This window comes from Callospermophilus lateralis, unplaced genomic scaffold (assembly GCF_048772815.1).
Source record: "Callospermophilus lateralis isolate mCalLat2 unplaced genomic scaffold, mCalLat2.hap1 Scaffold_413, whole genome shotgun sequence".
NCBI lineage: Eukaryota > Metazoa > Chordata > Mammalia > Rodentia > Sciuridae > Callospermophilus > Callospermophilus lateralis.
In genome coordinates this window covers 1,172,555-1,244,643 of record NW_027514365.1, presented here as the reverse complement: position 1 = coordinate 1,244,643, position 72,089 = coordinate 1,172,555, and the positions used below count along the sequence as shown (strand labels likewise).

The window sequence follows — 72,089 nt, the reverse complement described above, 5'->3', positions numbered from 1 at the left end:
AACTCCAGCCTTGAAATGTCTTCACCTGCATTCTTGAAAGATATTTTTGTTGGAGATGGAGTTCAATATTGTCAGGATTTTTTTTTCAGCCCTAAAGATTTTTCTCTGTTATTACACAGAATTTTTCAGGTTGCCAGGCGAAGCTCCACAGAAATTTATCTTCTCATAGTTTTGGAGACAACAAGTTCCAGATCAAGGTGTTACTAGAGTGAGTTTCTTCTGAGATCTCTCCTTGGCTTGTGAAACGCCATCGTCTCTCTGTCTCCACGTGGTCTTCCCTCTGTGTTGCTGGGTTCTATCCTCTTCCTATGAGGAGACAAGTCAAATGGAGTAGGACCCAACCTAATGGCTTAATTTTAACTAAATTACCCCTTAGGTCTCTACGCTTTCTAAATTACTTGTGTTTAGAACTTTAACACACAAATTTGGGAGGTATATATTCAGACATGAGAATCGTTTTGCAACAAGAAATGTACTATGCTTAGCTTGGAGCCTATGTATGTAATGTTTTGTTTGTTTGCTTGTTTTGTTTTGTTTTCCTGTACTGGGAATTGAACCCAGGGCTTTGTGCATGCTGGGCAGGTAATCTACCACCAAGCTACACCACCATAGTTTCTTTGAATATTTTGTTTGCCACTGTTTTTCAAGAATTTGCCCAAGATGTTTCTTCCAGAATTATTTTTCTGTATTTTTTCTTCTTAGAACTTGTTGAAATTTTAAATCTGATACTTTTGTACTCTAGGAAATTATAAATATAAAAGCCCTTACTTCTTCAAATATTTTTCTGTCTCCTTCCATTTTCCTTTCCTCTACTTTCTTCAACACAGGATGCGTGTTTCTGGTAACTAGTTTACTGTGTGTCTGCCAATTCCATTGGTTGTTTCTATGTTTGCTTCCATGGATATTATATCCTAATAAGTACATGTAATTCTATCCTGTCTCTTTGTAAATTTGATAGATTTTTATTGGATGTCAGATATTTTGAATTTCACATTGGGGCCTGGGTTTTGTTATTTTGTTTTGACTTGTTTTGTTTTGTGCTGGTGAGGAGCAGGTTGTGCCCCACCCTGAGAGATTCCACGATACATAAAACAGTAGTTTTCAGCCTGTGTCTAACCCTGAGTTACTCCATGTTAGAAGCACTTTGCTATAAGTTACTCTATTTTGAGTACAGGTGCCAAGATAGAAGGAATCCACATCTTGTTTATATAAGTAAACCACTGTTGTGGAGTAGGTCACTCAGAAAACATGAAGTCTCCGTTTTGTCCAAATTGAAGAGTCTTTATCCTGACCAGCTGGGACTGCTCCCCACAGGACCAAGTTGTCTCTGTGGGAAACAGCCTGGAGCCTCAGTGTTTTAGGGTATTCAAAGGCAAAATCTGCAAAAACCACATCCAGGTTGAGGAAGCTATAAGTACAAAACCTGAATTGAGACATTAGCAAAACAATGAAACGTCCTTAATAATATTTTCGTTCACATTCAGTTTTCTCATGGGATTTTCCATGAACATGATCAAAAGAGAAATGGATCAAAGTGACCCTAGCCAAATACAAGTTAAAGAATGGATACTAACATTTAATCAATTATTCCCCAATAAGGTATATTTCCGAAGAAAAATGGAGACTAAAGAGAACAGGTGAGATAAAAAGATAAGACCAGGCACTCACATCACACGAATATATATCATGTATATGACATATATATGAAGTGTTTAAGATATTAAAAATTAAGATTGGGGTAATCCAAGATGGCGGGCCAGAGGGAGGCAGCATTCTGTGTCACTCTGTGACCTGGGACTCAAGTAGTGAGAATACTGCTTTCTGCAAGCAATATCCCTATTCCCTGCACAGGAATCATGGCCACCCTGCCCATGCAGTGCTCCAGGCCTCAGCGTTTCTGAGTAGGTCTCCCAATTACTTGCTCATGCAGGACTAATGGGTGCCTGAGTGGGACCATTGGCATCAGCACCTGCCAGAACTTTCGGCCACCCACCCAAGCACAAATCCCAAATTCAGCTCCCATGCAGGACACCTGGCTGCTACCCATATGCAGGAACTCTGGCCTCCACTCCCATGTGGACCCCCATCTACCAACGTGGAGCTCCCCTGTCACCTCCATCTTGGGACTCTACAGCAGCAAAAATAGTCCCCTATGTGCAGTAGCCTGCCTGTATCTGGGAATTTCACCCATTCTCTGAAGACAGCTGACAGCCACACGCTGGTATCTCTGCCCTCAGGATGGTGGAGCTAGTCTCTGAACTCATCGTTCAATGCCATTGCCTGGCTCTCTCCACCCAACTGACACCCCATCACTGAAAGCAATTGCCTCCATCTTGGGTCACCTTCATCACCACCTTTATTGGGGGCAACTCCCACATTGGAACTCAGGCTGGTCAGATAGCAGTTACTAACTCCCGCCTCTCCCCAGCAGTCTCTAACCTGGCACAGTGACTGCCCAACACAAAAAAGCTCTTAGCATGGCAGGTACACAGCACACAAGAGCCCCAGAGACAAAGGACTCCTATTAGAAAGCAGTAAGGGAGATGGTGAGTGTGATACATTTTACAGGCTAACACAGAGACCAGAAACTAGAAGGTCTTCAGGTGAGATAAAGAGATAAGCCCAGGCATTCACAGCACAAGAGCAGGCCCAAAATGAGATCCTTGAGGTGCAATCTCCCTTTGGGGACTGAGAGGTCCCATACCCCACTTCCAGGTACTCTCTACCCTGTACCAATCCTTCCTGCCTTGTTACATTTGCCATTCTGAGGGAAGAGATACCAGCAAAAAACAAGTGACCCCACCCATTGGATGAGAAGGGAAGCAGGAAAGATACTGATCTCCAACGAAAACAATCCTTGTTTCTTCCTTCAAGATTTTTTTAAAATCAAGAATCAATAAGTGGGATGGATTCAAACTAAAGAGCTTCTTTTCAGCAAATGAAACAATCTGTGAGCTGAATAGAGAGCCTACAGAATGGGAGAAAATTTTTACCACTTGCACATCAAATAGAGCACTAGTCTCTAGGGTATATAAAGAACTCAAAAAGCTAAATTCCCCCCCCCAAAAAAAGCCCCATCAATAAATGGGCCAAGGAATTGAACAGACATCTCTCAGAAGGAGACATACAATCAATCAACAAATATATGAAAAAATGCTCATCATCTCTAGCAATCAGAGAAATGTAAATCAAAACTACTCAAGATTTCATCTCACTCCTGTTAGAATGGCAGTTATTATGAAGATAAACAACAGTAAGAGTTGGTGAGGATGTGGAAAAAAAGGCACACTCATACATTGCTAGTGGGATTGCAAATTGGTGCAGCCAATATGGAAACAGTATGGAGATGCCTTGGAAAACTGGTAATGGAGCCCATTTGACCCAGCTATCCCACTCCTTGGTTTATACCCAGAGGACTTAAAAACAGCATACTACAGGGACACAGCCACATTAATCATTATTAATGATTATAGCAGCACAATTCACAATAGCTAAACTGTGGAACCAACCTAGATGCCTATCAGTAGATAAATGGATTAAGAAAATGTGGATATACACACAATGGAATATTACTCAGCATTAAAAGAGAATAACATCATGACATTTGCAGGTAAATGGATGGAGTTGGAGAATGTAATGCTGAGCGAAGTTAGCCAATTCCCCCCATAAAATTAAAAAAAAAATGCTGAATGTTTTCTCTGATATAATGGGGCTGATTCATGGTGAGTTTGGGAGGGAAGCATAGGAGGATTAGAGGAAGTCTAGATAGGCAAAGATGTGGTAGGGAAAGAGAGGGGGCATGGGGGTAAAAAAGATGGTGGAATGTTATTGTCAGAGAGAACATTCAGGTTTTGGGAGATTGGCTTACTTCACTTAGCATGATATTCTCTAACTCCACACAGACCAGGAGAGCTGGGACCCCATGGCAAACCAGTGGCCAGGGGCCTGGTTCTGTCCTGAGCACTGCTACCTAAGGTCTGAGGGCTGATAGGACCTAAGGTCCATAGCCACATTAAGGCCCCAGGCTTCTCAATTAGGGCCCTGTGGATATGTGATGTCTGACACCAGCCACAGCAATAGCAGCTGCCTTGGTTTCTGCCTCTACCACCAGCCTCCTCTGAGGATTAGCTCTTGCACCCATTGTCCTTACTGGTGACAGACAGTGGTGCATTTTACCCACTGCCCACCCAGGCCCCTCCTCGTCCTGGTACTCACTGATCACATGGCCTGTGGACCCTGACTGTTCCTACCCTGTTCTCTTCTTTCTGTCTAGTCAGCACTGTCTTTCGCTGGCTTTGACCTTTCCTCCTACACTGTCTCCCACACCAGCCTAAACAGAAAAGACAATCCCAGGACATCCAAACCCGCCATCTCCTACAACCAGGCCAACCCCACCCCTTCCTCTCAACAGGAAATAGGAGGTGACCTGTCCCCCACACCCAGCAGGAGAACCTGGACCTCCAGTGTCTGAGAACCATCTCTGACACTGGCCCTAAGCAGCACAGCCACCACAGCCCAGGCAGGAAGCCCTCTTCCCACCTCCAGACTCTCAGAGCATCTCCTCCTTCCCTAGGAGACCCCTCAACCACCCCGTGTCCCCTCTTCCCTTCTGGTTTGTTCCCGAGGGTGGACTCTCTGCCTGGTTCCCCTTGGTGTTGTTTGTTCAAGAAATGAACAAAGGTGAAACTAAGAGGGAATGCTCTAGAGAGGGCCTTATTCAGAGCCCAGCTGCCATCTAGTGCCCCAGGCTGGACCCCTGCAGCTTGGACCCTGGCACTCTGGGTAGGAGCATGTGCACGGGAAGGAGAGTTTCATGAAATGGGGGCTGGGGACTGCACCCCCATACACAGGAGGGAGCCTCTACTCCTTTCTTCCCCAACTGAGTCCTCACTGACCTTCATATTTGTAAGATGACTTATTCAGAAGGTCAGCCAGGAAGCAGGACCAGAACATGGACACCAGTGGGAGCTCCTTCATCTTCTCCTTGTAGGCTGCGTAAACATCAGGCAGGTGAAGTTGGGGACCCTGGCTGGCCTCAGAGACCCACATCCACATGAGTTGGCCTGGAGTTTTCAGCTCCAGAGATGTACCCAAGTCACCTGCACCCATGCCTCCCACGTCTGGAGCCACCTCCTTAGGATTCTGGTGAGTGATTCAGCCCCTCATCTGTCCCCTTCCAGACCACCCAGTGGTCCCATCTGTCCTCCAGTATTTCTCCCCTCCTAGCACCAAATGCCAGGCACCCTCAAGTATAGACTCCAAGCACCACCACCAGCCCCCAGCTTGACTCCAGGACCCAGCTTTCTGTCTCCTCATGCCCACCCTGGATGGGCCACTTCTTTGGCATTGGGATGTAGGAAATCCATGCTCCATTCTACCAGAAGCACTGGGTGGTGCCACACAAAGGGTGGAGAAGAAGACAGGACAGGGAGTCTTCACTGTCCCTCTGCTCCACACCTTTGCTGGGTGCTAAGTGGGGCTGCTCTTCCTGACCTTCCCCAGCACAGTGGCCAAAGCCAACATGACTGGTGTCCATGAGGCAGGAGTGTATCTCCACCACCAACAACTCCCTCTGTGTTTGGAAGTCACAGTTCAGAGCCACCCAGGCCATAGTGGTGTCCCCTGTCCATCCCTCCCCACTTCCCTGAAGCTAGTGGACATGCTTTTGTGTCCAGCATTCTCAGGCCTTCTCAGCAGCAATCTGCCCAGCACAGAGCCAAGTGCTCTTCCCTCATTTTCTTTCACAACTGAAAACATAAGTGACTGCAGAAATACCACATGGACATTTAAAAAACTTTAAAAGAAAAAATACACTGATGAGCAAAAGAAAGAAGAACTTCAGTTATAATCCCATCCACCACCCGGGGACTGAGATGGTCAGGAGCCACCATAGTGGGACAAAGGCTGGGATGAGAATAAAAGCCCTTCCTTCTCATGGGAGGCATCTCCATGCTCTACCCCTGTGCTCTCTTTCCAGGCCTGTGGTTAGACCTGGTAAAAGCACAGAGGCAGAATGTTTGCACAAGAAGAAATTGTTACTGGGTGGAGAAGGGGTAGCCAAAAAACTCATTGCACTTATTTTTATTCACTTTCAAAATCATTACTTTAAGGCCAGGTGTACTGGTGCATGTTCAGTAATCCCAGCGACTTCAGAAGCTAAGGCCAGAAAATCACAAGTTCAAGGCCACCCTTGGCAAATTTGTGAGACCTTGCCTCAAAATAGAATATTAAAAAGGGGCTGGATATGTAGCAGTGACACAGCAACCTGGGTTCAATCTTCAATACTACACACAAAAAAAAAAAAATTTAAAAATTTAAAAATCACTAATTTGGGATATTGCACAGCTGGGCAATACATTATTAGTATCTCACTAGTGTGGTTGTGGGTTATCTGACAGCCGAGTTTAGATGATGATGTTGGCCTGCATTACTTTTCAGAAACTTGAAGGCCTGTTTTCATATTATGTGTGTCTCCTTTTCTGCTTAACTTTGGGGTCAGGTTCTACTTGGCCTTGCAAGTAGATATGTCTCTGTGCATCCATAAATCATTATGTGCAGAGAAATAGCCCATGCTTCCATGCCATGTGGAGACCTACCTGCGAGGGTCATGTTTGCTGGGATCTGGTGGCTGATCTGACTGAAAGTCACAGAAGGCATCTCTCACCAGCTCAGGACATGGTCAAACTCTGAAACAAAAAAAAATAGTTTACCACTGATAGATTATCAGCCTAAGGAGGGTCTCAATACAACTGCAGAGGAACATTGGGGTACTGCACTTGCTCTCACCTGTAGGCCCTCTTTTCACCAGCTCTCACTACCCCAAATACCCACCCCCTTCCACTTAACTGGGTCAAGTTCAGGCACTAATGCCAATGTTGCTGTTGGCTTCCTTATCTCGAGGCTTGAGTGCGAACTTGAGTTTCCCAAACCCCTATGAACAAAGGGTGTTCCTCTGTCTCTCTGGGCAGCTCAGTGGCCTTCCCAAGGCAAGGATGCTGGTGAGAGGCCAGTCTCCAGTAGGAATTGCCTAGAGGTATTTTAAAAATAACCACCCCTCTGAACTTCTGTCTCCACACCCCTCCTGTCTCCAGCCAGCTCTGACACGGGGTGAGAGAGAGTTGGACAGAGATGTTAAAACCTTTTCAAGATGGCCTCTCTCTTGCCCGCCCTCCAAGAACCACTGGCCCAGCCCCTCCCTGACCCCACTAAAAACAACCCTGGACCACGAAAAAAGAAGAATCAAGGACCAATGTCATCACACTTGGTTGATTCAGAGACACAAATAGACACGTCGGGGCTTTGTGGGAGCCAGAGATGGACTCCCTACTCAGCATGAAGTCAGGGGAGCCAGGGAGGGACCCCAGTCAGAGCATAAAGGACAGGTCAGAATCTGGTGAAGAGGTCATTCTGCCAGGGAACTGCTCAGGCCAGGGTCAGGGTGAAAAAGCTCAGTGTCCTTCAGGGCTCCCTTGAGCTGGTTGGTGCTGGGGTAGAGGTAAGAAGGAGGCAGGACAGGAAAGGAGGTAGGAGGAGCAGCAAAGGCACTGCCTGGAGCTCACTGAAGACAGGAACGGCTGGCTCTGGAGGGTGCTTGTCACCCAGGCCACTCCATCTTTGACCACTGGTCACTCAGCCAGTGGAAGGTGGCACGAGCCAGCAGGCTGCCTGCTCACATCCTCACGTGGCTAAGTGACACTGAAGCCAAACTGGAGCTCCTTTCCTCCAAGAGCCAAGGTGCCTTCCCACTAGGAGCCAGGGTCTGAGCTTGTGTCAGTAGTGGGGCCAGCTCTGGGGTAAGAGCTAGACCAGTGCAGAGTGATTGCAGATGTCAACCCTTGGCTAGTCATGTCACATGTTCGAACCTTGCTTTTCTGACCTTAATTCTGCATAGAGATGTACCAATTAGATGAGAAAAGCCTCCGCCATGCACCAGCACAAAGAATGTGTTATGAATGACAGGGTCCTTCCCTCTGTGTCAGGGTGGTCTGCCCCTCAGCCCTGCAAGGACTGATGTCTCCATTCGCAGGTGAGGAGAATGAGGCTTAGAGGGTCTATGTGACTAGAGAGTGCACAGACTTGACCTAGATCTAGCTGCCCACGTAGTCTCGGTCTCATTTCTCCTCATTGTGCTAGGTCCAGAGGCCCCTGCCAGGCCTTTCCTGAGATACACAATGGACCTTCTTTCTCTGGTATCAGGCTGGTCCTGATGGTGCCAGGGGGACCCGAGCGGGGAGGCAGGCCTAGTGCCTGGATGTGAAGTCCCTGGTCATGAGTCTGCAGCCTGCACAATCTGCTCAGGACCGGGCTATCTGAAGGCGACAGGCTGAGTGAGGAAGCTCTTGCCAGGAGAGGCAGCGGCCTCGGAACTTAACCTGGGTGATGGATCAGAAATGGAAGAGGAGGAAGAGAAGCCCACCTGAAAAAAGAAGTGGATCTGAGCAGGGGTAAGCACTTGGAGTCAAAGGATGTAGCCCTTGGCCCGAGCCAGAATGAGGATGAGGCTGTGCTCAGGGAGCACTTTACTCCCACAGCATCCCAGCTGAGCTTTTCTGAGCCAAAGCTAGGCCCACAAGAGAGACATCATCAGCTTCACTTTCAGATAAGGGACCTGGGGCTCAAAGAAGTTAAGATGCTAGACTAAGGTCACACAGCTCTGAGGTGGCAGAGCCAAGTCGAGCATCCCCATCTTGTGAATTTTAAGTTCCTCCCTAGTGGCCAGGGGAGGAACTAGATTCTCACTACTGCTTCCTCCGTGGTCCTGAGAACTCAAGCCAATCTGGCCTAGGGCTATGGATTAAGTTTAAAATGTGCTATGCATTTAATCACATTCTACAAGGAAGCTACTGTGCTAGGAGTTTGGGGAACATAGAGAATGTCAGGAGCCAGAGGAGGAAGACCAAGGAGGGAACAGGAGATGTCACAGAGGTGAGCAGCAGTGGGCATGGTCAAGGAATTGGTGATGACCATGGGATTAGAATCTGCATGATAAAAATGGTACTCATAGAATATTTGCTACGTACACACTCTTTTACTTTAGTTTTCATAACTGTGTGAAGTAGCAATACTATCTGCATTTTATGAATGAAGAAACTGAGGGTCACAGAGGCCAAGTGACATTTCCATTCAGTAGAGTGAGTTGAGTAAGATTCATCCACATCTTAATCCTAATGACTGTGAATATGGTCTTATTAGGAAAAAAAAAGATTTCCTCGGATGTCATTGAAGATCCCAAAATGAGATCATCTCTGATTACCCAAGTGGGCCTTAAGTTCAATGGCAAGTCCCTATGAGTGACAGGCCTGGAGCTGGCAAGGGCTTCATGCAGGGGTCCCAGGAGAGCACAATATCCCCCTGGCAACCCTCAGGAGGTGTCAGCCACATCTGTGTTGTGGCATTTGCTCAGGACCAGTGAGTCCTCACGGCCCACATGACCAGCCTGGGTCTACCAGGGGGAGCCACAGGTAGGAACCCAGACTAATTTTTACCCTGGAGGTTCCTAAATGTGGTGGGATCCTGGGGGGAGGGTTGGGTCATCTATAGTGCCTTCCATGCCCTTGGGGAACCCAGGGAGCCCCTGATGCAGGAGGCTCAGCTGCTCACTGTCAGACTGTGGACAGAAAAGGGCAGGTGCAGCAAGAGGATTGAGGTGCCCTGCAGAGCAGGACTCCTCCTGGGGGCACCTCCATGTGACCATCCTTGCTTTCCACTACCCAACCTTCCTCACTCAGTTTTCTTGGGAAGGACTCACTTTTAATGGTGGCAAAACATTCAAAATGTAAGTTTTGCCCTTTTTCCAGTGGGGGGATTCAAACCCAGGGCCTTGCACATGCTAGGTGAGCCCTGTATACCACTGAGCCACATCCAAGCCTACTGACATTGTTAAGTATCCCATTCAGTGGCACTCTATACAATCAATGATGTGTGACTGTCACCAACCATCTCCTGAAGTTTTTCATCTCCCTAACATTCATCTGTAACCATTAAAACCATCCTTTTCTCCCTAACCTCTAATCTACTTTCCAACTCTATTAATTTGCCTGATTCTAAGTATATCATATAAGTGACATCATGTAGTGTTTGTTCTTTTGTTTCGGGATTCTTGCACATGACTTGATGACTTTGATGATCATCCTTGTGCAGTGTGTTTCAGAATGACATCACCTCACCTCAGTATGACATCACCTCCCATCAATGTCATCATCCTCACCCTCAACCACCACACCTCTGGTCACTGAGACTGCACATAATGATTAAAGGTACCTTGAACTCAGCTCATGCTTTGAAATCCTTTTTCTAACTACAACATCATTGTCAAGGATATGAAGGTGGCCTGCTGAATGTAGAGGATGTGTGGAATGTTTGCTCTGCAGAGATCCTGGCCTGCTTCCCACAGCTGCGGCCCAGGCCCTGCGGGCTTCTGCAGGGGGGCCCACATGGACATATGTCTCCCGAGACGACTCCTCATCAGGACTCAAGGACACTTGTCAGGGGACCTGGGAGTGTCAGAATGACCAACAGCCCTGCCTGACTTTGGGGTTTGCAGATTATGCAGCTGTCCTCTCCTGAACTCCCCCCACAGGGTTGCAGGGACAGCAAGAGAGACATCATTCTGCTCCACATTCAGTGAGTGCCTTTGAACAACACACTCTCCGTGAGTGTCACAGGCCACCACCCAGGAGCCTCAGGCCAAGCTGGCCCATGTCAGAGGGAACTGAAGCGCCTGAGGATAGCAGAAGCATTTCCTTCAGTGCGTGGAGCCAATAGAGGTCGCACTGCATGCCAAGTCAGGATCTGGAATCCAAACAAACCTCAAATGTATGGCTTCCCTGGCTGTCAGGAGCCCTCCCTCCTTCCCCACCTGCTTTCCCTCTCAGCCCTGAGAAGCTGATCTCCACAAATCTGCTGGCTCTGAAAAGTGAGGGAGGGGGAGTGGAGACAGGGAGTTGCCATGGTGATGGCAGCCAATAAGAGATCCTCTGCTGCCAGGGGAAGAAAGGCCAGGTGGAGCCCCCCCCCATGTTGACTGGGAAGGAGGGTAGGGTGGGGACAGTGGGGGTGAGGGGGAACAGGACATCATTACCTGAGAGCAGAGACCAAGGGGGGAAGAGAAGAAGTGGGGAGGGCTGCTCCATTTCTATCTAGCTGCTGTTTGAGTGCTAGGTTGTGGTGGGCAACACACACACACACACACACACACACACACACACACAATCTGTACAGGGAGCATCTACTCCATTTATAACAAATAGACACCCGTTCAGTGGTGAGGCCTCAATTTGAATGTTGGGGCAGAGAAGGGAAAATAATATTGGAAAGGGAGGGAGTGAGGGGTAGGCCGAGCTACTGCCTGGACATCTTCCCAGTGGGAGAGTCCTGGGGCTTCCTGGGCTGAGGCAAAGCCACCTGCAGCAGTGATGAATAGAAAAGCACACAGTTAGTAGGAAAGAGGACAGGCATCGAGTCCAAAGGAGAAGGGGTGAGGAGAGACCAAAGGAATCAGCGAGGTCAAAGTAGGAATGTTGGAAGGGTGGCACTGAGACCAGGGGGAAGACAGAGGAGAGGTTGGGCAGGAGCTGAGCTCGTCACATCTTGGTGCTCAAAGTTCCCAGGAGCCTTGCTGAAGAAGACGAGACCAGAGACTGTCCCTGCACCTGCCGAGTCAGTGTTGGGTGGGGCGGGTAGGTGTTTAATGGTCAGTGTTGGGTGGGGTGGGTGGGTGGTGTTTGGTTCCCTAGGTAATGCCTCTGGACCTCATTCAAGGTGCGTGGCCCCCCACAACATGCATCCACACCCCTGCCTCTGTGCAGACTCTCACAGCTCCTCACACCTCAGGCTGCACTGTGACAACAACATTCAGACCCTGACTCTCCATATACTGCCAGGCTGCACAGTAGGGACCCAATTCATTTATCTCTAGCCAAAAATCCAAGGGCAGCCACTGCCCAATGACCTGATCACCCTGTAATCACACACTTGCAGCCACTGGGGCACAAGGAGCACCTCCGTCCCCAAAGGGACCCCTGCCTTTGACCCAGGTAGTTCTACTGAAGACCAATTGGATAGTCTCCCTGGGGAAATTCATTGAGCCTCTGACCTCTTTCTAAACCTCATAAAATGGGGTGTTTGCCTCACTTCAGAAGACCTGATCAACACACGTGTGTCCGTATTACTTGCACCAATGCGATTTGTAAAAACATATAACATAAATGGGTGTTTATTTTCTGCCTTTATTTTACAAGGAGACAAAGGTTTGGGAGATTTATGTAGAATTAGTTGAACTGACAATTGTCAGGAATTTACTTAACACTAATGAAAAACATGTATGCATGGCATCACTTTTTAAAATGTGAATGCTTATTTCACTGACTTAGAAGCCCCTGTGACGCCAGTGGCTTGCGTTTCTCTCAGTAAACTGAGACACAAATAAATGCAGTCAATTAGAATTTAAGCAACATGTATTGTCCATGCTGTTTGTTTATGCCAACAATTAGATTTATAAACTAAATTGTATTGGCAGTTAATGTTTATAACAAAATATACTCTGCTTAGAAAAACAAAACACTTATCAAGTAAGCTAAGACCTGGATGTCCCTAGAGAACAGTGCCTGGCACAACTACAGGCTTAATAAATGTCAGCCATTACTGTGATTGTCATTAACTACAACACAGACAACCCATAAGTCTCAGTTGTGCAGAAGCCCATTTCAAACTTGTTTTTTTAAGAAAAGTTTATATTAAAATTTAACAGTAAAACATTTAAAAATACACAATCCTATTAGAAAATGGACCCTGGATATGAAGAGATGTTTTATCAATGAGAATATACAGATAGCATATACACACATGAGAAGTTATTCAACAATACTAGCCATAAGGGAAATACAAGTGTATCTGTGAGCAGTCACGACACACTTGTTAAAAGAGTAAAATAAAAGTAGTTGCAACACCAAATGCTAGTGCGCGTGCAGAGAAACTAGATCAGTGAGACATTGCTGGAAGGAATGGAAAATGATACTCCAGAAAACAGTTTGGCAGTTTCTTAAAAGATTTAACACACACTTACCAGATGTGTTTGTCAGCTTTTCATTGCAGTGAAAAAATAACTGAGATAACTTAAAAGAATGAAAGGTTTACTTTGGCTCATGGTTTCAAAAGGTTCCATCCATGGTTGGCTGGCCTCATTGTCTCTGGGCATGTGGTGAAATGGATCATCATGGTGCAGGGCCAGGGTGGAGCAGAGCTGCTTACCTCCCCACAGAAGCTGGGAAGCAGACAGAGTGGGGGTGAGCGGTAAGGTCCAGGGACAAAATACACACTTCAAGAGCAGCCCCCGGTGACTTGCCTCTTCCAGTTAGGCCCTACCTCCCAACATTTCCACTACCTTCCAATAATGCCACCAGGTGGGACCAAGCCTTCCACACAGGAAGCTTTAGAGGACATCCCAGATCCAAACTACAACACCAGGGGCCAGGCAATTGCTCTCCTCAGCATTGTTCCTGGGGAAATGAAAACTCATATTCACACAAAAATCTGTGTACAAATGTTAGAGCAGTTTTATTCATAATAGTCCCAAACAGGAATTAATCAAGAAGGCCCTCAAGAGGTGAACACCTACACAAACTGGTATATCCACACCACAGATACTTACTGTTGGGTGTCAAAAAGGAAGAGACTCCTGATGCAGTGACTTGAATGATCTCTAGGAAATTACGCTGGGGGTGGGGGAAGGATGGCCAGTCTCAAAGGGTTACAACTATATGATTTCATGGATGGAACAGTCACAAAAAGACCAGATGACAGAGTTGAGAAACAGATTGGTAATTATCGGGGCTTAGGAATGGGGGTGGAGGGTGACTAAAGAGGTATCAGAGAAAGGAATCCTCCTGGGATGGAGCAGTTTTGCATCTTGAGGGTGGCAGTGTCTACACAAATCTATGAGGGGCGTGAAATGGCCCAAGATGCACTTCACCACTGAGGGCTCCTGGTCCTGACATGGTACTATACTTACCTAAATTGCAACCCTGGGGGAAACTGAGAGTAGGGACCATGGGGCCTCTCTATACTATCTTTGCAAGTCCTTCTGAATCTATGATTATTTAAATATAGACAGTAACCAAAAAAGTAAAAAAATGAGTCATGACTATTTCATGGAACTCAAAGATGGTTCCATCCCAGAAATGAGTCAGGCAAGCAATCACAAAGCAGCTCTGCATCTCTCTCACCCCCCAGCGCACCCCGGCCTGCTTTGCAGAGACACCTGCTTCTTCTCTGCAGACCACATTTCTACTGTTTGTGCCCATGGCTGCCACTGCTAAGTAGAGGCACTGGCATCTTTGTAATCAGGCCACACAGAGAAATCCATTTGCTGTCTCCTGTATCCGATTCAAAATTCCCAGAAAAATAAAATCTTCCAGCCCTGTGTGGGCCAGGTTTCCATACCAAGGTCCACGGCAGAGGGAGCCCATGTGCATTTCTACCTGCAGACACCTGCTCCTCCTCAGCTCCTGTTGCACACAGAGGTGAGGCTCGGGTCCCAGGCAAGGCCTCTTTCTCCTCCAGGAGAAACTCATCCAGCCTGTAGAGGAAATGAGAACCATCCATCCTTGAGTCCAACCTGATGGGAACCCTGGGAGGAAGACTGGACACAGCCATATCGCTTTCCCACTTAAAAACAAAAGAGGCAACTCCAGGCCCACAGCCACACACTGGTCACCAGCTTGAGGTGCAAATTAGCTCCGGCAAGACACCTGACAAAGCTCATGGCCATCTGCATGTTGGCCCCTGCTGACACCTGGAGCTGGTCCCTTGGCTAGCCAGTGGTGCCAGTCCATCTTCTGTCCATAAAGATATTGCCCTTCTCCAGGGTCCTTCACAGCCACCCTGGGACAACTTTGGAGGCAGAATTAACTGGCTGTGGTTTCCTGAAGCCTTCTGCGGGGAGCTGGCAGCCTCCAGGATTGGGCCTGTGCTCTCCTGAAGACCCGAGATGCCTGGCAGTGCAGTTGTGTCCAGCTAAAGACCCTGTTGTCCAGGCTACAGTTTTCTTGGCAACAAAAAAACCTGTAAAATCTTAACTGGCAGCCTGTTGATTTAATTTAGGGAGTCTGCGTTTACTCAAAGCCATCTCCAGACAGCTTGCTAAGCAGGACAGCCAGAGCCGGGCTGTGCCTGTGGGCTTCAGTTCTTAGAAGGAAGCTGGAGAGCTGTGCCCGAGTTCTCTGCCTAATGAGTTATGCCTTTGGGTGTGCAGGACACCAGCAAAGAAATTCTGCCTCTGCCTGGTTGGCTCTGTGAGCTTCCCAATTGCCAGAACCTCCCTGTTTCATAATTGACATGCCAAATTTAGTTCTGGATGTAGGTTGCGGCAGAGTGTAACAGTTGCAGCTCAGTTGGTCCTGTGATTACCTTCTAGGATTGACTCTCTGTGGTCTCCGATCCTATATCATGAGCAGAGAGGCCTTCAGGAGCAGGGTTGCATAACTGACCTGATTGTTGCTATACACTTGTAGCAACATTCTCAGATTTGACACTTCCCCTGGCACCTTGCTGAAGCGCCAGGGCGTTTGCAGCACAACCTAACATCCTTCAACCTGACCTTCTGAGCCCCTAATGCCTCAGTCTCATCAGAAAAATTCTCCAAGTTCCAAAACCCACCCAACAGTCATTTCACTAGTGGTTTCAGTCTGCAGGTCACTGATGGCCAGCTTTCTGTTCCAGCATCATGGAATCCAAGTGTCCCCACCCCTGAAATGTGTCAGCTATGTGATCATGTGCAGCTTCATTTCCTGGTTGCACCTTATTCCAAGTTCATTTGGCTATAAATGAACAGGAAACTACTCCAAATTACCATGAGAAAAATCAGAAAATTTATTCAAGTTTAAAGGAATATCACATAGAAACCAACACACAAAGGACAGCTGGGTCGGAGCCAGGAATTGAAAGCTAACAGAACCTGGAAGTCTCGGGCTCTGTCTCCCGTACTTGTGCTCCCCGCACCCTTTCTTTCTGTATCTAAAAATGGGAGTTCATAACCCACTTGAATCAAATGTATGAAATAGATATGTCAAGAGCTTTGTAATGTTTTGAACAACCAATAAAAATAAATAAATAAAAAATAAATAAAAGGCTATTTTTCTTCCTACCTCATGACAGACTGACTCCCCAGCCCTGATTATTCTGTGTTTCCTAGCTTGGAAAGACAGATCAGTTTCTCTTTATCTGAGCTCCAGAATCTCTCTGGTTCAGCTCAGGACAGATGTATGTGTGTGGCGCCTGGGATTTGGGCCAGTGGGTTGGTATCCTAGTGCAAATCTGCATGGAATGGGAGTCCTGCTCTGGGTGAGGCCAAGTGGGTAGTGGAGGGCCAGTAGGTGCGCTGCCTCAGGATTAGCAACCACCAATGAGATAGGAATGTTGTGTATATCATCTAAAGGTCTTTGAACACAAGGTCACTGCAGAACACTTGAATTAGTTTGGACTGAGAAAACTGGGATGGGAAGAATGTTTGCAGTACCTGTGCCCTCATCTGTAGTTCTAGAGTTGCCTCTGTCCCCACACAAAAATTCCAAGGGATGAACAGTCTAAGGATGCAGAGCAGACAGCCCACAAGTGACTCTTCAGCAGAGGGTCAGGCTGTGGGACATGAGGTGGCCACCTCCCCAGCCAGCAAGTTCTGCCTGTTTACACGTTTCTCTATGCACAGGGTGCTAAAATCAGGGTGCTGGAATCAGCACTAGTGTCATCCTGACTCATTCCCTTCCTACCCTACTCAAAAGCACACAGAAAACATGGGCAAAGGGCCGACTTGGAATCCTCCCTTATAAAAGGTAAGGACTTCAGAGAATTGGAAGATCATGAAAGCAGGTTTCAAAAAGGGAAGGATAGAAACACACAAACACACACACACAAAGTTAACAAAAAGCCACTGTGACTTTCACTCATCTTCTGGTGTAGTTTAGGATCTGACCCTTTCTGTTCAATGGATCCAAAATCAGTTTAGGTCAATGATAGGTGAATTTAAGCACAGTAATCTTGAAAATATATTTGCCCATGAAAAATCAGTTCATAACCAAAAATCCAAGAAAATTAGAAATGATCATAAGCAGAACACAAGTGGCATTCTTGTACTCCAGCCAAATAAGTAGGGAATTAGAGGAAAAATAAAAACAGGTAAATTAAAGGAAGTGTGATGAGGGAGGAGGCTGGTAGATTTGGAGGTCACTGGAATATGGTCAAAAAGTCTGTTTCATATTGTGCTTTCCAGAGAGAATGGTTATCAGTTTTCTTATTAGGAGGAAAAAATCTCACGTTTTCAGCTGATTTTCTAGAAAAATATCAGCGTTTTATTATCTGGACAGATTGTTCTTGATTAACGTGGAATTTGCACATATGATCCACTTCTGTGAGGTTCTTCTGAAAGTGATCAATCCCATCAGAAGGGATGGAAAAGCCATCAGGGGCTGCTTGGGACTAGGTCAGGGTTGGGCTTTGGTGAGGGTGAAACAGGAAGGAATTTGGGGGAAATGGAAATATGCCACATCTTGACTGTGGTAGTGACTAAATGGGTTTCTGTATTTGTCAAAACTCTCCAATTTAAAATGAATATTTTTGTTGTTGGTGGTGGTGGAATATATCTCAATAAAACTAATATGAAAACAAGAAAACACTGTGCAGTAATGCAATGTCTGTGTCTATATCTAGACCAAGATCTATGAAAAGGAATGCTGCCCCAGGAGCACTGCGGGCACCATCATCCTGAAACAGAAGAGCTGTGCCTTTCCTCTATCCATTGAGGACAGCAGCAGGGCCAGGGCACAAGACTCTACATGGTGGCCTGGGGCTGCAGGTGGGGATGGGAGGTTTGGTCAGTTATAAGATGCATGAGCTCTGAGGGTCTGTGATACAGCACAGTCATTATAGTTAATATTTAAAACACTTAGCATGAGAAAGTAGATGTTAAGTGTTGGGGGGTGGGGGTACACACATCAGGTGATGGACATGATAATTAACTTGATTTTGGAACTCATTGGACAATGGACATGTATAGCAATTCACATCTTATGCTTTAATTATATATGATTTTATTTGCCAATAATATCTCAATAAAGAAAAAAAATGAAAGACTCTCCAAAGCAGACGATGTGGAAAAGGCTTGCAGGTAGAATAAGGGGCAGGGTCTTTCCTCAGTGGCGGGGAAAGAAGGCGATTCAAGCCCCGAGACCAGCCTGGGCCTGGCCTGGAGGTCGACAGGGCAGACTGTAATGGGGGCTCACCTTTGTGCCTGGGGGTTGTGCTCAAATAATAGGGCACCAAACAACTGGGGCTCAACAACCCACACATCCCACCAGGTTTGCAGCTTTGAAGTTACCGGTCCCACCCACCCTGACCCAGGAGCATTTGGGGTTGGGGGCACTTCCCTCTCTGCCCTCTGCCTTGGCGTCTGCTGCTCCTACCCTCTGTACCAGGATGGGTGCAGTGTAGGGGGTGAGGGGGAAAGTATTGGTCATCTAAGGATTCATTCGTGGGAATGAATTTGTCACTCTTTGTCACCCTCTGGGCCTTGTAGGTGTCTAAAGGTACTATTTTTCTTGGAGCAAAGAGTCCTCCCCCATGTCCTGACCTTTCTTCCCTTGCAGGTCACTTGCCAGGTGGAGGGGGGTGTTACGGTTTAGATGTGTTGTGTCCCCCCAAAGCTCCTGTGTGAGACAACACTAGAAAATTCAGAAGTGAAACGATGGGGTCCTAAGGAGTTGACCTAAACAGTGCATGAATCCCCTGACAGGGATGAACGGGTGGTTACTGTAGGCAGGTGGGGCGGGGCGGAGGAAGCAGGCCAATGAGGATGTGCCTTTTGGGTTTACAGTTTATCCCTGGAGAGCAGATCTCCACACTCCCACCTCTTTCTCTCTTCCCTCTGAGGTGCTTCCCTCCACAGCACCCTTTTGCCATGATGTTCTGCCCCACTTGGTTCCAGAGCAATGGAGTCAGCAACCATGGAAGGAACTTCTGAAACCTTGCGCCCAAGTAAACTTTTCCTCCTCCTCTATGTTGTTCTTGCCAAGTCATCTGGTCAGAGCGACCAAAAAAAAAAAAAAACCTAAATCAGAGGGGTGAGTACATCTCTTTTAGCTAATCGCCAGGTTCTCTAGCAGTCCCTGTGAGTTGGGGTGGGGGTACACCTCAGCTTCTTTATATGAGGTTCCTCTCCTCTTGGGGCAGCCCCCTGGGGCAGAATCTAAGTATCATGACTCACAGGCCACTTCTGATTCCCGTGGGGATCCTAGCATCCATGTTGCTCTAACAGAGCTTACAGGTGCAACCCATTTGGGGCAGCCTTCCTATACTCTGACATGGGCACTGCCAGTCAAACACCAGCCCTCCGGTGTGATTCCTCAATCCTTGGTCACACCAGTCCACTGTAACCTCCCAGCTCCTGAAGTCGCACAGCAGGTGTTCCACGTAGTTCATTAGTCATGGAGCTGGAGAGAAACATGTCCTTCATTCTCCAAGGCTGTTCATGCTCAGGGTGGGAAGAAGTTGGGGTTGGTGGCTTGGAAGGAACATGGATCCACAGCACACCAACAAGGCTCCCTCTGACCTCGGCTCTCCCCTTTGGTTTTTCCACTTGTTATGGGTTGAAGGAGAGAGGTCATCCACACCCCTTCCACACTATCCTTCAGCGTCCTGCTCCTTTCTTTAAAATAGGAAAGTGGTTGGTCTTATTTTCTTAGAATCTCAGCCTGAAATGACACCACTAAGAGCTCAGACATACTGACTCCTACACAAATCAGGTCCTCTGCTAAGTTCTTGACATAGATCGCCAAATTTAATTTTAATGACAAGCCAACCTGGCGGGAATAACTATCACCATCCTAAAGATGAGGACACTGAGTCTCAGGAACATTAACCAACTTGGCCAAGGTCATACTGCTATGTGGCAGAAGTGGTCAGTATACCCAGGAGTGTTATTCTACATAGGTGGATGCTGTGAAAGGAAACTGGGTTGTGCACCAGCCTTCAAGGAGTGTGCAACTCAGAGAGGACATATGTTATCGCCTCCTCCTTCTCTTTTACATTTCTGTGCCTCCTCCTTATAGCACCCCACCCCAACCCACTCCTCCTCTCAGGGCTTAAACACAATGTTGACACTGCACTTTCACCGTGTATTTTATTTATTTGTCTCTCTCATTTGAGTATGAGGTCTTTAAGAGTAAGGACTGTGGCTTTGTAACCCAACATCCTCTCTGCATGAATCTCAGTGTCTGGTAGGGGCTCAAAAACTGGAATTAAGGACAGAATGAAAAAAAAGGGAGTAAACTGGCCATTGATACTTTGACCTGGTCTCAATATGGTTATAGTAGAAGACACAAAGACAAACCTACATAAATACAGTTATCTCATACTAGACAAAGGCACCATAGACATATACTGGATAAAAGATTGCCTCTTCACAAATGGTGCTAGGAAAACTGGAAATACATATGTAGCAAAATGAAATTAAACCCCTACCTCTCAACCTGCACAAAACTCAACTCAAAGTGGATCAAGGACCTAGGCATTAGACTAGAGACCCTGCACCTACTAGAAGAAAATGTAGGCCCCACTCTCCATCATATTGGCTTAGGAACTCAATTCCTCAACAAGATTCCTAAAGCACAAGAAGTAGAATAAAAAATCAATAAATGGGATGGTATCAAACTAAAAAGCTTATTCACAGCAAAGGAAACAATCAAGAATGTGAAGAGAGAACCTAGAGAATGGGAGAAAGCTTTGCCACCTTCAACTCAGAGCATTAATCTCCAGGATATATAAAGAATTTCAAATAACTTCACACATACACAAAAAACATAACCCAATCAACAAATGGGCAAAGGAACTGAAGGGATTATACCTCCCAGGATGCAAGATGTGATTGTTGGTTCTCTCTCCTCTGACCACCGTTTTTTGGGGCTTGCAGTAACTGAATGGCTACAGCAAGACAAACAGAAGGAAACAGTATCCCTGACCACTTAAAAAAGCAGTTTAGACAAAAAGTTGATCTCATACAAGTGGAGAGTATAAAGGTGGTTACTGGAGGCTGTGGAGAGTGGGGGCAGGGGATGGGGAGAGGTTGGCCAAGGGGGACTAAGTCACAGTTAGATAGGAGCAAGAAGCTCTGCTGTGCCATGCATATTAGGGTGACCATAGATAACAATGATGTATAATGTCCATTTCAAAAAGCTAGAAGAAAGGAGTTTGAATGTTTTCCCCACAAAGAAATGTAAATGTATGAAGAGACAGAGATTCTTATCTTGATTTGAAATAATACAATGTATGCATCTATTGAACATCACCTGGCACCCCAGAAATAGGTACAACTTTTGTGTATCAGATAAAGTGAAAAAAATGATTTTAAAAAAGATAGCATGGGATCAGTAGAGTTAGGACACGTACAAAACTCCCCCAATTAAAATGATGCTGTGATCCTAACCTCAACCACCAGGAGGTTACTTTCTAGTGAGGCGAATGGCCGGCTTCCACAACCTAAATTTTTGTTTCCCAAATTCACTTTCAACCTGAGGGGTTGCTTCATTTGTTTACACTCAACAGACATTAATCTCAGCAAGTTTCTCTGTCACCTAGTGTCGATGTCCTTTCCTGTTCATTCCCACTGCTGAGACCAGGCCCTCTGAGAGCCATAGGGAAGACTCCAAGGACTAACCTATAGATTCAATTCTGCAGCACAAAAACCACCACCTTGCTGGAACCCCAAAATCCAATGTCAGAACCTCAGTAGCACCCGCTCCTCAGGATGCAGAAGTGAGCATGGGTCTGTTTCCAGGTGGGCACTAAAACTCCATCTCCCATGGCTTTACAGTTAGGGGATTCCTCCCAATTTCTGCCAATATGTTGGACATCTGACACTTTTGTGTGGGACAAGTGTTTTCATCTGTCTTCATTGGAATTGGGAGCAGCTGCACCAGGGCCGCCCACCACACACACCACCATACAGTGGAGTCAGTGAAGTATCTCCCAGCTCTGTCTCATGTGGCTCTCCAGCAGCTCACTCCCTTCTACCTTCAACATAGTTTTTGTCATTACTGTCATTTTGTTTTCCTTGTCACATCACTTTCTTTGGGTTCCAGTTCTGCCTTCAATTTATTTCTCTAACCAAACCCTTGGCATACTTCTTAAAGGGTCATTGCTCCCCAGATTTTTGTCCATCTCATTATTTAACTTCCCATGTGAGAGCCCAGACTCCTGTGACCTCAACAAGACCACGTACAAATGGCTTCTGACCCCGTTCCCTCACATCCAGACCATGAGTTACAGTGCTCTTCTCCAGGCTTCCACCAAAAAGTTCCACAAGCACAAAACAAACTTACCTGCTTTCCTCTAGTCCCTACCTCAGTAGCCACCACCAGTCACTCAAGCCAGAAGCCTGGCAGCCACCAGACTCCCAACTTTCATCACCTACAGCACTCTGTCCATGACACAGGCTGGCAATCCCACCCTCCTTCAGTATTTCTAGCATCTCTCCTCTTTATCCCACACTCCCTACCTAGGGTCAGACCTTCAAACTGAATTGTCGCAGTTAGATCACATTTACTGGTGTAAAGCCTAGAAGGTGCTCTGGGATCTGGGGATATTAACTCTGGGAGATGTATTTAAGGTTTGGCTTCATGAGAGATCACTCATGGGGCTTTGATAAGCTTCCTGCACCTGTCTCACATGGTGGTTGGCTGGAAGCAAGGATTAAAATAAACATACTTGGAATGCCTTCTGAGTAAAATGGAGGTCAGCACAGCAGGTGGTCATGGAAGAGCAGCCTTTGCCAGTAGTGGAGTTCAGGGGAGGAAGCAGAAGAGCCCTGGATTGGTTGAGCCCAGTGTGTGCCATGCCCTGTGGGGGGTGCTGTTCACATGCCTCCCTCCTTCCTCAGGCTCCATGCTGCTGCTGTTCAGGGAGCAGGGAGGGACAGACTCCCTTCCCTAGAAGAGGGCTGAATGGAGCCTGGCTACCCTGGCCCTCTAATTCATTTCCACGTGCCTCTGTGTTCCTCCCTGGTCTACAGTGTTTCCAGACTGTTCTCTGCACTACATTATGCAAATCCCAGCCAGCCAGTATTCATAGAAACCAAATCTCCTATCTTCCCCAGCCTGCTCCCTGGCAAAGGAAACCCACCAGAGCAACAACCACAAACAAGGACAAACACCCCAGAGCAGGAAGGCTACCCTTGCCATCAGACTCAGTCCTTACTGACCTGTCTTCCCAACTCTGGTTACTGTTGGAAGGAGCAGGTGGGACAGGCCAGGGCACAAAGTTCTGTTCTTTCTTAAAACATGAAGGGAGAGATCAATAAGCTCAGCTTCTCCCATCACTAACGATTGTCTTGTCCAATCCAAATCACTATCATTAAGATTACCTTCTCTGGGCATGAGTCAGTATTTGACATCCTCTTTAATCTCATGCATACAGCTACATGAACCATTTTGGAAGTTGACAACACAGTTTCATTGTGTATGATATGATGACTAATAAAGATCTATTCCTCTCTAGAATTTTCTGCTATGCCTAAAACATTATGACTCTTTTTCTCCAGGCTGAAAACATGAGGCAAAGCCTCTGGTACCACAACCAGATTTTTGAATACTGGTAGGCAGCTGTCTTTTCTTCTGTGGGCCACACAGATCTTGCCAATGACATGGGTTGACCTGGGGAAAACCATGCAAGTGTCCAAGTTGCCCTGTTTACAGAAGTTCGATGCTCTACCAAAGCTTCACAGCTATGTAAGGAGCAGGGTCAGGAGTAATGATAGAGAACTTGGCTATTAATGTTTGCCCAACTTCCAGAGTTTTACACACTTGCTCCCTTAAAGTCTATAACCACCTTAAGAGACAGGAACTATTAGGTCTTTTCCACATGATGACAGCAAGAGGTAGAGGGGTTGTCTCTCCCCAGCGTCACAATGGTGGTCAGTTTAAACTCTGGGCATCCAATCCCATATCCAGCCTCTTAACCAATGGACACCTTTGGGAGGATAGAGATTTAAAAAAATCTATGTTGAAGTATTAGGTTTAAGGTTTCCATTTAGCTTTTTTCCTCTTGGTTTTAAACACCAATTATAATGCAATATTTAAACTAAAACCTAAAGTAAAATCCACCAATTGAACTGAGTGCATGAAAACATCCCAGACAAACCTCCCCCTTGAGAAGGGAAAACTATTTTAATAACATGCTTGGAGTTTTCTCCTCATGGCTGGGTTGCTTACAGATACAGTATGGGACAATCTGCATTTTAATTATAATGTGCTGGGCAGGGAGGGACAGAATACTCTTATAGGCTATGTGCCATACACAAAATCTCTCTGTAAAGAGAAAAAACACTGATAGGAGGGACTGCCTACTAGGAGAGCTGAATGTGCAGAGGTGTGAGATTGTTCTAGTACATTTTGTACCTTTGGGTTTACTGCCATGTACACAGATTATCAAACATACACAAGCACACATGTACGTGAGCAAGCACCACGCACACACACACACACACACAAATTAAAGGCAAATTACTGCTTGACTTTTTTTGTAAGAGCATTCCAACTCTGAATGTTTAACTCTGAAACCTATTTTTCTTGGTTACTACAACCACTTTTCCATGTTATTGAAACTTTTTCACAAATGTTAAGTTGTATAGACATACTCTTGTCAAAAATCTAAAGGAAAGTAAGCGTTCCCAACATAACTGCCACATCTCAGCTTCTCACTTTTCTTTGGGATTCATCGTGACTGTGAATCAGAATTTCAACATGCAGAACATCCCATTTGCTGAAGAATTAGCCAACAGCAATAAGCCTATACTAGGTTTAGGGTAGAATACTCGGCATTTTTCCAAAGTCTGCCTCACTGGATCCCTGAGAAGCCTGAGGCAGGTACTATCACCCTCTTTCTACTTGCAACAGATGTCCAAAAGCCTCAGATAGCTTCTCCATCACAGGGTTGGAATCTGGGTCCAGGATCCTGACCCTTGTGCCTTACCAAATGCTACTGGTAGTTTTGTGAAGTAGTTGAGGACAGCTTGCCTGATCTGCAGGTCATACCTCCAAAAGGTTGCATGTTGATTAGTGACAGAGATATGTTTTGTGACATGCACTCTTCAGCAAATTCGTCACTGTGAACACTGAGTCTGCTTACCAAACCTCGACGGCATAGCCTACTGCACATCTGGGCTGTGTGGTACTGCCCCCTGCTCCAAGGCTGCAAAACTGTGTGCACGCTACTGCAGTGGCACTGTCGGCCACCGTGACACAGTATATATATCTAAACACAGAGACGGCATAGAAAGATGCTAATCAGAATTTTTCATCCCCATTATTATCTTACCCCTACTTTGTATTTATGATTTGTCATTGACATGATGCATCCACACAAGAACCGCCCACTGTGGCCGAGGACATCCCTGGACCTAGGACAGCAAATGTGAGAATGATGTGGTCCCTGCACTCAAGCAGAGAAGACAGGCAGGTGCCTTCCAGCAGGAGGGGGAACATGCAATAACAGCCCCAGGAATCCTGAGCAGGATCTACAACAAAGGAGGCAAAGCAGGCAGAAGCCTACTGGGCAGAGTTCTGTTAATATCTCTCTAAGGTGTTGGGAACACTCCTGCCCAGCACCATCACTAACCACGGGGCTCACCAGACTGCCATTTTGATAGTTAACCAATAATAATCTCATTCTGCCAAAACTTCACCCTTCAGAAGCAAGAAGAAAAGAAGAAAATGACTATTACACACTGAGTTATGACCAAGTGATCACTGGTGCCAACGTGCAAGTTCAAGGAGCCAGGGGGGACTCTCCTGATATTTGCCTTGGCACTCAGAAGTCTGCTCCCCAGGCTCCCATCTAAAGGGCACACAGTTAGGGGTTAGGGAAGATCTGCAGATGAGGACATAAGCCCAGGCAGATAAGGAGTGTGCACACAGGTGGTGCACCAAATATAACCAGAACAGTCCGAGTAACCAACAGCAGGTCACACAGTTAACACAGGTGATACAAATGGCCCTGTGAGTACCAGGCAGTGTGTGTAACAGCCAGGTGTGCCTGGAGCAATGTGAGATGGAGCCAGGACACCAAGTAGAACAGAGTCCAGCCACAGTGAGCTCTGAAAGCTGCATTGCAGAAATGCACATGAGCAGGTCAGGAGTAGGGGCCACTCTGGGTGGCCACTGGAGACCAAAGATGGATTCAAAAGGAGAATAAGACAGGCAGTGTACAGTGGGCTGCTGCCTCCAGGGTGGATGCTGGAATGGGGAGAAAGAGGCACAGGTGGGAGAATATTCAAGGAAGACCCTTGGAGAGGGGCTTGCTGCCAACAAGATAGCCACCTTACTCTGAGCATATCCAGAACCGAGGCCAGATGGTCTTAAGGGCAGTGTCAAAAGGAGGATTCCTAAGATCTTTAAGCAACCAAAAAAAAAAAAAAAAACACACAGACTAGACATTATCCAAATTAAAAAACTGGGGGTTTCAAAGGATGTCACCAAGAAAGTGAATGGACACACCTAGAATGAAGAGGAAAGTTTATAAGTTCTATATCTGACAAAGGGACTAGTCTCTAGAATACATAGAGAACCCTTAAACTTAACAATAAAGACAACCCAGCTAAAATGGGGAAAGACTCAAGACAGTTCCCCCAAACAGATATATAAATGGCCAATAAGCACATGAACAAGCTACTCGGTATCAGCATCAAGGAAATGCACATGAAAGCCAAAGCCATACCACTTTACCATCACAGAAGGGCTAAGTCAGAACACAGATCACAGTGCTGACAAGGGTGCTGTGTACCCGGAATCCGCACACACTGCTAATGGGAGTCAAAGGGGGTACGGCTGCATCGAAAAGCAGCTTGGTGGTTCCTCAAAAGATTAAGAAGAGTCACCATAAGACACAGCATGTCAATGCCTGGGTGGACCCAAAGAGAAAGACAGACAGGTCCACACAAAAATCTGTACACAGATGTTCCCAGCAGCACTACTCAAAACCAACAAAACGTGGAAACAGGCCAAATACCCATCAACTGGCAAACAATAAAACACAGTACATCATTTCATAAACGGAATATTACAATAAGAATACACACTACAACACGGAAAAACTCTGGCTTACAAGAACACCAAAAGAAATAATGTCAAAAGAAAAAGCACATCATTTTTATTTCTTTGAAAAGGAGGCCTAGGCTATCCAAATTATCCTATATCTTAAAACAAACAAACAAAAAACTCGTAACAGCTTGGGTGAAAATAGTTTAAAACATTTATTCTAACCAACAAGTCAAGCTGATCATACAGAATCTGTACTTGACAGGTTAAACCCCAGCAGAGCACACACAATCACAACTGCTTGGTTCCTAAAGTGCCTAGAGCTTTTTTTGTGTGTGTGGGGGGGGGGGGGGGAGGCTGAGAATCTGACACATGTGAGCTCATTTGCAAACTGCCAAGCTGGTCCCAGTGGCATGTCACACTTTGTCCCTCCCCACTAGTTACATAACCAATGTGCACAACACACTTATAACCAGGACTCCTAATTAATGTTTAGAACATCAGCTATTATAAAGTGGGGAATCCAGGCTGGAACGTGCCCCAAACTATAACACGGTACCCACGGGACAGTATCTCCTTTCATGTTGCCAGTTCCCAGGACACACACAGTGAGCTGGAAATTAGAAAGCATTTGCAGGCATGAAGAAGGAAAGGTGGAGGTTTACAGTAGAGAGGAGAAATAGGATGGAACCCAACAGGGAGCAAGCCGGCTGAGGTCAGTGACACGCGGCAGTGAGGACAAGGGACACTGCCTTCCTTCCCACTGCACAGCACCTGTCTTCCGAACGGCCTCCCTCGGATCACACCCTTCCTTTCTTCCTAACTGGAGGGAGCACCTCTTCCCTTCCCTTCTCATAATTTCACCAGAGGAACTCACCCCACAGAATTATAGAAGGACATGGTCTTCTAGTCCCACTGTCTATTGTACAGATGAGAAAGGTGAGTCCCAGCGAGGGAACAGGTGCACAGCATGATTTTAAGTTTGTTAAGTGTTCTGGAGCTCTTGGTTCAGGAGATTAGCTCTTGATGTACAACCAGATAAACTGGAGTTGATGGATACGGATGGGCAGCTTTGCCTCCTACCTTACAGGACCCCCAGGAAGATCCGTGCAAGTTTTAAACTAGTAACATAAAGCAGTAGCTACGCTGAGCCCTGCACTAACTGTTTGCTTCTTTGCTGAATTCCTGATGTTCTGGCACTGGAGTGACCGCAGCTCTTAAGCTAGCCAATCCCTAGACAGCCAATAGACCTGAAGGCTGCCTGTCTCATGAGTCCAGCCAACCTAGACCATGGAATCACACCAATTCCTGTAGCAGGCTCTCTGCCAAGTCAACATCTCCTGTCCTAATCATCCTAAGGCAAGTGCAAGAAACGAGGAGCAGTCCTCACACACCAGAACCCACTGCAACTACTCAAGACTGGCGAGCGTTCACCTGGTCTATGCTGCCCCACCCATTCCTTCCCAGGAAAACCACAACAAAGGCTTTGCCAGCACCTTCCCCTCTTTCCCCTTTGTATCTTGACTGACCCTAGTGCTTTCCTGTGTGGCTCCATGTGGCATGGCTGGGAAATGAGTGACAGACTCTTTCCAACAGTAGTCATCTCCTGATTAATTGGTTTAACCATACCTGGAAAATAATAAAACCTACATTTTAAAACAGGCCTGTTCTAGAAGTAAACATTTTCTCCAGAAATTCTCAAATGAGGACTTAAAAATTCACACTCTGGGTAGAGCCTGGACCCAGTGAGATACTTCCTGGATGGCTTTTAACTGAACAGAGAAGGAACCAAAAATAAAGAAGAGGCATAGGGCCTAGAGTCACAGAAAAAGGCAAGACAGAATGGCAGAGAATGCTGGCACCTCACAAGGTAGTGGGCAGAGGTGCCAAGGTCGGGGATGGGCTTCAGGAAGAGGTAGGAATAAAGCAGGCCCACGGCACAGCATCCAGCAGGCCTGGGCCAGTTCAGACGTCCAGCTCTTCCTTTATAGTGATGCACAAGGGGCAGATGCTCAAGGGCTCAGGAGGCCTATCACCCCACACACCCCCAAGGTAAAAGTAGGGCCGCACCTCCCAGAAGCGTGCATGGAAGGTGTATAGGTGGCAGTTATGTTCAGCATCATAGAAGGACAGCTCACCCTCTTCGCACTCCAGCTCCACACGTAGGCAGCACGGGATGGTCAGGATCAGGGGTGAGGTGGCCGGGTCCAGGTCACACAGTGTTCCAACTCCACACCCTGCGTGTGGCACACGTACCAGAAGCCAAAGCGTGTGTCATGGTGGCAGCTGTGTGAGTGGTCTTCTGCACCTGTATCTGGCCTCAACCGCACCACACCCACCTGCCAGCTCTGTAGGTCACCCAGGGCCACCTCCCAAGCATGGGAGCCTTGAGAGAAGGTGCAGGATCCCAGCAGGAAGGGTTCTGAGGAGAAGTGCTCTGGTTTTCCACCTGCAGGCGGTAGCCATGGTTGGTGACGCTGGTGAGGTCATCAGACACTGAGATACAGCCTGCTGCAGTGTTGGGATCGAAGCTGAAGGGCACTGGGGGCAGAAGGGGGACAGTCAGCAAATCTGATACTCTCCCACCTGCCACACCAGGTGGTGTCCCCAGGGCCCCAAAATGACCACCTCAGTTCTAGTTGCCCTGGGTTGATGGAAATCATGGGTTCAAATGTAATGGCCAAAATGTATGTGAAAATCCTAGGCCCCACCCAGTGGCCCAGAATGTGCCTTTATTTGGAAATGGGCATTACTATAAATACAGTTATAGTAATAAATACTTAAGTGTATTTATTACTATAAATACAGTTAAGACGAAGTCAGACTGGAGCAGGGTGGAACTTTAACCCACTTTGACTGTGCCCTTATAAAAAGGGGAATGGAGACAACACATGAGGGAAAAAGCCATGTTGTAGAGGGCAGAGGGTGAGGTGCTGCAGCTGCAGGCCAAGGGCAGCCAGGCCTGCCAGCCAACACCAGAAGCTAGAAGAGATAGAGGGCCCCTGCCACAGGTTTCAGAGGACCACAGCCCTGCTGTCACCTGAGCATGAGCTTCTAACCTTCATAACCATGAGAGAATATATTTCTGTCATTTAAAGCACCCCGTGTGTGGTCCTTTGGTGACCTTGGATGGAGAAAGCCTTTCATTATACACGTTACAATTCTGAATAGAGGAAGTATTTCTCTTTCTGAAGAGGACAGAGGGTCAGGGCCTGTATAGGAAGGTGGTCTGCCAGGAGGGGCTGCAGCCATCAGGCAGGAGGGAGATGACCAAGGTCAAGGGCCTGCTTGGAGGTCAGTGGAGAGAATGGGTAGAGCCTGACAGAGTGGAGCTTGGCAGGAGCTCTGTGCTATCTTGAGTACCTTCCCAGGGCACGAACACCTCCCAGAAACCCTTACCAGATTTGATGGAACTGATCATCTTCTTCCACACATGGTACTGCAGGGAATCCAGGTACTGGCAGGGGTTGAAGAGCATGCCAGGCTGGATGGGTTCCAGCTCCACCGTGCAGAAAAGCCTGTGGAAGGAGGACTGGGCATGGTGGGTGAAGTTGGGCCAAAGCACCTAGGCTTATCTGGGTTCACTGGAAATGGACAACAGACCTTGCTCCCTTGCCTCAGGCCTAGGTTTCCTGGCCGCCTTCCCCAAGACAAACCTGATTGGTCCAGGAACCAACTGAGCTGCCACACCCTTCAGGATTCAGTAGGACGGCTCATCCCACCCCAGCTGGGAAAAATAGAAATAGGAGGTTCTCCAACACTGCTGCCATCCTTGTGGACAAAAATCACACTTACACATCTGCTTGTGGCATGTGTAACAAATTGGAAGGGACCTTAACAGTGCTCTACTCAAACAAAACCAAGAGGTCACAGTCCTTTGCTTGAGCACCTCTGGTGACAGGGAACTCACTACTTCCCCTAATTCCCAAAGCCCACTCTTTTATCTTTGGACGGTTCAGACAGGGACAAAATTATTAACTATTCATCCCAGAGAACCCAAAGCCATCAAGGCACACGAGTGTGCAGGACAAGGGCCTATCCTGAAGCTCTCAGAGGGAGGAGGCTGGTCAAAAAAGATGTCTAAATGTTAGATGGCCACTGAGAAGCATGAGCAGATGCATGCTGCTCCCCTCCCCTCACAGTGGCTGGAGACGTTCCATGCCAGTCAGAATTGGAGAGCCTCAAAGAAAGGTCTCTCAATCTGGCTGTCCCCACCACTTCCTGTGGATCCCACCAGTTGGCTGCGTTACATGCCTGGCCCTGGAGCCACTGGATTTTGCACCTTTGGTGTTTCTGCCTGCTCTTCCCCTCCCCTCCACCAGACTTGTGAACTTACTGGCACTTTCGGTGTTTGTGTTTCTGAAAGAAAAGACACAGACACAGACACAGAGAAAGCATGGTAAGTTTCTGACCTCAAGAGGAGCCATGCACCCCATGTTCATGGATCAGAAGACTTAATATTGTTAAGATGTCCATTCTCCCCAAGCTGATCTAGGTATTCAGCAGAATTCCTTTCAAAATCCCAGGTACTTTCTTTGTAGAAACTGATTCTAAATTTCATATGGAAATTCAAGGAACCCCAAAGAGCCAAATAATCTTTAAAAAGAAGAGTAAAGTTGGAGGACTCACACTCCCCAATTTCACAGCTTATTTTAGAGCAACAATAGTCAAGAGAGTGCAGGACTAACATGTGGGCAGACGGGGAAATCAATGGAAGGAACAGAACTGAAAGTCCAGAAGTAAACCCTCACATTCACTGTCAGCCAATTATCTATGAGGACAGCAAAGTAATTTAAGAGAGGAATGATCTTTCCAAAAAATTGTAAAAATTATTAAAGTACACACTAAATTGTTAAAGGTGGACCCTAACTTGATGCCATATTAAAAAAAATGACATAAAATACATCAAAGGGCTAAATATAGAGCTAAAACTGAGAAAGAACTTGTGTCTAGAACACAAAGAATTTTTACAACTGACAAAGAAACAACCTAATTAAAAATGGATAAAAATGTAGAATTGATACTTCCCCAAAGAAGATCTACAAATGACCAATAAGCACATGAAAAGATGCTAAATATTGTTAGCCATCATGAAATGCAAATCAAAATAATGAGATACCACTTCAAACTCAATGGGATGGCTACTTACTTATATATACATACATACATACATACATACACACACATATACACACACACACACATATATATATATATAGAGAGAGAGAGTTGGAAAAGATGTAGAGAAAGTAGAATCATTATTCACCACTGATGGCAATATAAAACAGTGCATTTGCCTTGCAAAAGAATCTGGCAGCTCTTCAAAGGGTCAGAGTTACCAAAGAAGCTAGCAACATCCAAGAGAAGTGAAAACATGTGCATATAACTAGTACATTAGTTGGGTGTAGTGGTGTGTGCCTGTCATCCCAGTGACTTGGGAGGCTAAAACAGGATCAAAAGTTCAAGGCCAGCCTCAGCAACTTAGACCTCAAGCAAGTCAGCCAGACTCTGTCTCAAGATTTAAAAAAACTAGCACTAGGGATGTAGCTCAGTGTTAAAAGCACCCTGGGTTCCACCCCCAGTACAAAACAAACCAAAACAGTGGTATATGAATATTTATAGCCCTATTACCTACAAGAGCAAAAAATAAAAACAACCCAAATAATCACAAATTGATGAACAGATAAAATGTAATATACAATAGAATAGTATCATTCCACCATAACAAGGAAAGAACAATTAGTTGCTAAGACATGGATGAAGTTACAAAATATGCTGAGTAAAAGAAACCAGTCACAAAAGGTACATATTATATGACTCCATTTATGTGAAATGTGTAAAATAGGCAAATTAGGTAGACAAGAGAGATTGGTGGCTGAAAGGCACCAGGACAGGAGGAAGAGGGGAGTGACAGCTGAAGGATTTGGAGCTTCTTTTTGGATGGATGAAATGATCTGAAATACAGATTGTTGTGATGGTTGCACAACTGTACAGTGCTGAAATCACTGAACTGTATGTTTTAAATAAGTGACAAGCTGGGTGTAGTGGTGTGGGACTGTAGTTCCAATTACTCAGGAAGCAAGAAGGTCACTCGAGCCCAGCAATTTGAAGCCAGCAAAAGCAAGAATGAGATCCTATCTTTTAAAAAACTAAATAACAACAACAAAAAAATGGTGATTTACACAGTGCAATATATAAATTATATCTCAATAAAGCTGTTATTTAGAAAAACAAAATCACAAACCAAAATCATTGGGAGGATGACAATTTCCTTAGCAGAATCGTCAAAGAAAGAAACAATTTAAATCCTTTGAGTGATTCTGTAATCAGTGCCCTCTGGAGACAAGGCATATCATGGCTTGATATGAGGTGGTCAACCCACAAAGGTCCTCCCCAGAATGGGACACACTGCTGGAACACAGTATTTGCCCCCCGTTCCAGAAGGTGAGCTGTCGGTGGTGAAGAGGATAGTATGTCATCCTGATCATCCTGATTTACAAACCAGCCTTTAAGTTACAGAAACTTCTCTGTGGGGCCCAATGATGCAATCAACCAAAGTGAGAAAAAATAAACTCAATGGCATTTGTTTTTTTTAAGTGAGAATGGAATCATTCTTAAGAGAGAACAAGCCATATTTAAATATTAAAAAAATCTGGTTTTGAAAGACCACGTTTACTAGGGGTAGAGAGAGAAGAAACCAAGGATGGCACAAAAGCAAAGAGAACAGGGGGAGCAAGAGAGAGAGACGGGGAGAGCAGGGGAGAGAAGAGGCTGGAGACGCCACCCCTGTCATGCCCCTGGCCTCTGATAAGCAGCCCACAGATGCCATCCCTCAGGACCAAAGCCAAGAGGTCACAGGAAGACTGGCATGGCAGCGCTGATGACCATGGTTCTCTAGTCCCTGAATATCTGGCCCCATCACAGAATGCGGGGACCACGCTCCTCACCATAAGAAAATAGACATCATCTTCCTTCAGTTCCATCTGCAGCCGCTTGATCTTGTGAGCCAGCACCTCTGTCTCTTCTATGAGTTGCTTCATCTTCTCATCGGCCAGGAGCTGCTTCTGCCTGGTCTCCTGGGCCACAGCGTCCAGAACAGCCTGCTCCTCTGCTCTCAGGAACTCAGGGAGCTTGTAGAACTCCTGACAGATGCAGTCTTCCAGTCCCGCCGCCTCCACCTGCAGTAGAGAATTGGGGTCAGTGACTCAGACCTGGGGAGCCTCTGCTGTTCCCAAGCTGGTGACCTTCAGATTTTCAGAAAGAATCCTATGTAGAACCCTAGAGATGAAGCATCGATGTAAGACTTGACTAGCACAAATTTATAAGTTTAAATTTCAAATGGGAGAGCATAGCAGCTGTTTTGATAATTTTTTAGAAATCACTGGTCAAGCACGGTGGTGCACGCCTGCAATCCCAGTGATTGGGAACACTAAGGCAGGAGGGTTTCAAGTTCAAGATCAGCCTCAGCAACTCAGCAAGGCCCTAAGCAGCTTAGTGTGACCCTCTTTAAAAAAAGAAAAAGAAATCATTGCTTATTGATGATAACCCTAGTCCTGTAACCTCCTCACACACAACATTCTGTATCTCATTTGGGTTCTCAATGGCATGGAAAACTCTGTGTGACAGAAGTGAATTATTTCAAATAGCAACAATTTTTAAAACTTGTTTGCCTTCAAATCTTTTGCCCTTAAATATGTCTGATCAAAAGGTTTTCTAAAACAGTGGGAAGTATTTAACACTCAATCATAAAAATGTGCACATTCCAAATCATAACCACAAAAATATTAAGAAAATGAGACCCAAACCATAAAAATTCTCAGAGAAAAAGCAAAGAAATACTTCTTGCCTGAGAATAAGAAAGAAATTGCTTAGCATAATATGAAATAAAAAGACTCAAACAATGAGATAAATGAATGTATATTAAAGATAAGTTTTAAATGTCAAGACCTTATAAGCAGGGTTAAATACATGCATGTAATTCCAAAATGACTACTGTATAAATGACCCCCCCCCAAAAAAAAACCCTGAAAATAAACCATTGAAAAAGAAATGACAAACTGGGAAAAATGTTTACAATATATTCAACAAACTAGTATTAGTCTTAATATACAAAAGCACTCCAAAAATCCAATGGGAGAAAAGACAAATATTCCAAGAACAAAAAACGAATATGAATTGGCATTCACATCATTCACAAAAGAAATCTATACTGTGAAAAGATGGGCAAACGAGAAGGGACCACGTAGGAAAAGTGGAATCTACTGATTCTTCTCACACAGGACAAGAAAGGATGGAGCAAAGAGGAAAACTCAGCAAGAGCCAAGGAAACTCCAGCCACTGTCACACCAGCAGGGACAGCCTCATGGTAAAGGGGTAAATAACAGAATGTATACTCAGCAACTTGGATTCAGAGAATTTAACGGGAAAAGCACCCATCCAGCTAGAACTCTGGAGGCCTCAACCTGACCACCTTAAGAACCCTGGCCTCCACAAGAAGCCTAAGAGCTCTCTGCTGCCTGGCAGGGAGAGATGGATGCACCCCCCTTCCCCCTAGTCCAGCCCCATACCCACAAATGTAGGTATTCTGATCATGGAAATGTACAGGGAAGCATTCCCCTGGTCAGCAAACTCCCGGAGGGTAACAGGCACCTTGTTTCCCACCTTTAGAATGCCCTGCAATCTCTCTTAGGATCTAGTAATATAGCTAATATATATGCAATGTCTAGCTGGTATGGCAACGCCCTGAGAAGCCTCTGTGTTAGAGGCTCATCAGAGGCTCATCAAACCTCGACCTTGATTGCAGGCACATAGTTCCTAGGAATAAAGAAACTTATTTGCTAGATAACTACAATGTTTCACCAAGCTCTGCTGCTCCTGGAGCTGCCTGCCTAACAGTAACTTTAAACAATGGACTTTCTTAAGAACTGCACAAAGCTCCTACATTGCATACTATAACTGTAAAATTTACTTGCAGAATAAGCAACCTTACTGATACTCTAAAAAATAATGTAGTTATGGTACTAATAACCAAACGTATCCTATTGGTATAAATAAACGTGGCCACTTGGACACCTTCCCTGCCTCTGCACCTTGTCTCTGTGTCTCCCTTTATTATTTTTTTACACACAAAGCCAGCCAAACAGCTTTGGCCATGACGACATTGGTTACAGGGCAGAAATGAAGCCTAATGACTCCATGACAGTACCAGAAGAACACAACAAACCAGGTCCTCTAGCAATGGCAGGCTGCAATCTCATTTGTGGACTGGAATCTTGGGCTGTACTCATGGCTCTGACCTAAGATGATCAAATGGTGCCACTCTGTCAACTCAGCTTCTTGGTCTCCAAAACATCACAAACATTGAATGGCCTCTCTCTGTGGACACTCAGATGCATTACCTTATATCAAAGTTTCACAAAAATCCTAGGAAGAGGGAATTTCTTTCTACAGGTGAGTGCATGAGTTTGGTGGGGGCCGAGGGATCTGCCTGTAAACACAAGGTTGGATTTCCAAGGTCAGCCTGCAGCTTACTGCCCTGGACTCTGTATTTCACAGCCTCGATTCCTTCTCTGCTCCTCCAGCTTGGGACAGGCTGGTTTCTGTCTTGCTGACCCTGGCTCTGGTCTGTCACCTTCTGAGAGATGACTGATTCTAGTAATTACCACTCATCTCAGCCATAGCTGACATACCTGGTTTGAGCTGCTGGGCACTCCCCTGAAGTCCCTACAGTGCCTGAGTGGCCAAGGACTGGGCTCAGGGAAGCCTCCTAATATCTAGCCATGGAACCAGCAACAAGCTCATTACTGGTCCCCTGCAGGTACCCAGAACTTCCAGACATTGGGAATGTGCACACTTTTCTTGTATTTTGATGAGAGGGGACAAACTAGAAAATAACAAGGTAATGAAGTGTCTTGAAGAAAATGAGGGAGACCGGAAGCCGGGTAAAAGGGAAGGGCTAGTCTGGATAGCAGCAGGGAAAGCTTCCCAAGGAATGTGTAAGCTGAAATTTTAACGGCACCTTTGACTATAGGGCCAGGGGAACAGCTTTAGCTCATTTAAGGGACAGAGAAGGCCACAGAAGTGGCAGAAGCACAGAGCACCAAGCCACAGAACAGTAGATGAACTTGGGGCGGGCAAGGGGCAGACAAAAGCCTTGGCCATGGGAAGGAATCGGGACCGCAGTCTGGGGCATGGAACTACACTAGGCGATTTTAAGCAGAGGAATGACACAGCGATGTGCTTTTCCAAAAGACCACTGGAGTGCTTGGAGAATGGAAAAAACAGAACAAAGAACAGAAAACCAAGAACAGAAGCAGGGAGCAGCCAGGAAGGAGGCGCAGCAATGCATGTGGAGTTCGATGGACATGTATGGTTCAGAGACAGGGAACAGGGCTGTGGTGGAGTGGACATGGGCACTGAAAGGAAACCCAGAATCACAGGAATCGCAGGGGCTTGCACTGAGTGAATGGTGAAATGCAACACACACTGAGGTTATTATTAAATGACAGTGCAATGGCACAGGTGGCTTCTTAAGCCATGCCTGTGCTGCTGGTGTGCCATGCCCAGGTCTTCAGTGAGGCAGTATAGCCCAGTCAGCAGCTGAGAACAAGGCCGTATGAGACTTCCAAGTCCACAGCTAGCCCACGGGCGGCATCAACAGAGCCAAGGCCAACCCTCCCCTGCTTCTCCCTGGCTGTACGCTGGGTCCAAGCACTCACCTGATTGTGCTTGGTGATGGCCTCGTAGGGGCGTCGCATGGCCCAGAAGGCCTTGGCTTTCTCCTGAAGCGTGCACTCCATGTTTCTACACTTGGCCTGATGTGGGGAATGAGAAGGAGGCAGGGAGGCAAGTTAGGACTGGAGGCCAGACAGGGAGGACAAACACCACATTTATTACTGGAATTCCACTTTGACAAGAGCATGAAAACAGCATTTACTGAACCTGGTCCATGCCAATCCCCTGGGGCACAGCTGAATGTTAGTCCTGATTTCAAATCATTTCTTTATAATGCTAAGGGCCCTCAGATGTCCTGTAGCCCTGCTCCCTTGTCCTATGCCTGGTACAGGGAACAGGGCTGAGGAGGTAGAGGGGTCTGTTGTCTCTCAAGCTGCCATAATACAGCACAGAAAGGCATCCTGCTCAGCCTGGGACTGGTCCAGGCTGAGCTGAGTCCCTGAGCTGTGGGGATAAGACAGGGGGAAGGACCACAAGTTCCCTTTGAAATGTTCCAGACTGTACTGGTCTGAAGTCACTAATCTTAGGGGGTCTGACCCCCTCATTTCCCATCAAATGAAGTTATTTCCCATAAGGCCTTCTCTACACATTTCCCTCCAGACCCCTCCTTCTCCTGACGTTCTCATATTGCTTAGATGATGTGACAGACTTTACTTGTCAAATTCAAATATTTATCTCTTCAGTAGTTTTTGTTTTTTAAATTTTAATTATTGCTTCTGAACTTTCTGGACTCCCTGAAGAACACTGTAAATTTTAGGTTGGATTCCTACCTTTTCATCTACATTGTGAGAAATCTTTTCATATATTTTCTTTTGGAAAAATAGTAAATATTCTAATAATAATAATCTAATATTACTAATATTAGATTAATTCTAATAAAAATAATAATGATTTTAATAATAGTACTGGTAAATTACCATCACCATTTATGGAACACCTACATGTAGCAGGGACAGGGCTAATTACTTAATACCAGTTTCCTACCTGATAAGAGGGATATCATTATAAGAGCTCATGGGTTGACAAATCAGTGCATGTCAAGGGCTGAGAAGTGGGAAGGCACAAAGTACGTGCTGCAAGGTCTAGCTCTTAGTACCAATAAGTGCCACTGTGAGCCAAGAAATTTAATTCTCCTACCAGATGTTCCAGGTTTCTTAATGTACAGCACAAATGCTAAGATAACCTCATCTAGATCTCATCCAACTCCAATTTGTTTTCCAGATCTTTCTTCCCCCTTGATATGCAGACTCATCACACAATAGGTGTTTACCATGCTGCCTACTGCTGGGACCTCTTCACTCAAGAGCCACAGTGGGCAATTGAGACTCCCTCTCTGCCGGGGGCACAGGCTTAACAAGGAGGCAATGAATATCCTCTATTGAAACTAGGGATCTGCCAGGCTTGAATTGAAAGCTGAGGACCCAGAAAGTAGTGAGTAGTTAGGAAAGGGTAGAAAGAACTAGAAGGGGAATGTCTTAGTCCATTTTCTGTTTGCAGTAATACAACAGCATAGGATAAGCTATTAGGAAACAGGCTGATTCTGGCTCAGAGTTCTGAGTTGAGACTTAGGGCCATGTCTGGTGATAGGCTTCCAGGATAGCTGAGTTCCAGTATGGGTGAGGGCATCACACAGTGGGAAACAGGAAGTGCATGTGAATCCTGTTTCTTCCCCTCTCATAAAGCCACCAGGATGGTGGGGGCTCTGACACTCCTATCTAATCCTACTCAAAGGCTTCACCTCTAAACACCAGTCACATTAAGTTTCTACCCTCTTAATACCTTTCAATGGAGATTAAATGTCAACCTTTGTTTTTGGAGAGGATGAACCACATGCAAACCATGGTGGGGAGACCTCTGAATGTGGCTAAGAGTAACTGGAATCCCTGAGTTGATACTTCTCAGGCTGATTCTGAGAAGGTAGCCCCAGGGAGGGGACCAAGGCTTCGGGACCTATGTCAAAGTCCAGAGGCATGTATAAGAAAGGGGTCCAGACAAGGCAGTTAGAGGCCTGGGCCTCCGAGGGAGTTTGGAATGTGTCTGGTATTGAAAACACTAAACTTGAGTTCTGACCCAAGAATTTTATCATGTTTACCCCAAAGCTTCAAGAAGTGCATGAATGAATTTTCCCAAGTTTCCATTTTCTCATTAGTAAATGTAACTATCTTTAAAGTCCCCTGGAAGGGTCTGTGTCTGAGTATTTTGTGGATTTGCAAGTAGTGTAAGAGTTATTCTGAGATAGTGTTTTCGTTGAATGATGAACCAAAAAAAAAACCCCACCAAGATAAGCCCATCCTGAGTTACCTCATACACAGTGTGACACATGCTCTTGGTTCCTACAACATTAGCACTAGCATGTGTAAATGTGTTAATGATTACCAGGCACTAGTCTGTATGAGTGTCATGGTCTTGGCCTAATGAGGGAAGAGCAATACACTCAGCATGTAGAGGGTGTATGGGTGCTGTAAGCAGGCCAACCATGTGCATCAACTGAGTTTGAGTTTCTGAGTTCTTCAAACAGGGAAGCTTTGACTCCTGAATCAAGCCAGCACTTGGAACACAGTAAAGAGAATCAATCAAAAGGATCTCTGCCAAGAGTAGAGATTTAGTTTCAGCAAAATAAAATCTTGTAATTAATATTTTAACTGGAATTGTACAGATCCTAATTTTGCTTGGACTTAATCTGGCAACTTCCTTTAGTTTATTGCATATCTGTGATATAGGCAAGAGCAATTTATATGTTTTGTGTTTGTGTGCACCTACGTGGTAACATATTTAAGCCACATTATTGGAACACTTTTTCCTTTAAGAAGAGCAAGCATGTTGTTCAGGTTTGAGAAACACTGCACTCCAGGACTTCCTAAGGTCCCACAAGCACTTGTGTTCTTCCTAGAGCTCTGTTTAAACATTTCCGTTATATTCCAAAATCTCCTAAGTCTTTTTAGTCATATCTCTGTGTGCTGAGGACACCAGGCAAGCTCTTTAAAATGCCCTTGGATGCCCTGTGGGATCTGTCCCAAACTTCTTCATTCCTCATGTAGAATGTCCTTTGGTCACTGCAGGCCCCACCCTATGCCCCCACTACTGCTACTGGCCTTCGTTTACTCCTCTGGACCTTTAGGTCTTGTGAAATCAGTTGTTCAGAGGCTCCTTACTATGCCTCAACAGACGAAAAAAGTAGGCCTTCCTCTTAGAGTGTCCCATCCTTCACTGAAACTTCAATTGTTAGTGAGAGTATTCAACTGTACCTGTCAACTTCACCCAGGCAGGGTCTCTAGGACTGGACTGTATTCTGCTGGATACACTGTGCCCAGAACATTGCAGGTGTTCAACCTACCTGCTTTCTGCACACTGACAATGATCAACAGCCACCCAGATGCCTGATTATCCAAACACACTTGGCTGCCCACAGCTCTGGGATCAGAGCACAAGCAGCACTGAGAGAAGGCTCTCTCAAAGCCAATGACCAGAGCACAGATCAAACTAGGCCCAGGGGAAGTCTAGCTACGAGTTCTGTAACTTTGACAGTTACTTAAACTGAGACTGTCTTTATACTGTACCTCATTACACTGTAAGATAGGGATAACGCTACTAACTACAGCAAGCTGAAATGCCCCACAACCCTGCAAAGCCCAAGTTCTAATCAATACAACTGTGAATGTTATGGCAAAAGGGATTCTGCAGATGTCGGAATTAAGGATCTTGATACGGGGAGATTCCTCTGGATAATCTGAGTGGGTCCAATCACGAGGGCCTTATGAGAGAGGTGGTAGTCAGCCAAGGAAGGCAATAAGACAACTGATGCAGAAGTCAGAGTCATGCTCCTTAAAGATGGAGAAGACAAGGAAACATGTTCTCCCCTGAAACCTCCAAAAGGAATGCAGCTGTGCAGACAGCTTGAATTTGGGCCTTCTGACCTCTAGAACTACAATCAACTTATGCTGTTTTAAACCACTGTGTTTGTGCCAGTTTACTGTATCAATGATAGAAAACTAACACACCCAGCCTTGTTGAACATTTGTGAGCATTACATTTGCTAACATGCACATGCTTAAGAGAATCTAACATATAGTAAGTTCTCTACAAGTATCCACCCACATGATTTTTAGTTTTGCTTCATCCTTAGATGGTGGCCAAAGTGATCTTTTTTCTAAAACATACTATCTCATCACAAACCCCCGTCTGAGAATCCCACAGGGCTCCCCACAGCCAGCAGAACTTTTGACCTAGCTCCTTCTCACATGGCAGTGGGATGGGAGGGGGGATCCCACACTGCTCCCCCCAGAACCACCACGCATGTCCAACCATGCAGAACCATGTCTTGTCTACTAACTCCTGACTTCCCCCTCTAAAATATGAACTTCATAAGATAAGGGGCTATCTCAGGGACCTGGGCACCCAGAACAGGTTTTGGCACACAGGAGACCCTCAGCTCATGTTTGTCTGGTAAATGAATGAGTCCCACCCTGCTTCAGGCGGCCCTGGACTAGACTATTCCCTGCCTCTCTGGCATCACCCTGAGGACCCACTGGCCTGACACAAGGCTCCATCTGCATCTCCATCCTGTTGTAACTACTGAAATTCTCTAGGTGCCTGGAAAGTCAGGTTTCCTCACTTCCAGACCCTTCCAGACACTACTGTCTCTGCCATATACCCTCCCTCATTCCTTCCCCTGGCTAATACCTCCACAGCCCTCGGGTCTCTCCTGGAAGCTCCTTGAGGGTGAGAATTCTCTATCTCATCTCCTGTAGCTCTTCTAGGACCTAGCAGGGCAAGGCATCTGCTAATTAAGAAAGCTGTCATGGACCCTCATGCTTCCTGGCCTCAATCTCACTGTTCTTGAATCCTGGCTTGGGGCTTGGCTCCAAACTGGGGAGGGTCTGTGAGTGTTCCTGGCCTTGACTCCTGCCCATCTCCTGATCTGCAGCTCTGCCAGCCCCATGAGAATTAGTTACACCTTGACTCATGGTACTCCTATCTAGACCCCAATTCCCAGTGAGTCCAGCACTTTCTTCAGCTGTCTCAAATCAGTATCCATCACTTCTGCTAGTGGGAGTGCACAGGAGTCACAGGGTTACTCAATCAAACATGCATAATGGGGCTGGGGATGTGGCTCAAGCGGTAGCATGCTCGCCTGGCATGCGTGCGGCCTGGGTTCCATCCTCAGCACCACATACAAAGATGTTGTATCCGCCAAAAACTAAAAAATAAATATTAAAAATTCTCTCTCTCTCTCCCTCTCTCTTTAAAAAAAAATGTATAATGATGGCACTCCTGAGTTCTCTTTTACTTGTCTATGCCAAAATGTGTGTGGAACTATAACAAACTTAAAATTATTTCTTAATAAAGGCACTGCAAAGAAAGGAGAGGGGGTGTGTGGAGTACCTCCTTCTGGGCACAGTCAGCTTCCTGCCAGCTAACCAGTGTTCTCCAAACTGTTGGTCTGATACATGCATTAGTAGGTGATAAAATAAATTTACTGCTTCTTTCCTTTTTGAGTGCTGGGAATGGGACCCAGGACCTCATACACACCTGGCAAAAGCTCTACAACTGAGCCACATCCCCAGCTCCAAATTTTAGTGTTTTCACATTGTGTAACTTCTTCCAGAGTACAAAGGGCATTTCCAGAATTTTACTTTTATTTTTTTACATATATAGGTGATGTAGGGTGTGACTCATTCATTCACAAACGAGCCGAAAAACAAATGTGTTTCTAAGGGCTAAAGTCTAAATATTTCTGAAAAATTCTTAGCTAGGTTAACCCTTATTTCCTAATCACTTTTTCCTTTCTATAACAAAGACTTTTCCACATTACTTTTAATGTGGAAAATTAAAGTTGTTCCCTGGTTTATACCTATTGGAACTCTGCGCATTAAGATGCTAAAAGAATGATAGAGAACCAACCAGTGGGCCTGAGCCAAGGGCCTCTCCTGGCAGCTAGACAAACTTCGGGATCACCTGAGGATGGTGACTGAGCTGCGGGAAACCTTAAGGCTCTACATCCCTTGCCAGGTCCTGGGCTCCTCCCCCACTTCTAAACTGAGGGTTCGTGGGCTACCCACACTGGTGCCGCTCAGAGGGACCTGGCCACCTCTGCTGGCTGGGCCAGGCCACTCAGAAAGGGGCAGGGCTGTCTGGAGAAGGTCGCTGACCCTGTATCCCACTTCCTGTTTGCACTCTGACCCATCCTGGGCCGGCCTTGAAGAAGGCAGACCCAATAGATAACCACATTCGCGGTGGGGGTCTTAAGGAAGCCCCCGGAGCTGGAGCGGGGAGCCCTGGAGGCCTGAGCACACGCAGCGCTAGCTGGCTGGAGGGCGGAGCCCGGGTGCAGGGATGGGGTACAGCCGCGGCCACCACGTGTGCGCTGGATCACTGGGCGCTCACCGCCACTCTTACCCGAAAGTCGTGGGCAGGGTCCTTCACTGGCTGCACGCGATGTCCCCTGTGGCGGGGGTCGGTCTGGCATGTGCAGCAGAGCAGCTCCTTGTCCTCCAGGCAGAAGAGACTCAACTGGCCGCGGGGTGCAAACGGCAGAGGCGCGAGGATGAGGGGCCTGTCCAGCGCGAGTCCTTGGCCTCCTCGCGCAGCAGCTTCTCCACCAGGTTGTTCAGGGTGTGGTTGGTGCGCAGGTCAGCGGGCGACGACCAGTCCTCGCACACCGGGCATGTGGGCGCCATTGGCACTTCCTTTAGCGGCTCACGCACCCACGGCAGAAGTTGTGGCCACAGTGCACTGTCACCACATCGCGGAAGAGGTCGCAGCAGACGGCGCAGAGCAGCTCCTCTTTGAATGAGCCGGAAGGCCCGGGGGACGCGGCGGGCCAGGGCTCCACGACCCATGAGCTGCGGGCTCCGACACCCGTAACTTCGGCTGGCGTCTCTCCCAAACCGCTAAGCGGCCGACTGTGGGGCGGTGGGCGGTGCCGACCCCTTCCTCTCGCAGCGGTAAGCGGCGGCGGCGCTGGCCAATCGCGAATGGAGTGCTTGGCTGGTTCCGCCCCACTTCCTGTTTGCGCATGAAGGCGGGAAGAGCGGTTGGGCTGCGGAGCTGGCTGTAGCCGCCCTCTGCCTATGGGCACCTCCCCCAGCCGCACTGCGCGACCTGGTGTCACTGGACGCCTACGTCCTTATTGAAGTGGGAAATGAAGTCTAGGAACCCCTTCCTTAACCGAGTCCTGGAAACCTCTGGCCCGCGACATGGGAGACACCCAGGATCCTGACTTGGTTCCCAAGTCGTGGCTGGGTCTTAAAGCAGCTTCCGTGGGCTCGCGCTTAGAGTGGCGGTGAATAACTTTGGAAGGCAGTGCTCACCTAGCACATGTGAGGCCCTGGGTTCGATCCTCAGCACCACATAAAAATAAATTAAAAAAAAGATATTGTGTCCAACTAAAAAATAGGTATTTTTTTAAAAAAATTGAATTTAGAAGCAATATCTAAAGAAAGTCACAAGATGGGGCTGATAATCCTGCACTACATTTACCACAGACTGGAAAATGCTGTCATTTTCTTTCATTGTGTCCTCTTACCAGGTGTCCCACTTGTTCTGTGAAATTATCTATATTGCTATCTGTGGGTTTCATTCTGTTCTTAAATGATTTTCTTTGTTTGATTTCTATTTTTCTCAGATTCTGAGTGGGACCACAAATCAAAACAAAGATGTAGAGTAGAAATTAACACGAATCTTTTTAACAACAATCAAAAGTTAACACTAGAGCAATGAGGTTCGCCAGTCCTTTTGGAAATAGGGAAGGGTTATATTCCAGACTCTATCACTAGCCAGGCAGGGGCATGACCTGGGGCATATATTGTATTTTTCTGATTTCCTTTTCCTTAACTGTATAAAGAAAGGTAGCATTAATTGCTCCAAGTGTATACCATATCAGACACTGAAACTGTCTAATTCTTTACATAATTTCAGGTAGGAGTGACAAAGATTTTATCTAGAGATCAGAGAAAAGATCTCTAGATAAATTGCAGTGACTATAGAAGTCTGTCACCAACTTTTCTTTCAGTAGAAACACTTCATTCAGAGGTATTTATTAAATTTCATGTCCTCAGTATAGTAACTAAACTACTACAGTAATCTACAAAGTCCTCATTGTTTCTACCTCCCCCTACCACATGTCATGTCCCAAGCCAGGTACAGCTATATTTCCAAACTCCTTATCACCAGTTTGAAAATCTATGTAGAGAGCAATATTTTTTAAAGTGTTGTTAGGGTATAGAGATAAGAGAGACTAATGTTTTCTGTTGCTATAATTGAGTACCACAGACTGGGAAATTTATTAAGAATATAGATTCTTTAGCTCACAGTTTTGGGGTCTGAGAAATCCAAATTCTGGAAACATGGTGCCAGCCTGATAAGGGGCCTCTTGCTGCATTTTAACATGGCAGAGGGAAGCAGGGCACACATGCCAGTAATCCCAGTGACTCAGGAAGCTGAGACGGGATTGTGGGTTAAACGCCAGCCTCAGCAACTCTGCAAGGCCCTAAGCAGCTTAGTGAGAACTTGTCTCACCAAAAAAAAAAAAAAAAAAAAAAAAAAAAAAAAAAAACTAGGGATGTGGCTCAGTGGTTAAGCATCCTGGGTTCCAAAAAAAGTGGCAGAGGACATCACATGGCCTGATAGCTCAGATCTCTTCATCTTATAAAATCCTCATCTAATCTGAATTACCTACCAAAGGTGCATCCTCAAATAACATTGGCATATGAAATTAGGGATTAAGTTTCCAACACAGGAAATTTTAGAGGACACATTCAAAATGAGCAGAGAAGAATGTCCTCTTTTATTTTTAAAGCAGTGAACTAGAAAGTGACTACTGCAAATAAAAGGGAGAGATTGATTACAGAAACAAAGCAAGCCCTAACTATATGCTGCCTACAGGGAACCAACTTTACACATAACATACAAATAAAAGTACAAGGATGGAAAAAAGATATACCATATTAGTGCCAATCAAAAGAAAGCTAGCTTGGCTGTGTGTATATATAGGACACAGCAGCTTTCAGATCAAAAATTTATTACAAGGATACGGAACCCAGATGCTGAACAGGAAAGGTAGTGGCAGGGCTAACAATAGCACCTTCAGGGACAGCCAGCCAGAGCTGCAGACCTAATGGAGCTTTCATCTGTTCTCAAGGACATCTTGGTGGACACATTTTAGTCTGAAACTTGGGGAGTAATAGTGATGACTTAGACCTTGGACCTTCTCTGAGGACTACACCATGGAAACATGGAAGATATGGGGCTCCTAGTTGGTCTGAATCAATGGAGGGAGACCTTCCATAATAAATATGAGTGTTTGGGGCTGGGATTGTGGCTTGGTGGTAGCGCGCTCACCTAGCTCGTGTGATGCCCTGGGTTCGATCCTCAGCACCACATAAAAAATTAAAATAAAGATACTGTGTCCAACTACAACTAAAAAAGAAATTTAAAATAAAGCAATATGAGTGTTTAATGTGAATGACAAGGGAAATATCAGCATAATAAACTGCCTGCCTCCAGATTTGGCTATAGATATATTTTATTTTACCTATATGTTTTTCATTTCTTGATCATTTATCATCTTTTAAGATATGCACTTATAATATGTGACATGAAATAATTTAATAAGGGGATGGATTATGTCATTACAGAAAATCTGGAGGCAAAAAGGCCCCAGGGTTTGTTATGTCAGTTCCCTGGATTCTTCTCATCTTTCTAGTCTGCCTCTGGCTCTTCAGGTTAGATAAATAATAAAATGATAGAAACAGCTCCAGGCATCTTATCCTAATATGAACCAATGTTAAGAAATTTAATTGACCTATTTCTTCCTCATTTCTAGAGCTAAGAAATCTTTCCTAAAACCATCTAGAAGACTTCCTCTCACACCTTATTGTCCCAATCTAGGTCACATGCCTGCCTCTAAATTCGTCACTGGCAAGGGGAGTCAGACCTGTATGATTAACTTCAAGCTGTCTTGATTGACCCAAGTCACACTGCAGTAAGAAAAGGAATAAAGCTATTTAGAAAGGAGATAAAAGATAAGGAAAAAAAACTATAATTGTATATCTGAAAGCTCTATGGTCAGATTTACTGCCCAAACCTGTATTTTTTTTCCTCCAGAAAAGAAATTTCTGAGAAATCTACAAATCTTAGGGTTACTATAAATTCTCTCATCTGTGAAATCTGCCCCATTCTGATTAAAGCTGAAGGTCACTACACAATGTATTTTCAGATTAGATAAAGCAAAGGTGGGTACATTTTAAGGCACATCCCACATGTTATCTAAATAAGAGACAATATCAAACTGAAGATCCTGGAAGAAGCCAAGGCTACCATGAACATCTTGCAATCCATGATCAAAGTACTGAATTCACCAGACTGAAGTCATTTCCATATACCTTCCCATGCCTACGCCTACAAAGTTTCCTGTAAAAGAAGAGCCCGGGATCCCCAAAGCACTTCTTGCTCTTGAAATAGTCTGAACTCTGCTCTAAGAATGTGTCTTTCCCTTTCCCTTTCAAATAAAGCTCTTGCTCTTTACTAAAACCTGATGTGTCCTTCAATTTTAGGTGATGTGTCAAGAACCTAGAAGGTCAGAATAGGCATCTCTGCCCCTGGATAGACCTCTTTGAACCCCCTTATGGTGACAACATGATGAGGGGGTGGTCATTGAAAAGTGTTTACCTACTATGAAAGAGAGTAAAATCACTTTTATGCAGGTTTTAATATTTACTTATGAGGTATTTCCCCTAAAAGCTCATGTGAAAAACAATGCAAGAATTTTCAGAGGTGAAATGATTAGATTATGATTGTGACATAATCAGTGAATTAATCAACTAATATGGATTAACTGAATATTAACTGTAGGCAGGTAGGATGTGATTAGAGGAGGTAGATCACTAGGAAATGCCTCTGGGAGGTTACATTTATCCTTGGAGTCCTTTCTTTCTGCTCCCTAGTTTATATGTCCTGAGAAGCTTTCCTCCACCATGCCCTTATGCCATGATGTCCTGCTTCATGTTGGGCCCAAAGCTATGGATTCAGCTGACCATGAACTGAACCTCTGAAACCATGAGCCAAAATAAACTTTCTCCTGTATGTTCTTGTCAGGTCTTTGGTCTCAATAATGAAAAGCTAACTAAAATAGAAATTGGTACCAAGAAGTGTGGTCATTGCTATGACTAACCTGACCATGTGCTTGAGAAGCCTTTGGAACTGGTTTGCAGGTGGGAGAACTTAGAAACATTTTGAGATGCAAGCTAGAGATGCTTTAGAATGTTGTAAATGAAGCTTAATGGGTGATTCTGGTAGAAGCTTAGAATGTTGATAGGACTATATATTCTGGGCTCATGATGTTTCAGAGAAGAGAACTCTATTGGAAATTGGGCTGGAAACCATTCATGTTGCATTCTGGCAAAAAAACTTGTCTACATTTTGCCCATGTCTTGAGACTTTCTGTAAAGCTGAATTTAAAGGTGATCAACTAATTAATCTGGCAGAGAAAATTCCAAGTGTATACCAGATCAGACACTGAAACTGTCTAATTCTTTACATAATTTCAGGAAGGAGTGACAAAGATTTATCTAGAGAACAGGGAAAAGAAATTTTGGTGACTATAACAGTCTGTCACCAACTTTTCTTTCAGTAGAAACACTTCATTCAGAGGTACTTATTAAATTTCGAGTCCTCAGTAGTAGCAAGTCCTTCAGGGGTAGCATGAATATTGCTGTTGGCTTTTAGTCAAGTTACTATGATAATCAGGAACAGAAAGATTGGAAAATCTTGCAGTTTGGCCATGTGAGTAAAATAGGGGCTAATGAAAGTGTGTTTGTTAAAGAGAACATAACCATTAAAGAAATACCAACTACTTTATCCAGAAATAATTGGAAAGGTGGCTTGAGGACATCTCAGGAATTGATAAGACCAAAGCCATCTCAGGCTCAAGAGTATAAAAGTGTAAAATCGTTTTGATAAAGACAATGGAGCACCCTGCTTGTACGAGGGCCTAGGAAATGTTTTCACCATAGTCAGCCACCCAGGCCCTCAGAGGATGCTGCAGCCATGGCTCCTACTTGAGGTGATGGTGGGCCTTGACATCATTCATGTGGTGCTGGTTCTGCAGGAATGCAGGATTCTGGGGTTTGGGGGCTTCTGCTGGGATTTCAAAGGAAGGCCCAGGAAGCCAGTGTCATATCCCTGTTGGCTGCCCCTGAGGGGGTGATGCATAAAGATGTGAGAAGGAAGTCAAAGCTGCATGGAGACCCTCGGGATTCAGAGATGCCAGCACACAGGACACCTACTGAGGGGAGCTTCAGGAATCAAGCAGAAACAAGCCAAGAGAAAGGCCATGTGGGCCACGACCAGCAAGGCCGTAAGGTGAAGTTACACAAGCCCTTCAGAGAAACAGTGAAGCACCATGTCCCCAGATGCTGGATGTGGAGTGATAGGACTTGTTTATTCAGCTTTTGTTTAGATTTTGATCTTGCTTCAGTTCCGTCCCTTCCTTCTATACCTCTATTTTTCTCTTGTGGAATGGAGATTATTATGGTTTGGATGTGAGGTGTCCCCCAAAAGCTCATGAGACAATGTGAGAATGTTCAGAGGAGAAATAATTGGGTTGTGAGAGCTTTAACCCAGTGAACTTTAACCCAGTGGTAACTGAAGGCAGGAAGGGTGTGGCTGGAGGTGGTGGGCACTAGGGGTGTAACTATGGGGTATATATTTTGTATCTGGTGAGTGGAGTCAGAGTCAGTCTCTCTCTCTCTCTCTCTCTCTCTCTCTCTCTCTCTCTCTCTCTCTCTCTCTTTCTCTCCTCTCTGATCATCATATGAGCTGCTTATCTCTGCCACTCTTCCACCATGATGTCCTGCCTCACCTCGAGCCCCTAGGAATGGAGTTGGCTGTCTGTAGTCCAAAACCTCTGAATCTGTGAACCCCCAAATAAACTTTTCCTCCTCTAAAATTATTCTTGTCAGGTTTTATAGTCGCAGCAGCAAAAAACCTAACTAAAACAGAAATGATTACTCTATGCCACTATATTGGATATATATAATATCCAATTTGCTCTTTTTAGGGGAAAACATCCATGAGTTTGCCTTGAGTCTCAGATGAGATTTTTTAACTTGGACTTTGGGTTATTGCTAAAGTCTCTCAAGACTATGGAGACTCTTGGAAAGGGTCTAAATGTTTTTTGCATTGTGAGATGGGCATGCGTTTTGGGGGGCTGGGGTTGTAATGTTAAAATTTTGACATGAGGTATCCTCCAAAAGTTCATGTGTGAGACAAGACAAAAATTTTCAGAGATGAAATGATTAGATTATGAAAGACATAACCTAATCAGTGCATTAATCTACTAACATGGATTAACTAGGTGGACACTGCAGGCAGGTAGGTATGGCTGGAGGAAGTAGGTCATTGAGTGTATGCCTCTGGGGTTTAAATTTTGTTCTTGGTGAGCACAGCTCTTTGCTTCCTTGGTGTCATGTCATATCCTAGGCTGCTCCCCTCGGCCATGCTCTTCTGTCATAATGTTCTGCCTCACCTGGGGCCCACAGCAGTGGAATAACCTAACCATTGACTGAACCTCTGAAACCCTGAGACAAAATAAACATTTCGTCCTCTAAGGTGGTCTTATCAGGTTTTTTGGTCACAGTGATGAAAAGGTTGACTAACACATCAGGCAACTACAGGCTCAGGTCAGTTGCCAACGTTTACAAATTGGACGATTTCACATAAAAAATTATAGTTCTGCCTTGCTGTTTTTTATTTTTAAATTTTTAATTGAGATAAAAGAGTAAAAATTTATCATCTTAATCATTTTTAAGTATGTAGTTGGTGGTATTATTTTCTCATTCTATGCAACTGGTCTTCAGAACTTTTCACCTTGCAAAATGTTTCACCAATACCCATTAACCAACTCTCCAATTTCCTTTCCCCACCGCACCCAGAAACAACCATTCTACTTTTTGGTTCTAAGATTTTGACTATGTAACTCACATAAGTAGAATCATGTTATTTGTTTTCTTGTGGCTGGTTTATTTCACGTAGCACAATGTCCTCAAAGTTTATCCATGCTGTAGCCCTATTGTTTTATCATAGACTGAATAATATTCCTTTGTATGATATATGAAGTCAGACTTCCACATGCAGTTTATCCACTCATCTGTTGATGGACACTTGGGTTGCTACCCCTTTTGGCTATTGTGAGTAATGCTGCTATGTGTTTGGGTGTATAGATGTCTCTTTAGGACCCAGGTTTCAATTCTTTTGGGTATATGCCCAGAAGTGGAATTACTAGATCATACAGTAATTCTATTTTTACTTTTTTGAGTAACCACCATCCTGTTTTCCATAGTGACTGCCTTATTTTTCATTCCAATTGCTTCACATCCTTGCCAACACATATTACTTTGCAGGTTTTTTCCCATAGTAGCCATCTTTTAATGAGAATAAGGTGATATTTCATTGTGGTTTTGAGTTGCATTTCCCTGGAGATTCTGAACATTTTTTTAAACATTTCTTGGCATTTAGATATCATATTAAGATAAATGTCTATTTGAGTGTTTTGCCCATTTTTCAATTGGATTATTTGATTCTTTTACCAGATTTTCAGTATCTTTATTCACAAATCAGTATTATAATGGTCAGTTTGGATGTAACACCTATGATAAAATAATTATGAAAAGTATAATATTTACAATTAAACAATTGTTTTATATAAGTGGGTCATGTAACTTCCTTCAGTAACAACTTAGTGGACCCAATTCTACTCTCTAAATGGACCAATTTTATGATTCTTCTGGGAGTTTTGAGTTGGGACTAGTTCCTTGGTGTCCCTTTCAAGTGATCAAAGCTTCAAAATATCCCTAGAAACCAATAATTGGAACTAGACCTCCTTAGGATGGAGTAGAGGTAAGAGTGGGGAAAAGGACACTAGATATGATGCCAACAGGATGATGCCATCTGCTTGGCTTCAGAGCATTCTGCACTCAAGGTCAATCTAGAGCCTATACATATCCTGTCACTTCTCAAATGCCCAAAACTGTTGTATTTATCAGGAAAAATGAGAGACGGGCCTCAAGGAAGAATCAGTCCAAACAATCATATGAACATGTCTAAATTTTCAATACCAAGGATTAATTTCTGAAGTATAAGCTTATAACCAGAAGCTGTCCAGTAAGCCATTAACTGGAATGCATGTACATCATTGCCAAGGAGCCTCTGGGCTTACAAAATCATATACATCTTATTTGTCTCTGATTTTAAAATAATCCATTCCCTTGTTGGGTATGCAGGTAAACAGTGGAGAAAGTGGTGCATCTGCAATACCAGCTGGTGCTAAGGATTTCAATGCTTCCAAAGATGTGACCTAGAGAAATTTATTAGGCACCAGATGGGTTCTTCCCTCTAAGCCAACAAGAGCCCATTTAAGTCACTTTTGAACTTTGTTTCAAGCTTATATTATACAAATTCTAGTTGTGGTTGAGGTCTGTCTCCAAAAGTTTCTTGAGTTATTCTTTGGACTCTGTTTTTTTTCTACTGTGTTTTCCTGAATGATCCTTGAAACCATATTTACATCTAGTCCCAATCATCTTTCCTCTAGAGATGTTGTAGAGTTGTGATTTTCAAAGGTCTGATTATACTGTTTAAAAACAATCTCCTGAGAGAGTCCAGGTGTCAACATTTCAGGTCTATTTTTACCATCTGATGGTGTTTGCAAGCAACTGTCAGTGCCTGACCCAAAAGGGCAAAATGTTCTTTAGCAGGGAGGAGGGGAAGGCATAGTGTCTAGGGGTAATGCAGCACGTTTGTGGGTTGGTATTGGTTTGACTTTTACACCTTGTTCCCCAGGCAATTAGGATCCAAACTCCATTCTCCTCAGCATCTCTGAAGCTGACCATCACATTTTTCATTGCTCTCTGAAGAATTTTCTTGAATAAATGTTTGAATTGTTCCAATGTCTTCATCTGATTCTGTACTTATCTGTAAAACATCCCAAACTTTTTGGTGCCAATGAACTTGAATATAAATGACATCTGCAAGGGTTGCATCCTTGAGACTCACATACTTCTCACACAGCAGAAACAAGTCCTGAATGAGACATTCCTTTCTCTGCTGGAACTTAGGGTTTTCAGTTGGTTAACAGATTTTAAAAAATCCCAGGCATTTAAGGTTCTCATCATTTCATACATGGGGATTTTCAAGATGGTCCTCCTGATAAACTGGGCAACAGTCTCATCCAACTCTTTGGCAAGATCCTCATCTCCAGCAGTGCCCTCAGCAATGGTGCCCACTAAGGCACCTTCAAAGCCACCAATGGCAATTCCTACACCCAAAGGCTCCAGGATTTGGGGGTCCGCAAGGGCCAAGATGTAGTCTGTTGTTGAGTAAGAGATCTTTATGTATTCTAGATTTTAACCACATGTCAGATTTATGATCCTATATTAACTCCACATCAAATTTTTTCTCCCATTCCATTGGTTGTCTTTTTACTCTGATACTTGTGTCCTTCGATGCACAGACATTTTTAAGTTTGATAAACTCCAACTTATATTTTTACTTTTTTTTATTGCCTGTGCTTTTGATGTCATATCTAAGAAATCATTGCCAAGTCCATTGTCATGACGTTTTTCTCCCTACATTTCCTTCTAAGAGTTTCCTAGTTTGACATCTTATGTTTAGGTTTTTGATCCATTTTGAGTTATATTTTGTATTTGGAATAAGGAAGATATACATTAATTCCTTTGCATGTGGCTATCCAGTTTTCTTTTTAAAAATTTGTTCTTTTTAGATATACATGAGTATATTTTGACATATTGTACATACAAGGAGTATAAGTTATTCTAAATAGAATCCCATTCTTGTGGCTTTATATGATATGGAATTAATACTGATCATGTATTCGTATATGACCATAGGAAAGGTATGTCCAATTCATTCTACTGTATTTCCTAATCTCTCTCCCCTACATTCATTCCCCTTTGTCTAATCCAACGAACTTCCATTTGTCCCCTCCTTACTCTTCCTTGTTGTGGGTTAACATCCACATTGTCAGAGAGATCATTTTTTCCCCATTGTGTGGTCTTAGCACCTTAGTTGAGAATCATGTGACCACATAGATTATAAGTGTTTATTTCTGGGATCCTTATCCTTTGCCATTGGTTTCAATATCCGACTTAATTTCAGGAGTATATAGTTTTGATTGCTGTAACTTTGTAGTAATTTTTGAAATCTGGAAGTGTGAGGGCTTCAGTGGTGTTTAGTTTTTGAGGTTTTTTTATATATTGTTTTGTCTATTTGAGATCCCTTGATATTCCATATAAATTTTAGGATTATTTTTTGATCTTTGTTTAAAATGCTCCTGATTTTTATAGGTCCTGTGTGCTGTTTGTTAGTTGCTTTGAGCAATGTTGACCTCTTAACCATATTAAGTCTCCAGTCCACAGACACAGGATGTCATCCCATTTTTCTAGAATTTCTTTCAGCAGTGTTTTATTGTACTCAGAGCACAAGTCTTTCACTTCCTTGGATAAGTTTATTTTTAAGTATTTTGTTCTTTTTGATGCTATTGTAAATGAAATTGTTTCCATAATTTCCTTTCAGATAGTTCATTGTCCACTTTTGCTTTTATTTAAAAAGAAGAAGAAATCTGGCTCCATCAGCTGATTTTCCTGCATGGCAGCAGGTTTTGAGCTGAACAGCAGCTGCTCCTTGAAGGAGGACATTTCTTCTCCAATTTGCTATAGCCCCTGCCTGGCCAGCTTCCCCTCACATTCCCTGCCTGCCCCCTACAGGTATTTGTATCTTCTACCCCTTATTTAGATCATCCACAGTGGTGGGTACACACTGCTGCTATCCATTAGGAAGGAGCTAGAGTGTTGGAACACTCTGGAACAGGCAGGCACCTTGACAACTGAACAAAACAAAATCAAAGCTGATTTTCCATGCTCCTTAAATTATCCATAAGCACCCAATTAATTTATTGCAACCATTCAAAACAGAAAAAACTTCAGAAACATATTGTGTGTGTTTTTCTGTACAACAGGATGCAGAATACAAAACTATTCTTTGTGATTTAACAAAATAGACAGTAATGACCCCATCCTGTGCTGGGTAATAAAGAAACTCCCTCAGGAGTTAGTGAACTATGTAGAGTTGTTTATCATTGTCTCATAAATGGCCACAGATGTGTATTCCAGGCTCTTGCATTTGCTAGGCAATTTTTGTTTTTCTTCCCTTCCTAAAGGTTCTTGTCACCAGCAGTACATGTGCCTGTAGCAGTCTGCCTCTGCTTCATAGCTGATGCTTTCAGCACACTGTGGGCTGGGACCAGGCAGCAAGGTTTACTAGAACTGTCAGAGTCAACAGTGGCAGAACAAGTTTCCCGTAGTCTCACCATTGCTTCACAGCTTACCCATGAAGTGGGGTAACAGAAGAGCCCACCCACAGATGAGATAAGGGACTGATAGCCAAGAAGACCAAAGCCACCGAAGTCATAGAGCTGACTTGGAGCAGGCAGAACCACAGGGCAGGTGACTCTCCCCTGCAGCCACAGTCCTCTGGCCACCTGGGGGCTGGAGGCACTGCCCATCACTATGGGAGGCACTTGACCTTTTGGCACTGAGCGCACTCTGCCTGTTCTTTAATGGAGAAATAAAAAGCACTTCTGCCTTTTCTGCATCCTTCTCCCTCTTGGGGGCCCAAATCAACTGATCTACAGCTTAAATACATTTTTACTTTTCCCAAGGAACTTCATTTTGGATTATATCCATGAGGCACTCCCTCCACTTCATTGCTCTGTGGGAAGATTTTTGTTTTGTTCATTTATTTTAGATTTTTTTATTATAAACATTTTAAAATACATTCAATATTTGGAAAAGACAAGTATAATTAACCCCACATACCCATCATTCATTTTCAACTTTGCTGTTTTGTTTCATCTCCCCCCTCCACCTTTTCTTTTGTCCCCCTCAAGGCAGGGAGGTGGCACATTTTTACATAACATTGTTTTGTTTTCAGGCACTCATTTTAACAACAGGCAGTAGTCTCCATGGATCATCATGTATGAGTTATAGTACTAGCAAGGAAAAGTACTTGCACCACTTCTTGTCCTTTTAACAACCCTCAAAGGTAAATCCCCTTTTAGTAGATGAGGACCTTGAGGTTCTGCCTTAATGTGTGGCTAGAACAAAGGCTACATGATGGCGTATTAGTTGGGAAACTCTGAAGGAAAAAGCAACAACATTGTTTTCTTCTTTCTACTCTCAGATCCCCACTCATCAGTCACTTTGGACAGCAGGTGTTAAGTCTCCCTACCAACCAACTGTTTCTCTGATGTAGGACAACAACTGGATGTCCTCTAGTTCAACCCAATATTGCTGCTCACTGCCTGGAGATAAAACCAGATCCCGAAGTTGGGCTCTGGGTCACGCAAGACTGCCCCCAGTTCAGATGCCCAGCTGCAAGTTTCAGGTTGTGGCCTATGCCTCTGACTATAGACCAGGGCTCCTATGGTCCTCCTCCATGTGTTCCATTAATTTTCTAGAGGAGCTCACAGGGCCCAGAGAAACACTTGACTTCCACTTGCCCATTTATTGTAAAAGATAATACCAAGAATACAGATGAACAGCCAGATGACAGAAATGTGAAGAGGCACGAGAAAGGGGTGTGGACATTCTAGGCCCTCTTTGGGATGCCACCCTCCAGCACCTCTGTGTGTTCAACTACCTGGAGGCTCTCTGTCTTTTTGAGTGTTTAGGGAGCTTCCTAGGCATGATAAATTCCATCAACCAATTACAACGGCCCTAGGTGATCACCTCAACTTTTCTCTCCTATCCAGAGGCTGGGGGAGGGCACCCAATGTCCATCCCTCTATCCTGCCTCAGTCTTTCTGGATATAGCCCCCATCCTGCATTTATTTAGGGGCCTCCTACCACTAGTTGTCTTGTTAGTACACAAAAGACACTTATTACTTTGGAGATTCCAATGGTTTTAGGAGCTATGAGCCAGGACCCCGTGGGGATGCCAAATATGTATTTCTTACACAGATGCAGTTCTGGCTATATAACAAAAAGGTCCCAAATGTAGTACCCTGAGCACGTTAAATGTTTCTGTCCTGTAAAAGTTTGCCTAGGTCCAGATCATGCCCAGGGTGACCATGTGGCTGGGTAGGGACCCAGATCTCATCTCACATCACTCAGCCATTCTCAACATCATAGACCAAGATGGCTGCTCCAGGTTTTCTTGTCAGCTGGAGGTGGAGAAGGGAATATTGCATGGTGTGCCCATTCCCTTGAAGGGCAGGATCCTTAGGTTGCATGCATAGTTTCTACTCACCAATCACTGTGATGGTGCATTTTATCACATGATCACACCTGTGAGGGAGACTGGGAAATGTAATCCAGATTTGGGGTAGGCTGTGACCTAAAAAAAATTTAAAATTCAATTATTAAAGGGAAGGGAAAGAAAATGGATACTGGGTATTAGCAAGCAGTACTTTCATGATTGGGATAAAAGGGTTCTTTTCAAGTTCAGGATGTGGTTTTGAGTTCTTTATATTGGACTCAATTGTGGCCCATTTTAATAAACTCAGTGGTTTCTGGTTAAACTGGAGATAGAGATTCCTTGATTAGGGACTTGAATCATTTTTCCCTTGTCTCCATGAATATTTGCTTTGTGCTTTTCTGTTCAGAACATTTATAACCATACTTTCCTTTTAGAATAAAATTTATTCTAATAGTAAATTTACATTAAGTAAATTAAATTCTCTCACCCTCACTGAAGAGGCTCCAGTTACATCATAACAGCCCCTCCATTGATGGTTTTAGTTTAAGCTCTGCTCTTTCCTACTTTCATGGCCATGGACACATTTCCCTTCTCAAAGCCTCCTTGTCCTTTCTTGAAATAATTCCATCTACTCATCTATGGCTGTAGAGGTCAACAAAGGATAAATGAAGGTTCTTGGCACACAGTGAACACTCAGTAAGTTTTATATGTGTTCAGATATGTGTATAATCTCTCCCACTAACTCTATGCTTTTTAATTCCTATCATTTCTAAAAACAATAACTATAGCATTTTTAGCATTTTCACAGCTATCATTTAATTTGTGCTTTACAATACCTGTGAAATAGGTAGATGTGTTAGTAAGCTTCCCACCACTGTGACAGAATGCCTGAGAAAACAACTTAGAGGGGGGAAGGTTTATTTGGGCTCATGGTTTCAGAGGCTTCAGTCCATGGTCAGCTGGCTCCATTACTTTGGACCTGAAGTGAGGCAGAACATCATGGAAGGAGGGTCTATTGGGGGAAAGCTGCTCACCTCATGGCAGCTGGGAAGCACAGAAAGAGAGAAGGAGGGGACTGGGGACAAAAGTCCTCCTCCAAGGACCCACTCCCTCCATTTAAGTTCCACTTTTTACAGTTTCCACCACCTCCCAGCAGTCCCTTCAGCTAGGAATCCCTTAATGGATTAGAGCATTGATGAGATCCAGACCCTCACAATCCAATCACTTCCCCAAACTTTCATTCCTGAAGATTGCTGCATTAGGGACCAAGCCTTCAACACAGGAGCCTTTGGGGGACACTTCATATCCAAACCATAATAGTAGAGCAGATAATACTATTCTTCTCATCTTCTAGATTAGTAAATACAGTAGGGCCCCCCTTATCCAAGGAGGACATGTTCCAAGATCCCCAGAGGATGCCTGAAACCACATATAGTGCTAGACCCTATATAACTTTTCTTCCTATCCATACATATATGATACATATGTGAGAACTTTAATATATACATTAGTTAGGTGAGAGATTAACAATAATAATAAAATAAAATAATTATAACAACACTATAAGAAAAGCTATGAAGGAAAGACTTATGGTCTCTCAGAATATCCAATCATATCCTACTCGTGCTTCTTTTATTGACAGTAGGTAACTGACATTGGAAAGTGTAGATAAGGGGGACACGGTGCACAAGCTCAGAGAGATGGATTCAGTTACTCAAGGTTGCAACCTCTTCCCTCTTGCTGGGTCCTTCCCATGTGCACTATACCTGCTCCACTGGCTGTTACCTTAAACCAATCACAAAGCGGCCCTCTCTCAAACCTCCCCTCAATTTACCCATGACAGCCAAGCTCTTCACAAGAGTTGCCAGCATGTGCTACCTCCATGTCCTCTTTCTAATTCTCATCAGCCTGCCCCATTTGATTTGTGCCTCTGCCTAATTGATCCTGGATAAAGCCTGACTGGCCTCAAGCTCTCTGTTCCCTCTGACTCTTGTCCTCAACAATCTTATCCATTCCTGTGTTTCCACATGCCATCCCTAAAGTTTGTCACCTGTGTAGGCTTCTCTGGTCTTGATGCCTCCCAGGTCAGGGGTGGAAGCTGTTTAGGAGAACCCTTTCACAGAAGTCCAGACAACAAGGAGGACCTGAGCCAGGGTGGAAATGATGGAATTAGAAAAAAAAAATAAAAAACAATGAATACAAAAGATGCTTGGAAATATTCCCATGATGTGGAGACTACATGGCTTTGGGATTCCGAGGGAGTCACAGATTCTAACAGTGGGTACTTGGGAGACACTCATGGATAGGACTGCAGGGGAAGCTATTGGGGCATGTCTGATGCAGGTTGTAGACCTGAGCCTGCAGCGAGGGAGGGACATCTAAACAGAAAGCCCAGTGGCTAGGGAATGTTTGCTCAGAATCATTTTCCTTACACTTTCTCTGCCTAGTGATGCAGGCACCCTCCTCTCCCCACCAGGGCCTGCAACTTTGACAGCAGAGTGGATAGAAGGAAAAATGTTGCTTCTCCATGATGTAGGTCATTATCACATCTACAAGGAGCCATGGTAGTGTATTTTAGAGCATCAATATAAAATCATAGCATTCCTGACAGGTTTTCTAAAGGATAGGTGACAGGTGGAAATGTGTGACCTGTCACCTTCAAACCTTGTGGCTATACTGGACAGACCTAAGGAGACCTGAAGGCAGACCTAGTCATCTTGGGAGTTTCTCAAGGTCTCTATATTTTAAAAAACCCTATACTACTGTGCTTCTTGGAGCTAGGTTTGGAGTTACAAAGAAGTTCTGAAGAATTGAACAACTACTGAAAACAATCTGAAATCTCCCTGAATTAGGTCCAGTAGAGATGAAGTTGTAGTTAACCCACATGGCCACATAGGGGAAGCACACACTTCATGAAGTGGTCCCATTGGCTTTGGTCTTAGTCCCACTGCACCATCTACCCTCCCACAGACTCTCAGAGCCTCATTCAGGGATCTAACTTTCTCAGCACCTGGCCTTCAACCCTCATTCTTGTATGCTAGGATAGGAGGGCCATCTACCTCCTGATGCCCTCTGGAGTCTCCGAGCCGTGTTGTCACTTACCACCTCAACGTCCCAGCACCTTCCTTCCTACTTTTGGCTTGTCCTATTCACCTGCCTTGTCTCTCCAAGTCCTAGTCATAGTCTCCAACCTGGCCAGCTTCTCACCACTGGCAGCCATGGCTTTATCTCTAAGACTGCAAGTGATTCCACAGAGTGTGACAAATCTGTGAGCAGAATGACAAAGGAGAGGAATCCAGCAGCCTCACATGATGGGTTTTGAGTGCCACCATGGGGCACATTGTTCAGGCAATCGATATCTAGTTGATGCAGAGTAGCATCCAGGGAAAAGCCACTGATATGCCTTGAAAAAATGTTGACTTTCTGGTTTTGTTAACAATTAAGTCTGCCTTTTATTCTCAGACAATGGGGAGAATTCAAGGCAATCATGTGTCATGAGTGCTTCTTTAGCACAGTGGTCTCATCCTGGACATGTTTGCCAAAAGCCAGTTTTCCTTTTGCTCTTCTGGGATGTCTGATCTACTTAGTTCAGGGAGGAAATGTCATTGAAGTAGCCATATATGCCTGGCTGTCACAAGTGGCTGAGCAGCATGACACAACTTCTGGAGTCGTGGAGAAGGGACTCTGAAGAAGAACTCTGAGAATGTGGGTGACAATGAGTGCATGCCAGCATTTTGACCTTCTACAGAGTCCAGTTCACCTCCTCCCAATCTGGAGAAAGTCTGGGATCTTTCCAGAGGAATGGAAGAAGTGTTGCACGTTGCCCTTGAATCCCTGCTTCAAATCCCACTGTCCTGAGTAATCAGGTGACCATACCCTTTCTTTAGTTATCCAAGTGAACTGATGTGAGGAGGGACCCCAGGAGAAAGCTGTCTGGCTTCCCTGACACTTCCACCTCCGGCCTCTGAGCCTGCTAGTCTCAGCTCAGGCACTTGGTCCTTAGCATTTAGGTAGGAACTGAATCAGTTTTGACAGCACCCTGTGTAGTATTCACCTGATGTCCTTCCTACAAGGGGGCTGAGCCTAGTGTGGATGCAGAGACTGGGACACAGGTGCTGAGACTGTGACAGGTAACCCTCTTCCACTGCAAAGCCAGCCAAACAAGTGTGGCCTCCAAAAGGCCACCAGAGGAGTGGGAGGAGGAGGGAGAGGTGGTAGGAACCGGGGGCTCCTGAGGAGCCCATTTGGGTCAGGGGGACAGCAGAGATGGCCCCAGGTCAGCCAGGCAGCTCAGGGAATTGGCGGCAGCGTCTATTTGAGAGTTTATGGTAAGAGGCTGGAGCAGGCACAGCCTGCACATCCCACCCTTTAAGGAAGTGGGGAGGAGAGCAGCAGGGGTGTGGTTAATGACTGGGAGGAGGAGGGAGAAAACACCAACTGTCAGCCCTCTTACTCAGCCACAGCCTCCAGAGCCGCCGCATGGTACCTGTCACAGACCCTGACTCACCTGAACCTGCGCAGCCTCCAACTCACCTAGCAGCGCCCTAGAAGCTGTCTCGGAGTCCGCGCCTCGCTCTCGGTGAGCTTCCTCTCGCGATTCGCGAACCCCTGGCACAAGGGTTCCTGGCTTGACTGGGTGGAAGGGGCTAGAGCGGGCGGCAGTTCCGGCATCGGGGTACCTGGTACCAGGAACTTGGGGTTCCAGGAAAACACGCGACTGACCCAGAAAGTAGGAGTCCCGGTGCTGTGCATGCCCTGAACTCTCTAGCCTTCAACTGGGGGCCCAGAGATGTTTTCCCTTTTTGTGCTCTTGATATAGACAGGGGAGGCTGGGGCCACTGGCACGAAGGAACGGAAAGCTTGTGCCTCTAAAAGTCAGAGTCAGAGCCATGAGCCAGTTGGTGGTTTGGGAATCCAACTTAAGCTCCTGCCTCGGACCTCAGCCCTTGCCCCGCCCTGCTCCATTCTCTAGGCCCTTCAGCACCCCCTGGGGTCACATTCTTCACCCACCCCATCCCACTCCACTCTTCCAGTATTTCTTGTCTCCCTCCCAGTTTTCTGAACCCAGAGCTCTGACTGGAAGCAGGCTGGGCACTGCAAGGGGGACTCAAGCCTAACTCCTAACTCCAGATGTGTGTGCTTGGATCTTTATGAAGCTGTCTTCCAAATACCCCTCAAGGGTTAAGCTCTGGGCTGCTTGCTCCTGCTGTCAGGCTGTGCGTGGGCAAAGCTTTGGGTCAGTGAATATGGAGCATAAGGGTGATGTTCTGAAACCCACCAAATGCTGCCACTTGCCCTAACCCTGGGCCATATGACACCAGAATGTTCCCACTCCCAAGGGGCAAGCTCCAACTGAGATCATTTAAGGACCAAGTTGGGACCAAGGGGTGGCCTTAGCCAGCAGGACTTGGAAAACAGAGGCAGAAGAGGTTTAGGCAGACCTGCAGCTAGGCTGGCCTAATGAGGGCATGAACAGGGTAAGGGGTGCCAGGAGTTTCCTCCATGTCCTAGCTGTTCTCTGCTCACCTGAAGAGCTGTTGCTGACCTAAGCACTGCTGAGGTTAGGAGGTCAGGGAGAGCAGGATGCAGCAATGAAAAAGTGACTCAGGACAGAAGAGAGAAATGAAGCAGTCACTCAGAAGACCCAACTTTGGCAGGACAGTCTGCATTCATTCATTCTCTTACTGGCTTCTCACCTGCAACCAGGTGCTGAAGCCAGGTGCAGGAAGGCAAGGTGAGTCTGACATGTCCCTTGCTTGCCGGGACAGAGTTGGGAAGAGCAGGGCATGCCATGGGAAGGGGCAGAGTACAATCAATCCAGTGCTTGGGTGGGAGACCAGAGCCAGTCAGGGATGGCCAGGAAGGGTTCCTGTCACAAGGGACTCTAAGTCAGGACTGAAGGATCTATAGGAATTTGCCAGGAAAGAGGAAGAGGGGAAGAAGACAGCCCAGAGGAGGGAAGTGCAAATATCAGAGGCCAAAAGCAGCAAGTTAGAAGCAGCTTGACAAATGGTGGAACTGAAAGTAGCTTGGTTAGTTGGGAGCCTAGAGAGCGCAGGGGTGAGGGGAAGCTGTGAGGTAAATTGAGACAGCTCCTCAGAGCCTCTGAAGGCATGCTCAGGCTGCTATGGCAACTCTTGCTGGAGCAAAGCTTGGGACCTGGAGCCCAGCATGAGACTTCCCAGCATGCCTTCAACTCTGGGATGAAGGTGCCAGATTTAGCAAATAAAAACATGGGACACTCTGAATTTAATTTCAAATAAGCATATTTGAATATTTGTTTTCAGTATGTCATTCAAAAATTTGGGACATACTTATACCCATACTTATGCTTATTCACCATTTATTTGCAATTCAAATCTAACTGGGTGTCCCGTATCTGTCTGGCAACCTTTCTCTAAGTTGGAGTTCTTCTGGGAAGTCAAAACTGGGAACTGCCTTGCTGCCTTGAGACCGTCTCAGGATACATTTATCTTGTAACCAAATTCTCCCGGATTCCATTTTGGACTTCCATCACTGAGTGACCTATGATGATAATGATGATGATGGTAGTCAAGAAAATCAGTTCCTTGGTCAGCTCATTTGTCTATAGAGCTGGAGGAGGGTGGTGCCTCAGAAAGAAACTGGGCTTCAGAGCCCTCTAGGGCTGGATTCAAATTCGTGGAAACCAGATAACTTCTCTGAGCCTCAGCTCCTGCTTATGTGGAGCATGGGTGATAGTACACTATGGAAAAAGTGGTCCATATTAATTTTTATGACACATTCACAGAGGGTGACAAAAACAGCACCCACAGAGTGCTTGGAGCTCCCTGATTTTCATTCCCATCCATGAAGCCCTCAGAAGTGTTGGGGGAATATGTGTAGGATTGTTCCTGATTGGGGGGATAGTCCCTGGGCAGGGAGGGGGCTGGTGTTTTTTCTCAGGGATACCATACCCATCTACATGGCCTGTTTCAAGAAGAGGAGATACCCAGGCTTGTCCTTGGAGGGTGGCAGGTAGGCCAAGTGGGAATGACTCAAAGCCCATTTAGCTGAAGGGAATTGTGAATGAATTAAAGAAGAATCCACATCAGACGCCTAACAATGCCTGATGCTGACAAATTCTTCATAAAATGAGGCTTTGATTATTCATAGTTTTATAATGAGCTCCTTATTAGAAAAATGGAGCTCTGGGATGGAGGGAAGAAGGGTGCCTTGTAAACCAGGCTTTGACTTTAATAAGACCATTTGTAAGAACAAATTAGGGGATTCCTTAAATGGGTCCTGGAGGGACTTAGAGTCTGTTTAAGAGAAAGGGCTGGTTCCAAGCCCAGCTCTGGGACTCTGTGTATGACCTTGTGGGAACCGCTGGGTTATAAAGTGTCCCTCTTTCCAGTGGTAAATCTCCCTATCCCCCTGCCCAGTAATAAGTATTTTTGTTCCTAGTCCTTTAGGGCAGCATTTGCCAGGAGTGTTCAGAAAGACTCTGTGCCATGAGATAGTTAGAGGTGCCCCATTGGCAAAACATTCAAATGAGGTGTGTCATTCATACTGGCATGGTCAAGGTTATGGTAAGTGATGCTGAGTAAAGTACACAAAACTGGTTTTATGCAAGCACTCATTGAATACAGCCTAGAAACCTTGAAAATTTCTAAAGGATGAGGCATTAGGCATGTAGTGAGTGTGGATTGGGGCACAGGGCAGATGTCACACAGGACTTCTGAAAGTATTGTTCCTCCTCTACCTAGGACCAGCCTGTCTCATCCTGGACTTAGCTGTGTCCACCTCAGAGATCTTTGGGGAACAAGCTCTTGTGTGCAATTCTCCTGACATCACCATCCTTCCTTGAGAGACTCTCTCCATGTTGTCCTAACCCTTCCCCTGCATCTTATGCCCCTGTCCCTGATAACAGTATTTCCACATCCCTAAAAATGCTGATAAGGCTAGGGGAGAGGATATGGTGGTCCCCCCATGGACTCACGTGTAGGGTCTCTCAGATCTAGTTTTCCCCATGTGGGCCTGGCCTCCTGGGTGAATGGTGGTTACACAGGGGAGATGGGAGCAGAGAAGCACAGGAGCAGAAGTCAGTTTTTTGAGGGTATGGTACTGAGCAATCTGGCTTCATGACCATTCCTCATGGAATGGACCAGTTGCAGGGCACAGGAGCGAGAGCAGGGGCACAGTCTCTACAACCCTCATGTGTGCTTTCCTCCTAAGCAGGCCAGTGGTCAACAACCCAGGCTAGGAATCAGCATGCCTAAGTTCCAAGCCCAGCCCTGGGACTCTCTGTATGACACTGGGCAGGTCATTTAGCTGTAGTTTCCTCATCTGTAAGGTATCCTTATCTTAAGGGGCTTTGGTAAGGCTGGGGTGAGATAGTATACACTGGGAGCACACACCAGAGATGACACTAGCATGACCCTAAGCAGATGGGACAGGCACTCTGCTGTTTCAGTATCACTCCTATAGTGCCAGATCAGGGGGACTATGGGGGTGGAAGAGGCAGATCTTCAGGGGGCTGTGACATGTATCAATAAGTACAGACTATTATTTCAACATTTTGATACTCATAGGGCCTATTCACAATTTAATATCCTCAGCTGCACATGAAATATTCAGTCCAGTAACAGGCACACGGTGGGTGCCGAATGAATGTTAGCTATTCTGTTTTGGCTTGTAGCTGTATCTGAGCTTGTGGGAAGCACTTTATTTATTTATTTTGTTAGTTAGTTATTTAGTTCCTAAGGCTGTGGGCCACTTTCTTGGCGGCAAATACATCTTCCCTGGGGGCTGCCTTATGGGCACACATCAGACACTTAACAGTATTTACTCCTGCCCATCCCCCTCCCAGTTCACTGCACCTTGGGAATAGCCAGGCCTAATTAACTCTTTAGCAGCAAAGACACTGTCCAGCGATGCCCATCAGGAACTGGAGCCCCAGTGATCATTGAAAGTATTCAGAGAGCTGATAGGAGAAAATGGTGCCTGTCCTTTCTGGGCCTCTTCATACTGTGTGCAAAGCTCTGAGCTCTGTGAGGGGATGGGTTGGGGGAGGGGATGGCTTTTTGAGTCACTCCGCTGTTTCCCAAGGTATAATTATTACTCACAATGACAGTTTGATTAAGAGAGCAGACTCCAGGCTGCATATTCTGATGCACTTTTTACCTAGATGCAATGGGCAGAAGAAGAAAATGGCGTGGTTTTTATTTTTAAGAGACTCTCCAGGTGGGCTGCAGGGATGGGCACTGCTCTAGGTTTTGGAGTCTTCTCCAGCTCTTACCTTTTCCCCATGTTAAGGGTGAGATTGGAGCCAAAATCCACAGCCACTAACATCCATGGAAGGAAGAGGGTTCCCTTTTTGCATCTTGGCTAGGGTCGCTAACATTTCCCAACCCTCCAGTTGTCTCTTCCTTTAGTGTTCTGAGCCCCCACCCCTATAATCTGGCAACAAGAAGATCACTCACTAACCACAGGACAGATCTCCCTCCACAGTGGGCCAGCTCTCCCACCCAGGCTTAGGGCTCCCCATTTTCCATGCTCTTTCTCTTGTGGAGGGTCTTCCACCTGACTCTCTGAGACTTCCCCAAGCTGGGGCAGTCCCTCTGGTGCCCACAGGGTTCAGGAGGCTCCTCTCAGCCCCTCTGGGAATTGCACTCAGGGTGGTTTTGATCTTCAGGGGTTCCTGTTCCAGCTGTGTGGGAAAGGCCAGACTACAGTCCTGGCCCCTTGAGGAGGTAGCACACTTGGTCCTGGTTTCTAGTTAATGTGCTTTGTTCTCCTGACCACTTCCTCAGGCACCCAAAGCTCCTCTTTGTTCTGCAAGAGTGTGTAGCTCTAGAATCTTTCCATGGGGCCTCACCACCCACCACCCCAAGTGCCTGCTTCTTACAGGTTCCAAGGGAGCTGATTCTGCTGCACCTGCGCAGACACTCTTGGCAGCAACCAGTCTGTCCCCTTGCTGTGGCACAGGTGGTTAGTGCTGATGTACAGAGCTGTCAGTGGAGGCCTTTGCAAGGGACTCACCATAATTCCCATTCCTGAGCCCCAGATTCCACTGCAGCCACAGATGGGGCTTTCTTGGGAAGTGGAAGGAGAGTCCTGCTCACAGCCTGGGCACTGGCTTCTTCTGCCTGCTAGCTGTGTGACCTTGAGTGTCTCTATTCTTCTAAGCCTCCCTTTCATGTTTGAAAATGAAGACTTTGTCCCACCTCTTTTATGGGGTCCTTGAGAGAAATACACTACTTGTGTGAGGATGCTCCAAAAAACTCATGGGAGTTGGCTCAGGGAATTGAAAGAGTTTGGGGACAGAATGATGTGGGCCTGAATCTTGACTGATTTTTCCAGGTAATGGAACTGCTCTGAACTGTCCTTTCCTCCTGGAAACTCATTCTAGGCCTTAATTGAGTGTCCTTCCCCTGCACTCTCAGAGTTCCATCTTTTCATCCAAACTTGAAGGAGTCTGTCTGTCCTTGCAGGTTTACAGTCTGGCATGGGAAGCAATGCGTGGAGGTGAATAACTGGCAATATGTGAATTTACAATCCATTACAGGGGCACAGGGTGCTATGAGATTAGACAACAGGAAGACTGGTTAAGAAATGTGACAGAGCCTCATGAGGAGTGGCATTTGAAAAAGCTCTGTAAGGACAGGTAGGATTCAGCTGTGGGAACTTGGGAGGGTGATGTAGTCAAAGAAGAGTGTAAATAAAAGCAGAGAGGTGGAAAGGCCTGGTCTCAGTGACTCATTTGGGGCGGAGCCCAGGGTGGCAAAGGACAACAGAAAATAAGGGTAGAAGTGAGGTGGCCTGGATCTGGAGACGAAGGAGTGTGGGACATCATGGGATTTTATTGGGAAAGCAGTGGTGGAGAGCTGTTGGAGCTGTTGCCTTGGGTGGAGGGGCCTTGGTCAGATTCAGGAAGTGGTGCGAAGTGGATTGGAGAGTGGATTGAAGCTTGCGCTTGCTGAATAAGGGACTTCGCAGTGGCTCAGTTCCTGAGAGTGAATACATTGTGTGGTTTGGGTTGAATGTGGGGTCTGGATGGTTTCTGTGCATCAACTGGAAGCTTCTGCTTTCTCAGAGCTGAAATTGGTTCTTTGACGACTTAGAAAACTTGTGGGAACGTCAAGCAGTGTAGGCTCTATAGGTAATCTCCCAGTTCTGAATTTTCTTTCTTCCATGTTCTCGATTCATACCTAAGTCCCTTTCCAGGGGCCTCACCTTGGAGGTGCTGGGTGCTGATGACTCCCAGGTTCCGCCTTGCCCAGGCCCTCCATGGCCTCCCTTGAGAAGCTCATCTTAAATGCCGCAGCTTGGAAATGAGACCTGTCTTTCTCCCCAAAGCATGTCCTCCTCCTGCAATCTGCCTTTCCCTCTGCAGTGCTTGTTTTCCTGCAGGCTGGGTTGGAAACAATGGCTGTCTCTCCCCTACCTCTCTGCCTTTGCTCTTCTCTGCTCATATTTTGCCCATCACTAAGTCCCACAGATTCTTTCTTTATGCCTCTCATTCCTTCCTTCCTTACTCAAGCCCAGGCCTTATTACCTCATGTTACTAAATAAAAAATTCCTAAGGGCTTCTCTTCGGATCCCTCGAAAGTTCCCCAGTGCCTTAATTCCCTTAAATTTACCCTGACTTTAATATTCCCTTCTATCTCAATGTTCCTGTACTTTCCAAAGGAAGCCCTTCATCCCAGCCAGCCTGCTGTGCTTACTGGTGACCATCAAACCTCTGCAGAGTCCTGGGTCCTGCCTGGAGCACCAGCCCTGTCTGTGTGCCCCAGTCCCCAGTCCTGCATACTCATTCCTCAGGACTTGGTTGCAGGCCCACCCATTCAAACTCGAGCTCCACTGGAGCCTCCAGGCTTCTCTGTGTCCTCTGAACTCCCAACATATATCAACTCAGCCTGCTGCTAAATTCCCCCAAGACAGGGAAACACTTTTCATGTTGTTCTCCTTTCTTCTGTCCTCAAATTGCCGGGCTAGGTGATTCCATTTCTCTGGGCCGAGAAGTAGGACCCCGCCCCCGCTGCTCACTCATGCGTGCTCATCTGCACAAACGCCCGCAGCCTCTTCCTCATTCCCTGCACTGGGCGTCACAACACCCAGTTGCGACATCCACATGGCAAGGACCGTATCCCAAGCCTCTTGAGTTCTCGTCCCAGGGACAGGATGCCCTCCTAACCCCTCCTGAAGGTGAAGACTTCCAGTAGCCCAGAGAGGAGTCATGGATCTGCCCCCAAGTCTCCCCATCTGTGAGGTACTGCTCTCTCTTCTCTTTTGTCCTCTGGCTTTGAGCCCACCCTTCTGGGCCCTGGTGATGACAGGAGACAGGAAGCGGGTGGGAGTAATATTCACCCCACCTGAGGGTGAAATTGCGGTGGGAAAATAGGAGAGAGACTCGTGGGGGTAGGGAAACAAGGTTTTAGTGACCTGGACTTTGACCTAACAGTGTGCACAGACTTGCCATGGTCACTGGACTCTGAGCCCTCAGCTCCTCCATTCCCAAGAGGTGAAAACACTCCATGTACATTAACTTCCTTATCTATAGAGGAGGCTTCCATTGTCCCCAGTGTGACCGCTGAGCCCTCTGCCTCCATCTTTACCTGACTCTCCTTCACCCATGTGATGAACACTCAATCCCAACCCCCACTGGGTTCTCACCCAGGACCCCTGGGGACATGGGACAGAGATCTCTGGGTAAATGGCTGCTTCCTGGCCATCCTACCACAAGCTTCTGGATGGGTCACCTGAGAAAGCCTGAGTGAGCCTTAGGATTCTCATTTGTGTACATGATAAGTGGGTTGGGGACTTTTTAACAGGAGAAAAGCTTTCTTCAAAGTAGATGGTAGGTGGAACCCCAGTATATAAACCAGGTGAGAATACACCCATCCAGAGCTGAAGTGGGAGGGGAGATGCCCCAGCTCCTCTCCGTAGTGGCCCCTGGGGTCATCTTATGAGGTCTATGTTGAAGGGGGAGTGTATACATTGTTAGGGGTTCCATTCATTATGGGGGGACTATAAATGTTGAAGTGGGGTTATATACATTGTGAGGAGTAGTGTACATCATTGGAAGGTTGTATGTAATGTTTGGTGGGCTGTATGCATTGTTAAGAGATCGTATATTTCATTGGGGGTAAACCATTATTGGGAGTTTGTATATATTGTTGGGAGACTGTATACATGAACCCTCTGAAAGTAAATACTTTTTACCTCTGGGCAAATGCAAAAGTTCATAGCTTTCATCTGACTCTCCAAGGAGCATGTGACCCATAAAGATTAGGAAGGCCTCCTATAAGATGTTATCAGCATTACAGGTCATTCATACCCATGGCCATAAACTTGGGCTCCTCTTTAATTCTAGGCTGAAAGCCCAGTGGACAAAAGAATCACACTGTTCTGATGGCCATGATCGCCGCCCTAGGATGCAGCCTGGTGCCAGACACATGGGCATCATTCAATGTATACAGCATGCACCTGAGTGTTATCCTAATAAGGAGGGCTTTTAAAAAAAGAAAAACAGTAATTTGAATATGTAAACTTTTTAGGATAATATTTTATATATTATTTTAGTGATGGACCTTTTAAATCACATACTATATAAAATAATACATTATCTTAAAAATACTGCATTCCCCAATGCTCTCTGATATAGATGGCTTTGAGCAGTTTGCCCGTCTGTGATGCCAGCATCCATCTCAACACTAGGGTCTTCCTATATCAGCTCTTGGTTCATCACATACCTCCATCCCCATAGTCTAGGGAGAAATGGCTGTTTCTTATTAATCCAGAGGTGTTTATTTTTTAATAACAGCCTTTTTGAGAAATAATTCACATTCCATAAAATTTGCCCTTTAAAAATGCACAATTCATTGGTTTTTCAGATTGTGCAATCATCACTATTACTAATTGCAAAATGTTTCATCGCTACAAAAGAAACTCTGTCCCATTAGCAGTAGTCTCTCCAGCCGCTGGCAACACTAATCTACTTTCTATTTTTATGGAAAAATCTTTTCTGGTCATTCCATGTGAATTGCCTTT

General features: G+C 45.5%; 2 pseudogenes; both read right to left on the bottom strand.

Moving 5' to 3' along the window:
- Positions 1-29,039: 29,039 nt before the first annotated feature.
- Positions 29,040-48,198, bottom strand: LOC143387247 (E3 ubiquitin-protein ligase TRIM35-like; annotated as a pseudogene).
- Positions 48,199-53,037: 4,839 nt separating this feature from the next.
- LOC143387248 (centromere protein N-like) lies at positions 53,038-69,328 on the bottom strand (annotated as a pseudogene).
- Positions 69,329-72,089: the final 2,761 nt, after the last annotated feature.